General features: G+C 34.2%; 1 protein-coding gene across 1 annotated transcript; it reads left to right on the plus strand.

Annotated features, from left to right (window-relative positions):
- The first annotated feature begins 15622 nt into the window (after window positions 1-15622).
- LOC100253855 (BRASSINOSTEROID INSENSITIVE 1-associated receptor kinase 1) lies at window positions 15623-43596 on the plus strand. The gene is made up of 11 exons (XM_002262662.5): window positions 15623-16266; window positions 17611-17743; window positions 17882-17953; window positions 19308-19451; window positions 26574-26645; window positions 26757-26828; window positions 26912-26988; window positions 28210-28338; window positions 28428-28769; window positions 29303-29697; window positions 42969-43596. The coding sequence occupies exons 1-11, from the start codon at window positions 16182-16184 to the stop codon at window positions 43278-43280; spliced, it is 1833 nt and encodes a 610-aa protein (XP_002262698.2). The 5' UTR covers window positions 15623-16181; the 3' UTR covers window positions 43281-43596.
- Window positions 43597-72089: the final 28493 nt, after the last annotated feature.

A 72089-nucleotide genomic window follows, 5' to 3' on the forward strand; every position in this document is an offset into this window, starting at 1 on the left:
AATACTCCTTGTAGAAATATTAATAGATATTTCAACCCCGTCTTTTCCATTATGAAAAAGGATACCATAAGCCTATGTCTATTGTTCCTTTCAAATTTTTAAGAATTCTTTTTATGACACTCAAATGAGATTCTATAGGACAAGATTGAAATCTAGCACACAAGCATACACTATACAAAATATCGGGTTACTAGTAGTCAAGTATAGCAAAAAACCTATCATGCCTTTATACATAGTAAGGTCAATGGATTTACCTTTCTCATCCTTATCAAGCTTGATGGATGAGTGTAGATCTTCCATTTTGTCCTCTTAGCACATGCTCTATTAGGTGTTCTTTCAGTACACCATAGCGATTCCCTTGTGGCTCAATGCTATTCATACAACTTACCTTTTTTGAGCCACTTTAGAGACTCTGGTTGAGGGTTTTATCTGGCCCCTCATTGTGACCCTTGGAAGCCCTGAGTTAGATTTAGGATTTTTTTTTTTTTTTTTTTTTTAGGATAACTCATTTAGGTACACTTTTGGGATAGCACACTTAGGCATGTTTAGGTCACTTAGACACTTTCCCGATTGCCCTAGGTCACTTAGACACATTTTAGGTCCACTTAGGCTCACCTAGGCCCATTTAGACATACTTGGCCCATTTAGGCACACTTGACTTATTAGGCACCACCTTAGGCCCATCTAGGTTCACCTAGGCCCATTTAGGTTACTTAGGCACGTCCTAACCCATTTAGGCATCTTATGCCTATTTAGGCACTCTTAGGCCCATGTAGGTTCACCTAGACCCATTTAGGCATACCATGCCGACTTAGGCCCATTTGGACACCCATAGACCCATTAGGCCCACCTAGGTCACTTAAGCCCATCTAGGTTCACCTAGGCCCACTTTAAGTATACTTAGGTCACCTTTTAGGCATTATTTGCATGGTTGCATGGCTTGCATGACTTTTTTTTTATTTATCTATTTATTTATTTATTTATTCTTATTTTTATTATTATTGATCACTAGTTTATTTTTATTTGTTATCTTCTTTTTATTTCTTTTATTTTTTATTTTTTAATTAACTTATTTATTTATTATTGTTTTATCATTTTCTAATTTATTTATTCATTCAATTATTTAATTTAATAAATTTGATGCTTTTACAAGGAAACTTACCAATGGAAAAGAAAGGGTCAACATTAGAATATTTTTTTTTTTTTTTTTTTAAAAAAAAGATTTAGTTTTTAAATTGAAAAATCAATTTTTTTTTTAAGTGAGAGATTAAGTTTTAAATTGGAAAACTATTTTTTTTTTTTTATCTAAAAGAAGGGGATAAGTTTGAAATTAAGTTTTAAAATGACATCAGATTTTTTTTTTTTTTTGAAAATGAGATTTAGTTTTTTTTTTTTTAATTGGAAAATCAGATATTTTTTTTTTAAAAAAGTGAGAGATTAAGTTTTAAATTGGAAAATCATATTGTTTATCTAAAAGGAGGGGATAAGTTTGAAATTAAGTTTTAAAATTACACCGAATTCTTTTTAAAAAAAAAATGAGATTTAGTTTTTTTAAATTGGAAAATCAATTTTTTTTTTTTTAAGTGTGAGATTAATTTTAGATTGGAAAATCATTCTTTTTTTTTTTTTTTGAAAATAAAAAGGAGAAGTTCTAAATTTTGAAAAGGAAGTTTGGAAAGAGGAGATCATGATTTGGGAGAGTTTAAGGAAAGTTGGGCACTAGGAGATAAAAAGGCAATGGAAGGCTACACAAGTGGGAGGAATCAAAGGGGATCATGAAGATTTTTTTTTTTTTTTTTAAAGAACAGCACCAGGTTTTTTTTGGGAGGAAAAAAGGCGGTTGCATCTCAGCATTGGAAAGCAGACACAACCCATTTTTGCAGCACCACGCATAGGCTTGTACTGCAAAAAATCCCTTTGCAGCCCTCACTCATATTTGGAAAAAGTAAGTTAATTTTATTTTAGTTTATTTTTTAATTTTATATTTAATTAAAAAAAGCTTAATTTTTTGTTTAGCCCTGATTTTGATTCGTATTAAATTGAGGAAGCTTAAATCTTGGTTTTTTTGTTTGTTTTTAATTCATGTGAGATATTGAAAGCCTAAATTTTGGTTTAGTTTTTTAAATTCATGCAAAGATATTGAAAGTTTAAATTTTAGTTTAGGTCTATTTTTAATTCATGTGATCAAGTTCATAACATTAATTTTGCTTAAATTCATGTTTAGTTTTAATCTATCTTTTAGTTTAAATGCGTTAGTGTTTTTAATTCATTAGTTTAAATAATTCTGTTAGATAAAGTTCATGTTTTTTTTTAATTCTGATTTAGTTTAGTTTCAATTTATTCTTGAGTTTGGATGTATTTGTGATTTTGATTCATTAGTTTAATTAATCTTGTTAGATTACATTCATTTTTTTTTTAAATTCCGATTTAGTTTAGTTTTAATTTATCTTTTAGTTTTAATGTGTTAGTAATTTTAATTTATTAATTTAAATAATCCTTCTAGATAAAGTTTATAGTTTTAATTCTGATTTAGTTTAGTTATAATTTATTTTTAATTTTAATTTTTGTTTGGATGTGTTTGTGATTGTAATTCAGTAGTTTAATTAATCATATTAAATAAAGTTCATGTTTTTAATTACAATTTAATTTAGTTTTAATTTGTTCTTTACCTTGAATGTGTTTGTGATTTTAATACAATAGTTTAATTAATCCCATTAGATAAAGTTTAATTATGATTTAATATAGTCCTAATTTATTTTTTAGTTTAACGGCATTTGTGTCTTTAGTTGATTTTATGTTAATTCTTGATTGTTATTCTTAATTTATGTGCTTCTTGAATCCTAGTTGCTAATTCTTGATGGATATTTTATTAGCTTATTTGATCTAAATATTAATAGTTTATTGGTCTAGTAGTTTTTTTTGTCAAATTTAATCTTCGGAGGCCATCGGAAAATAATGATGATTGGTCCCTATCTCACCACTTTAGTTTCATTAGTTGTAAAAAATTTTACTTTGCGATTTTGTTTTCTTTTGTTTTGCTTGGTATTTTGTTTCTTATATTTTGTAGTTTTCAAATTAATTTCTTTCGTTTTAAAAGAAAATGCTTTTCTCAAAAGATCCCCTTGAAAATCTATTTTAAAAATTCATCTAGGATCTTTAGGATCGAAATCTTTTTTTTTTCCAAAAAAATGCAACTATATCTCATTCAGTTTGCACATTTTTATTTTCAATAAAAATTTAGTTTTGAGTCAAACATGAATCCAAGCTTCTAGTCCCAAATAGATGGGAATCCATAGGTTAGATTTATGTATATCACTTGGGGAATTGGTGGAATCCCTACATAAAATCATTTTTTAAAAGCCTTTTATCATTAGCTTGTTCAACTTATTGCATCTCTAAAAAGAAAATTTGATTTGACCTATTTATGATGTTTCTAAAATTTTCCTAATGATCGTATGATAGTGTTGGCATCATGAACATGAATTTAGAACTTTTCTTGAGTTAAAAAACAATTTTGAAATGGAAGATATGAATGAGAATTTCAGGTGATTTTGTTTTCACCCAATTCTGGACACTTGAAATGTTTTTGAGAAAATAAATTATTAGATGACTCTGTAAATTTGTTTTGATATTTTTCGTAAAATTTTAACTTCCTGAAATTGAATTTTGACACCTACAATATTGAAATATGTGTTTTCTAGAGAGATATGTTTTTTCAAAGTTGCATCTACTATACATGATTGATTTTGGACAACTAATGAGTTTGAGTGTTTTAAAAATAGTTTTGAGTGCTCTCTGACCTTGGCTTTATTTTTTTTTATGTCATTTAGACACTTTAAATGATGTGTATGATTTTTTGTATGATTTTAGGAGACTTTTTCATGTTTTTTAAAATTCAGTATATGCATGTCATTATTTTCTGCCCAGTTCTAGACTTGTTGGAAATTTTAGGCATTTTTGTTTAAATTTGTTATTTAAATGATTGATTGGCCACATGGATGATAGACTAGATATGTAGTATATGTTCCCTAGAATTGGTTTTTTTTTTTTTTTTTTTTTTTTTTTTTTTGCAATTTAATTCGCATCCTAAATATTTTTTTAACATTTGTTTTGTGAAAGCTTCAATTTTGATAGCATACTGGAAATTATGTATAATGTTTAACTTATGTTTTAACCTAGTATTGTTTGGCATATCTTGACTTGGTTTTAGCTTTTATTCTCTAATGTAGACATAATGAGGATGTTGTTCAATTTTATTTTTTTTCATGGCAAAATAATGTTTTTAGATACTTGTTTAGGATTTTTTTAAGTGAATGCAACTATTCTACCCCTTGCTGCATGTTTTTGTCCTAGTTACTAATTTTGATACTTATAGCTATCTTGAACATTAATTTAAATTTAACAATGAGTTTGTATGCATGTCTTATGTGATAGTTGTTGTTTCTTTAGACTCAAACCATTTCATTTGAGTTGGATATATACCATGTATATTAGGGTTTATTGTCATAGTTATTTGTTATTACTTGTGAGCTAACCCTCTCTAGCTATATGCAAGCACATTGTAAGTTATGTGTGCTATCCAGGTACGTCCCTTACACCTCTGCTCTTTTAATTTTTTAAATATGCAAACTTTGTGTATGAATACTCTCATGTTTGATATTGTCTTGATTGCTTTGATTTATTGCTTGATTATTTGAATGGATTGAATGCATGAGGTATGTTGTACTATATTGTCAAACTAACTTTGATATCTTGTGATAACGCTTAAGAAGCAATCCAAGTACGCATACTAACCTTTCTTTATGATTGTGATTTGAATCCTCATTTAGCATGCTAGAATTAACATAATTTTAAAATCACTTTAACCTATTTAGGTATCCATAATCAATTGATTAATTATCATACTTCCCTCAAGTTAGCTAGTAGAGACCTCTTTAAGGCTTAGAGGGGTGCTATCTCTTTTAGGCACATTCCTAATAGGTAGTTTGATCCCCGGACCTAAACTCGGGCTTTTCGAAGACATGCTTTTCCAAAACTATGGAGTCATATTTTTTAGGGTTTTTCTTTCTTATTTTATTTTCCCTTTTAAAATAAAATAAAATAAGTGACAACTCCAACTTTTCAAAAAATAGTTTTTTCACTTAAAAATGCGAGTCTCACCAACAAGTGGGGATGCACATGAAAAATGCAGGTCCATAATGAGCTCATTCGAGTCTTCATTGTCTTGGTTTCCTCCATGTTAAACCTTTTGAGAAGATCTCTAATATACTTTGCTTGATTGATGAAGGTTCCTTCCTTAGTTGCTTGATTTGAAGTCCAAGAAAGAAGTTGAGCTCTCCCATCATGCTCATTTCAAACTCACTATGCATCCACTTAGCAAATTATTCACAAAGAGAGACATTAGTAGCACAAAAAATGATATCATCAACATATATTTGTACTAAGAGCATATCATTTTCTTTGGTTTTTATGAAGAAAGTTGTGTCAATTTGACCCATTTAAAAACCATTTTTTAAAATAAATTTGCCCAATCTTTCATACCATGCTCTAGGTGCTTGTTTCAAATGATAAAGTGTCTTTTTAAGTTTAAAAACACGGTTAGGAAAATTAAAATTTTCAAAGACAGGTGGTTGTTCAACATACACCTCTTCATTTATAAAACCATTAAAAAAAAACACTTTTCACATCCATTTAATATAAAACAAAGTCTTTAAAATATGCTAAGGCAAGTAGCATCCTAATGGCTTCCAACTTAACTACAAGGGCAAAGGTTTCTTCATAATCTATGCATTCTTCTTGATTAAACCCTTGGGCGACTAACCTTGCTTTATTTATAACAATTATGTCATTTTCATCCATTTTATTTCTAAAAACCCATCTAGTTCCAATAACACATTGATTTGAAGGCCTTGGTACTAATTCTCATATTTCACTTATTTCAAATTGATTTATCTCTTCTTGCATAGCAATCATCTAATTTTCATCATCTAAATCATCATTTATATTTTTAGGCTCAATTTGAGAGATAAAAGCTAGATTATTGCAAATATTTCTAAGAGAGGATCTAGTTCTTACCCCACTAGATGGATTACCTATAATTTGATCATGTGGGTGATTGATGACAAACTTCCATTCTTTAGGAAGGTCTTGGCTTGATTCACCTTGCACTTGTTGAGGAAAGGGGTAGAGCCAATGGTGATCTTTCTTCATTAGGATTCACTTCCTTCTCTTATTATTGTCTTCTATCTTCAATTTTCAATCTTCCTATGCAGGTCTCCAAACCTAAATCATCATCAACACTCTCTCTTTCTTGGAAAGAATTGTTAGATTCATAAAAAATAACATGGATGGACTCCTCTACAGCCATAGTTCTTTTGTTGAAAACTCTAAAAGCTTTACTTGAAGTTGAATAACCAAGGAAAATTCCAACATCCGATTTTGCATCAAATTTTCCAAGGTTATCCTTGGTGTTAAAAATAAAGCATTTTCACCCAAAGACTTTGAAATAGCTAATGTTGGGTTTCTTGTTTTTCCAAAGCTCATAGGGAGTTTTCTTAAGTATGAGCCTTAATAAAATTCTATTTAAAACATAACAAGAGGTGTTAACCGCTTTGGCCCAAAAATATTTTGGTAAGTTGTTTTTATTTAGCATGGTTCTTACCATTTCTTGAATAGTTCTATTTTTCCTTTCAATTACCCCATTTTGTTGAGGAGTTTTAGGAGCTGAAAAATTGTGGTCAATTCCATGCTCATTGCAATAATTTTCAAGATTAATATTTTCAAATTCTCTCCCATAGTCACTTCTTATGCAAGTAATTGCAAAACCTTTTTCATTTTGAACCTTGTTGCAAAACTTTGAATTCTCATAAAAGGCTTCATTCTTTTGGCTTAAAAACAACATCCATGTGTATCTAGAGAAGTCATCCACAATAACATAAGCATAAGATTTTCCTCCAAGACTTGGTGTCCCAAAGGTTCAAATAAATCCATATGCAACAACTCAAGTGGAGTAATAGTGGAAATGAAGTTTTTGTTTTTAAAAGAGTTTTTGATTTGCTTTCCCACTCGACAAGCTTCACAAACTGTCTTTTTGAAAATTTATTTTGGAAAGGCATCTAAAAAGTTCATTTTTGTTAAGTTGTGAAATGAGATCCATGTTAGTATGTCCTAACCTCCTATGCCACAACCAACTTTGATCGTGCATGCTTGAAAAACATCTATCATGACCATCATATTTTTAAATATTTATAGTGTAAACATTATCACATCTATGGCCCATGAAGATGGTTTTATCATTTTGAATATCCTTGATAATGCAATGAGATACTTCAAAAATCACTTTAAAACCTTTGTCACAAAGTTCACTAATGCTTTAAAGATTATGTTTTAAATCATCTACTAATAAAACATTTTCAATGAGAGAGGATGTGTCATTACCAATGTTGCCTTGACCAATGATTTTTTCCTTTTGCATTGTCTCCAAAGGTAACATATCCTCCATTTTTCTTTGAAAGAAAGACAAACTCGGATTTATCTTTGGTCATGTGTCTTAAGCATCCACTATCCAAGAACCACTTGTCTTTCTTTGATCCCTACAACACATAACTCAAGTTGATTTAGGTATTCATATCTTTTCGGGTCCTTGAGTGTTAGTGAACTTGGATTTTTCAACCCAAATCTTCTCATCTTTTGCATTTAAACTCTTTTGAGAACCATTTCTTAGAGAGAATGTGCTAATAATGTGTCTTCCTCTTCCACCAAAGTTGCAAGTAGCGTAAAGACTTGCACTTGTGAATTCCTTTACAAAATAGTTCTTAAAATACTTTTAATTCTTTAAGGATTTGAATCCTAGCCCTTGTTTGTCAAAGATACATTTTTGGCTAGCTAAGATCATTTCAAAATATTTTTGCCCACAAGAAAAGATTGAAAGAGAGAAGATCAACAATTCATTTTTCTTTCTTAAAATCTTATTCTCTTTTTGAAGATAAGTTTTAGAATCTTCAAATTTTGAAAAAAATTCTTTTACTTATCCAAGTTCTTTTTCAAGTTGTTGAACATTCTTTTTGAGAAAAGTATTTTTCAAACCAAGTTTTTCAAAATCTTCATACAACTCTTCAAAAGAATCATGTATATCTTCATAGCTAATGTTAAAGTTTACCTCATCAAGTTCATCTATTGCCATGAAGCACATGTTTGCCACTTCTTTTTCATTTTCTTTTTTGGAGGATTCATCTTCACTATCACTCCAAGTTGCCATCATTATCTTCCTATTTCTCCTCTTGGCTTCACTTTTGTAGAGAGGACAATCATATTTAATGTGTCCCGGTTTCTTGCACTTGAAGCACACCAAGTCTCTTTTCTCATTTCATCTCTTGTCACCATTGGATGAAGATTCCTTTTTAGAGGAGTCTCTTCTAGAAGTGAGTCTTCTTCCTCTAAACTTTTCACCCCTCGTGAACTTGTTGAACTTTCTTGTGATGAAGGCTTAGTTTTCATCTTTTTCACTTTCTTTTTTTCTTTAACTTCTTCTTTCTTAGTTGTAGCCTTGAAAGCTATGCTCTTCTTATTTTTGTCTTCTCCTTCTTGTTGCTTCTTTGCCAAAGTGATCTCATATGTCATCAATGGCCTTATGAGCTCCTCTAAAGGTAGCTTGGTCAAGTCTTTGGCTTCTTGAATTGCGGTGGCCTTTGCATCCCACTTTGATGGAAGTGACCTCAAGATCTTCATCACCTTTTCCAATTCCTTGTAGGTCTTTCTCAAGGCTTTAAGACCATTTACAATATCGGTGAACCTGGTGATTATCTCAACAATAGTTTCATTATCTTTCATAAAAAACAATTCATAACTATAAACAAGTAAATTGATTTTTGACTCTGTAACTTGATTTGTTTCATGAGTTACTTCAAATAATTTCCAAATTTCTTTAGCCGATTTGCTTTGACAAATTATATTATATTCATTTCTATCTATAGCACATTACAAAGTATAAATGACTTTTAATTGGAAATTTATTTTATCACGCTCATCCTATTCTTGTTTGGGTTTTGGAACTGTGACTCCATCAACTAGTCTTGAAGGAATAGTTGGGTCATCTTCAATGACATCCCATAAGTCTAAATTGGTTGACTGTAGAAACCAAGTCATTTTAGTTTTCTAATAGGGATAATCAGTTCCCGTAAAAAAGTGAGGTCTATTGGTTGCAAAACTTTCAATGTGAGATAAGTTTAATGGATTAGTCATTTCCTTTTAGACGATTAAGTCTTAAACATGAGGCCTAACTCTGATACCAATTAAGAAAACAAAGAATAATCTTAATTAGGAAAATACCCAAGAAATGGGGGAGGAAGGGGGAGGGGGGATGTGAATTGGGTTTTAAAAAAATCTTTTTCAAACACAATATATTTAAGCAAAAGAGCACAAATATAAAGAAATAAGGTTAGAAAAAGCAAACTCAGATTTTATAATGGTTCGACACCCCTTGCCTACGTCCACTCTCCTTAAGCTCCTAAACGAGTGAAGGTTCCACTATACTTGAAATTTTAACCAAGCTTCCAACACCTGTACACTTGGATTCTAACTCCAATGAGTTCTTACACAATCCCTTCAAGTCTCTACTCACTTGAAACTTCTAACACTCAAATAAAAAATTTAAATCTCTCAACCTAGCTCAGCAAGGGCTCAAATACAACTCAAATACTAGGAAGAATCACAAGAATGCACTAAGGAATATGCAAGTGAAGATTTAATGCACTAAGAAAAGAATGAGAGTTTTTTTATGAAGAATAGGTAGGTAAACAAATAAATGCAGTTGTTCTTATGCTCATAAATGAAGTGAAGCTCTCAATTTATAGATTTCTAACCTAGGGAGCCAAAATGCCAAAAAGTAGCCTCAATCGGTCGAGCAAGGGGTTGACCAGTTGACTAGCCGTTAGGCAATAAATGCATGATAGGTGACCATTAAGCCTTGACCGGGCCTCGACCAAGAAAGCATAACCATTAATCGAAAATGCAAGGCTACTAGAAAAAAGAGAAGATTTTTGCATCTCTCAACCGGACCTTGACCGGGAAAGTGTAACTGGTTGATTGGTACCTTAATCGGTTGAGTCGATTGTCCAGTGCCTCGATTGGTTCACTATTTTTTGCTCAAAAACCTATCTTTTTTTTTTTTTTTTTTTTTTTTTACTTCTAACACTTAAGTAAGGTCTTTAGGTCAATGAATATGCAAAATTTGAAACGATTTGCCTAAGGTTCATATGTTAAAACTCGGGTTTTAATGGAAATTTAACTTTGATGCATAAACCAAGTTTTTAAATATGCATGAAAAGATATGAAAATCCTAAGTGCACCCATGTATTCATCTTACATATATTTCCTATGATTAAAGGGTCTTCCATTTGTGTTGATCTTGCATCCATTGGGTCCTATGATGAATTTCTTGAATATCCTTTTGAATTTTAACTAAAACCTGAAATTCTTTTTAATTCAAAACAATTAACAACTTAACCATGATTTGTTATCATCAAAACACAATTAGGAGAACCATTGGGCTAACAGTTTAAACACTTATTTTGGTAACTTTCTTAATTATAAATTATCTATCTTAATTTCCAAAATTAACTTATTTTCTTTAATTTCAAAATCTTATGCAAAATAAGAAAAATATTATTTTATAAAGATTTGGAAAATAAAAGCTTTTCCTTAAAAGAAAGATTTTATTCTCAGAGATCTCAAAGATTTGAGAAGATTTTAAATAAAATTAAAATCTCTAAAAATTAATTTTAAAAGGGAAATAAAGTTCTTGATCCTTTTCGAATTTATTTTTTCTTAAAATAAAATTTTCTAACCATGCACATTCCAATTTAAATAAGTTATCTAATTTTGAAAAATTCATAAAAATTTATTTCTAATTAATAATACCATTATTATTTAGGGTCACATATGTAATTAATAAAGATAACATATAATAAAAACAAGGGAATAATTAAATAGAAATATTTCTCATGGCCTTTATGGATTTTATTGCATATTTGGTAATTAAAATTATGACAAAATCCAAATTACTAAAATAGCCTTATAGCCAAAGATTAAGTTTAGTAAAAATTGAAAAACCCTAAAACACCCAATTACCACAAAATAATGAGCCTAAGAAAATGACCAAACAACCAAAAACAATTTGGCCTGAACTTAATCCTAAAACAACTTGATTTTTGCATAGCCTTGCTTCAATCGACTATATCTCTTGTTTCAATTCCAAATTGCAAATCGTTTAAAGTGTTGGATTCCCAACTTCTTAAGCTTGAAAACCATATATGGCTTGCCCTAAGAAACTCATGGGACTTAGCCCCAATTTTGAGTCAAAGTCAACATCATTGTGTTATCATGCTCTTTGTGCAGCCTTGCTTCAATTCGTCATATCTCCCTTGTTTCAACTTTGAATTGTGATCCATTTAAAGCATTGAATTCATGAATTCCTAAGCTTCAAAAAACTCATGAGAAATAGTCTCAAGTTTGAGTTAAAGTTGATGCCACCATGTTGCCAAGAATATTTATTTATTTATTTTTCTTAAATCACAATAGGATTACAAAAAGAAACTTCAAGATTCTTTATTTTCTCTTGGGTCACCACAGATGAATGTAAAAAACTAAAATTTTTACAATAATAAAAATTATTATGCTCCTTTAATGGAGCTTACAACTCATCTATTAGGGGAAAAAAAACCTCTTACAATCAAATAAAAATCTTTTACCCTTTATGGATTGTACAACCCAATCTAGAGAAAACAAAGAATCCAATCATAATTATAACCATCATGTTATATTGAAAACCCACATATAATTGTCCTCGAGGCCATGGAATAAACCAAAATACCCTATAAAATAGAGTTAGCATGCCCTAGAGATGATCTAACACACAAAAACCTACCTTAGGGCTCTGATACCAGTTGTTGGGAACCCTAAATTTCTTCATTCCCTATCTTTAAATCTCGTAGGGTGAATACATCTATCCCTAACGATCTTTAGATCTAACACATTGGAAAAAAAATGGCTTCAAAAACCATTTTAGAATAAAGATATAGAGATTTCAAACTCATACTTGGATCTAGATGTTCTCATATCAATTCCTAGTTGTGAAGAACATGCTTGAAGGTCTCATACACCCAAGATATTCCGACCGATGACTTAAACCACAATCTTGACACTCTAAATTCCCAAGCTTCAAAACCATATGCGGCTTACCCTAATAAACTCATGGGAGATAGTCCCAATTTTAAGTTAAAGTTGATGTCGTTGTGTTCCCATGGATCTCAAAACAAGAACTTCCAAGAATATTTTTTTTTTCTTAAATCACCATAGGATTACAAAAAAAAAAGATTCTTTCTTTTCTCTTGGGTCACCATAAATGGAAATAAAAAGATGAAGTTTTTACAATAATAAAAATTCTTATGCTCCTATAATGGAGCTTATAACTCATCTATTGAAAAGAAAATATTATTACAATGAAATAAAAATCCTTTACCCCTTATGGGGTATACAACCTAATCTAGAGAAAACAAAGAATCTAATCATAATTATAACCATCATGTTATATTGAAAGCCCACAGACATTCATCCCTAAGGCCATGGGATAAATCAGAATACCCTACAAAATAAAGTTAGCACACCCTGGGAACAGATCTGACATGAAAAAACCCATCTTAGGGCTCTAATACCAGTTGTTGGGAACCTTGAATTTCTCGATTCCCTATCCCTGAATTTCGTAGGGTGCATGCATCTATTCCTAAGAATCTTTAGATCTAACATAACGAAAAAAATGGCTTCAAAAACCATTTTAGAATAAAGATCTAGAGATTTGAAACTCATACCTAGATCTGGATGTTCTCAGATCAATTCCTAGCGGTGAAGAATATGCTTATAGGTCTCATACACCCAAGATATTCTAGTCAATGACTTAAACCATGATCTTGACACTCCAAAGTGTGGGTTTTGGAAGGAAGGAATCTTAGGCTCTCTCTCTTTCTCTCTCTAGAGGTGGAAGACGACTTTTACACTAAAAAGTGATGGGAATCCTAATCCCTAAGAGGTATTTATAAGGTTCCCCTATTGGGCTTAACTGACTTAAGCCACCAAGGCTTGGGTCACTTGATCTAACTCAAAATGGCTCTTAATTGATTAATTAGCCACACAAGGTCATCTAATTAATTGATTAGCCCAATTCAAAGAACTTGTTTATTATCCCCTGTGGAACCTTGCATAATTACCAAAATGCCATTATGCATAAAAATGAACTGAGAACCAATCCAACCATTATAAACATGTCATCATGGTATATGAGCTCAGAATGGGAACTATTGGGACCCATAGGAGTATTAGCTCCTTCATAATCCAATTTTGAAGTTGATTCAAGATTCCACTAAAGAGAATCAACTACATGCTAGCACCCTTATGTAAATAACAACGAGACAAAGCTTGGGTATGTGACCTATTGTCCATTGTATGTAGACTCCCTATAAACTAGTGTTTGTAACCTAATAAGGTAATGCTATCACCTACCAAGATCACTTATCAAATTCTTAAGTTATAGATCTTACTTATTTTGTAATCAACTAGCATACTCTAACTCTAAGAAGCATATGTTAAATTCCACTAAAGGAAGTATTACAATCATAGATTTCGTGATCACATTTCCTTTGGATCACCCAATGGGACACATTGTCTCAATCCTATGAGATATCATGGTGCCTCTATTGAGAATACTTGTTACCACCAGCCTTCATCAACAATGATCAATAAGAATATATGACCACTTTAGTATCTCACTTATAGGTCAAAGCCTCATGTTGATTTCAACACAAGCTCAATAACAATTGATAGTCTTACGTCATGATTCAATGTAGGTTCTGTCTAGTGTGCATCATATACACTAGTGTGCTCACTATTGGAAACTCATCCCGACAGCTAAGACAAGTCTCATTCCAATTAGGAGGTAGTGTACTACAACCTTTATTGGATTGCCCAAATCCATGAACTGAATATAAACAAATTATCTACTTATAAGAAACTAATGACTTATATCCTTTGTGCAACTCCTAATGCACCTAAGTCATGTATAATGTAAGAGATATGGACTGAATGCTCAAATTAATTTCAATGCATAAAATGGATAGTAAGAAGATAGTCAAGTCTGACTTCGTTACATCATGTCTTTCTTTTAGGGGCTTAATCCCAATAGTGTTCTACCTCCTAATTAGATGGATAACTTGTCTTGGTCATCACGATAATTTTCCCATTGTGAGTGTACTAGTGTATGTGATGCACACTGAATAGAACTTATGGTGAATCATGATGTAAGGGTATCAATTGTCATAATTCACTGAGCTACTATATTGTATGGACTTTCAACCTTGAGAGGATGTTAAGTTTGTACCAAAGTCAATAAGAGACTTTGACCTATAAGTGAGATCCCAGGGTGCATGGTCACATATCCTTGTGGATTGGGTCATTGTTTATGAAAGTTGGTGACAACAGGAATTCTTAATAGAGACACCATGATATCTTATAGGAGAATTTTGATTTTTGTAAAAGTTCTATTTTAGCTTATACAAAAACTTCTTTTATATTTAATAAAACTTTAAAAGTACATTTATATTAATCACATGAATTTAATAAATTCTCAGAAAAAAATCAAAACATTTAAAAATGTTATGACTAGATTGATAATATTTTCAAAAATAGTTTTCAAAAAACAGTTTTTGAAAATTGTTTTTATAAATAGTTCTCTAATATTTTTTAGAACAAAAATTTGTTCCATAAATTAGAATGCTTTTAATCTATTTGATGTATTTTTAAATATTTCTTAAAAATATATTTTCTTTGTATTTTATGTTTAATATTTTTTATATTTATACAATTATTTTTAAAATAGATCTTAAAAAATAAGGAAAAACATTTAAAAACAACAAAAATATGTTCTCCATGTTTTCAAAACAAGCTTTCAAAAACTTGTTGTTTGTCAAAAAATTATTAAGAAGTGTTTTTCGAATTTGAAAAACAAATTTTGGTAAAAAGAAGCTACTTTGAGAAATAGTTCCAAACAAGCTTTGAATAGTTTTTGAAATAAGTTTTCAACAAACTCTATTTTATAAAAAAATAAAAATTATAAAAAAAAGTGTTTTGAAACATACCGTTAATACGTTTTGTGGTAACAACGATGTACCATTTAATATGGGAAACAAATGTATACCATCTTCCAGGAGTTGTTTGGATGGATCTTTAGAAGATACTGGGGTTATGGTTTCATGCCATATGGGCATATGGTAAAAGAGATGATGGGAATAATAACGTAAATATTATTATTATTATTATTATTATTATTATTATTATTTTGCATTTATTTACATGTGTTTAAAAAAAATCATACAAACAATTTGAATGAAAGACTAAAAAAAAAAAAAAAAAAGAAAGAAAGAAAGAAAAAAAAAATAGAAAAGAAATATGTACACATATTTTGGTGGAGGCAGTGAGTGCGTAAATGCTGTGGAACCGCAGGGTGTGCTGACTAAGTAAGGCTCCTGGGTGGTGTGGGTTTTTCTCATAGAGGCGGCGGCAGTGGGTGGACTGATGACAGGTGGGCGTCTTTGACCGGGTTACTGGTCTTCCTTCTCATTCTCTTTCTCGGTTTATTTATTTATTTTATGAGACATCACTCAATACCACTATTTTTATTATTTAATTCCTTTCATTTTCCCAACCATTTACTTTCAATTTTCCAACCTTTTCCTCCACCCTTCGCCACCATCGCCCCCTTTGACTCTCCCTCTCCGCCATTGCCAACCACTACTCTCCTCCTCTCCTATCTCCCCCTCCCCCAATTCTCTCCTGCAAATTCAACTTCAACGAATATAGGTTCGTTTTCCCGGAAAATCCCCGGACTTTTTCACTTGGGACTGTTTGCTCGGCCAGTGTAACCAAACTCTCCCTCTATGCTCCGCGGCACCGCCAATCCTCTCCAACGCATTCAAATTCAAGGATATGGCTTCCCTTTCCTGGGAAATTCCGGGGAGTTTTTGCTCTGAAGACTTTCTGTTGGGCGAGTGTTGACTTTAGTTGACCCACACAGTGCTTGTGCGTGGGAGGGTGGTTGATGAAGAGTTTGGGGTGCTAGCTGCGGAGAGGTGGCGGTTATGGACCCGGGGATCTTCGGTTCGGTTTTTGTTTCCTTGATTATAGTATTCTCTGCGTTTCTGAGGGTCTCTGGTAATTCCGAAGGTGTGTTCTCTCATCCTTTTTTAGTGAATTTGATGGAGGTTTGGAGGTTTTAATAGATTTAGGAGATGAATGCGATGAATTGTTTGTTTGTTTTCTTTATTGGATATTTGGTATTGATTGCTGTAGAATCGAATTTGGAAAATCCATGGTTGACAACTTTGTTTGGTTTGACTTTCTGGGTTTTGTTTGGTTGCTGAGAACTATGTTGCAGTACTCTAAGGCCCTGTTTCGCAATGCTTTTTCTGCAGTCTAAAACCATTTTTTTGGGACCTGTTTGTGGCAAAGCTAGTTTTTTAGGTAGTTGTTAGTGAATAACTTGCTTCATAATATCTATGCAGTGGAGAGGTTTCCATTTCGTATGTAAAAGTTTTTGAATTCACTGCTACCCGGAAAACTATCTCACTGTACCAAGAACAGATTCTAAGCCTTAAACCTCTTATACTTTGCTGGAAAGCGTTTTAAGCTTATAGGTAATAAAAAGCTGGCACCAGCAGGACTATGGCCATTAAAGTGCTTTATAGTGTGCTTGGTTAGCAACCAAGCACTTTAAGCTACAAGGGTTTTGGCTCAATGAGATCTAATAAGATGTTTCTGAACCTTTTGGAAGGACCTTCCCTGTTTCTTCTTAATTAATATTTACTTAGAACTTGATGAAACCTCTCTAATGCTTATGTGAATGTCTCACCTTGCCGATGCTTTGTAATTATTTCACTGCAGGAGAACAGAAAATGGATAAACTTCCAGCTATCAGATTGACTAGGTTTGCTGCATTTTGATTAATTTTATCCCTGGAAATTGAATTCTAATACCTGTAGCAAGATATTTTGGAACAGTTGAATATGTGAAGTATTTGGAACCTTTAACTAAGGCCCTCTGATCCCTGATATTGTATCTTGCAACTTCAATTGATTTTTCCTCGGTCAATTAACCATGATTTGTAATTTATAAATTTCTGTGTGTATTTCCTCTTTTAATTTTAATTTTAGTTTTTATTTATTTACTTATTTTTATGTTTCTTTGTGTGTGTGTTTGCTAACATGTACTCATCTAAAACTTGAAGTTGTGACCAAATTTTGCAAACATGTTCCTCATGTTTAATATATGTTTTTTTTTTTCCAAAGCTCTGAAATTCCTCACCTTTTAATCTGAATTTTCATCTTAATTAATAAAAAACTATCTGAACCTTTTTTTTTTTTTTAATTTCCAAATTTCCCTTTATTCTGCTGAACAGGCCTGAGTGTTATATATAATTTCCCTTCAGTCTGAAGTACTTGCAGACTTGCAGTTGATGTGACTTTATGTTTTTGACCAGCACCTGATGTTTGCCTCATGCATGTGAACCAGGTGATGCTTTGAATGCGTTGAAGTCAAATTTAGCTGATCCTAACAATGTTTTGCAAAGTTGGGATGCTACCCTTGTCAATCCTTGCACATGGTTTCATGTTACATGCAACAGTGACAATAGTGTTACAAGAGTGTAAGATGCTTACTTTTGTTAGATTTTTTCATCCAAACGCAACAAGTTATAATGTTTCTTGCCATTTGGAGTCAATGTTGTCTTTATATGTTATTTTTCGCCTGTTATATTGACATTTTTCCAACTGTATACTCACAGTGATCTTGGAAATGCAAATTTATCCGGTCAACTGGTTTCACAGCTTGGTCAGCTTACAAATTTGCAATATCTGTGAGTCATATTTCTATAATGAAATTTGTTTGCCATATCTGTTTGATGTTCAAGCATATATGCTTGTTATCTTTTATGTTCCCTTCTGATCGCTTTTCCCCCCATTACAGCCAAAGCCATAAATTGCAAGGTTTCCATTTCTGTGTTTTTATTCCTCATTGATATGTGGTAATATTTTTATGAGCTTTACATTAGTTTCTTGTAGAAATATGTAGGCTTGGTCCTTAGAATGGAAAATAAACTTCAACAATTCTATTGGTTACTTCAGAATTTTTGCTTCGATAATAATAATAATTTCTTCAATAAAGAAGCATGTGGTTCAGTGTTCAGTTGCATCAAGTTTTCAGGGGACAAATATTCTCATTTGTTCTTCTTATGTGTTCATGACTTACATTAAGAATTCATATTTTTCCTGGTTACAGATTATGTCCCAACATTAAAGTTTCACTTAGAGAAATGAACTTCAAGAGCTTGTTTGGCTGTGTTTCACATTTTATGTTTCTAATAGTGTTTTAATTATTTGCTTGTGATATCTGTTTTCTTCAATTTGCCCTTTTTCTAATCTTTCGTGTTTTACATATTAACACTCTACATTGCTTTGTATTCATCAAATTCACCTGATATGGCATTTTGATTTCCATTTTCTAAATAGAACATGTTTCAAGAAGTGCATCCAAATGAGAACAAGTGTCTTTCTAGAAACATGAAATGTTGTCAATCTTTCTTTGATCAACATATTGGTTTCCTGACCTCTGCTCTATCTTACATGTTCATTCTTGTCATTTTAATCGGTTAGATGTTGTCATGTTATATATTCTGAACTTAGTTCCAATAAAAAAAAAAATATATTCTGAACTTAGTTGGTTTTGATAATTCCTGTTAGGATTATTTTATTATTAACTGCTTCAATAATTGTAATACTTCCAAAAGAGTGTGTTTCTGTTCACCATAAGTGTCTATCTAGGGAAAACCTCTTATATGTTCAGAAAATTCTAGAACTTTACTGTCTTACTTTTCCTGGAAAAAAGAAGTGTAGTTCGTTATGGATGTAGAAATTCAATTGCTTTTGTTGTGAAGCCATTGTTGCACGCTGTTCTCTGTTAGCTGCATGATCCATTATAGCAAATACTGAATATACATTCACCAGTCATACATTCCATGCCTTTTGAGTCTCCATTTTATACTATCTACCCCTTGGAGTTGGCCATTTGACTCTGCTTATTGTTGTATATATTGAATTACAGGTTGTGGATGTAATATGTTTTTTTTTTTTTTTTCATTTAAATGCTAGGAATATGCTTTTATTGCTTCTTTTTTTGATCCATGAATGATCAAAATTAAACTTTTATGGCAGGGAACTTTATAGTAATAACATAAGTGGCAAAATACCAGAGGAGCTTGGGAATTTGACAAACTTGGTGAGCTTGGATCTTTACATGAACAAGTTAAGTGGTCCAATTCCGACGACGTTGGCCAAGCTTGCAAAACTACGTTTCCTGTATGAATACACATCCTTCAAGCACTTTCTTCAGTCATTAAATTTTCTTACCTTCTAGTTAATTTAGCTTCCTTCATATTTTTTTTTTTTTTTTTGTGTTTACTAATTTGAAGGATTACTCACAATAAGCTAGTTTAGGGTTGATAATGCAGATGGTTGTACATAGGGCATTTGTGTCTAAAAAATATCTTTTGGGTTTGTTCTCGGGTTCATCTAATCATGATGGTAAAAAATTTGATACACATGTATTTAATTTTAAGAAATGCATTAGCATAAATTATTGATCATATTGAGTTCTGTGGAAGAATGAAATTAGGAAATATGTGATTTTGAATAGAGAATTAAGCAATCTCATAATCAAAGGGATTTTGTTGTAATTGAGTTAGGAAAGTCCCTAATTTGGGTTCTAAGATTTTTGCATATATATATGTGTGTACGTATAGAAGAATTAAGAAGAAGAATTTTTACCTTTTATTCTTCAATCTCTCCTCTTCTACATGGTATTAGAGCCCTAGGCTCATAAACCTGAGAATCAAGGAGAGACCATTCTTGACCTTCCTTGCCGAGTTTGAAGATCAGAAGTTTACCTTCCTTGTCGACCTTTAAGGGTGTCCCACTTGTCTTAATCACACGACTGCTGTTGGGGTCATCACTCTCATCAAGATCATGAACTCATTGTGAAGAGAACAACCCCAAATTGCGAACTCATCACAAGGATTGCACCATTGTTATGTCGTCACTTTCTCTGAACCTTGCCACTGTTGGAAGCACAAAGCATGTTGTAGACAACTCCTCCTCATGCTGAAGTCATCCTTTCTCACATAGCTATCATGCCACTACTAGAAAAGTCGCATCACCATCTTCACTAAGATCACCTTAGTTGAAACCAGAGACCATCATCGAAACTGCTACCCTCGCACCATCACAACAAACATGTCGTCACAGCAAACAGCCTCATAGCGTCGCCGTCACTATGGATCTCTCCATCATAGTTGTCGTCATTGGATCTTGTTGTCGTTGTCGTTGCTAGATCTCGCCACCACCGTCATCCGTGCCTTGCATCTACCTTTCCTATTGCCAGTGAGGGCTCTTAAAGTTTTTTAAAGGTAGGTTTTTTAAGTTTGGCTATTTAAGCCTTATGGTTAAAAAGAGAGAGGAAGAAAAAAAAAACAAACAAACAATAAAAAATGTCTGAGGTATCACAAACTATTGCCTTCATCAATCCTTCTGAAAGGGTGATTACCACTCATAACTCAGGAGAATTGTCGAATATTCAAACGACATACAGACTTAATGGGAAGAATTATCTAAAATGGTCATAGCTTGTTCGTACCTTTCTGAAAGGAAAAGGAGAATTAAGTCACCTCCTAGGAATTGGACCAAGTAGAGGAGACCTTCGATTTGATGTCTGGGATGAAGAAGACTCAATGATTATGGCATGGTTGTGGAACTCTATGATGCTTGAAATTAGTGACACTTGTATGTTCTTGACAACTATTAAAGACATTTGAGATGCAGTTCATCAGACATACTCAAAGGCACTTGATGCAGCCCAAGTGTACAAAATAAAAGTTAAGACCGGAACAACTAAACAGGAAAACAAGATAGTCACGGAGTATGCCAATATGTTGAAAAACCTATGACAAGAACTTGATCACTATCGATGTAGTAAGACAAAATGCCTCGAAGATGCAACAATCCTGAAGAACTACATTGAAAAGGATCGAGTTATGATTTCTTAGTTGGTCTTAATGCTGAGTTTGACCAAGTTCAAGTTCAAATACTTAGCATAGAGCTTCCAACTTTGAATGAGACTATCTCCATTATTTGAGCAAAAGAAAGCAGGAGAAGTGTCATGCTTGAACCTCAAAATATGGAAGGCTTGGCTATGGTTACTAACAAAGGCAATGATTAGAAGGCTAGCACTGTTGATAACAAAAGGATTGATTGGTCAAAGGCTTCAAATTGTGATAATAGGAATAACTTATGGTGGACTCATTGTCAGAAACCTAGACATACGTGGGAAAAATGTTGGAAACTTCATGCTAAGCCAACTACATCTAGCAAAGAGTGGGGTTTACAATGGAGGACAACGAATGAATAATGCGCAAGCAAACTTGTCCTGTGCTTAGCTAGTTGAAGAAAAATCCCTAGAATAGGGTGGATTTAATCAGGAGGAGATTGAAAAAATAAGAGCTTTGTTGGGAACTCTTGAGAAACCTTCAGGTGCTCATTGACGCTTTTAGGTAAGTTTTCTATTTCCATTGGATTAAAAGTCTCAGATGAAACCTTTGTCAAATCATAGGTTGTAGACTCAAGCACCATAGATCACATGACCCATTCGTCACACCAATTTAAAAACTATAACCCTTGTCCAAGCAGTAGGAAAATAGTCATAGCATATGGTTCTTTAACCACTGTCGTGGGTATAGGAGATGTCCAAATTAGTCCTACAATCACTCGGAAATGTGCTCCATGTTTCAAAGTTGTCCACTAATCTTGTTTCTATACAAAAGCTTACACAACATCTGGGTTGTATTGTGACCTTTTCCCCTAATTATTGTGTGTTTCAAGACTAGGACTTGGGAAAGATGATTAGACTTGTTAAGGAATGAAACAGGCTATACTACCTTGAGACACCAAGCGAGTCATTCATATCTTTTCTTTTTGAGCACTATATTTTAAACAAAGAGAAACTTTGGTTTCATCATCGTAGGCTTGGACATCCATCATTGCGAACTCTTAAGTTTTTGTTCCTTTCTCTATTTAGTAAATAAGATGTTGAGAGCTTCGATTGTGATGTATGTGAACCCATTAAACACAAGCGTTAACCCTTTTCCATCAATAATAAAAGAAGTCCAGAACTTTTTCATCTAATTCATAGTGATGTTTGGGGCCTTTCCCTTGTCCCTAATATATCTGGGGTGCATTAGTTTATGTCTTTTATCGATGAGTGTACTAGGGTCTCTTGGATTTTCTTATTTAAATACAAATCTGATGTGAGTTTTGTTCTTCCAAATTTTCATAACATGGTAAAAAACATGGTGTCACTATCAAGAAGTTTCAATTTGTTAATGCCAAAGACTATTTCAATCAAGTCTTAACTCCATACTTTCGACATGAGGGAATAATTCATTAGTCATCATGTGTCAACACCCCTCAACAAAATGGAGTTGCTAAGAGAAAAAATGGCCACCTCCTTGATACAACTCGGGCTTTTTTATTCCAAAATCATGTGCCTAAACCTTATTAGGGGGAAGCCGGCCTCACTGCCACACATCTCATAAACTGATTACCTTTCAGAGTCCTAGGTTTCAAAAGTCCCCTATGGAAGTACTTTCATCCCTATATCCTGATATGAGAACCACAAACCATCTTATTTCTAAGATATTTGGGTGTGTATCATTTGTGCATGTTTACAGTCTAAACAGGGGAAAATTGGACCCAAGAGCAGTCAAATGTATTTTTGTGGGATATTCCTCAACTCAAAGGGGTGGATGGTATTACCATCCACCATCCAAAAATTTCTGTCTCGGCGAATGTTACTTTCAATGAAAGTGAGTTTTATTTTCCTGCTCCTTATCTTCAGGGGAAGAATTCCTGTAAGGAAGACAAGGATCGGGTCCTATTTCATTGATCCTCTTGAAGTCACTAGTCCAGTATCTGAACCCTTTATCTCAGAATCTGTACCCTGTATCTCTAAACCCCCTCTCTCAAAACCTGAGTTGTCACCCACTGAGCTTGTTGAGAATTGAATGATTAGCGAAGTATACTCAAGGAAGAAAACTGCAGCTCCTAGACTTATACAAGTCTAAGAATTTGAACCAGCTTCTGGAAATGAGGTAATTGTTTCTCATCCTCCCTTATAAACTGAGTCAGAACTTGAGCTTCCTATTGCCATCAAGAAGGGAATAAGGGAATGTACTAAATGTCTCTTGTATCCAACTTCCCATGTTGTGTCATTCAAAAAGTTGTCTTGGTCCTATAAGAGTTCTCTTACAAGTTTGAACAATATTCATATTCCTACCACTCTATTCGAGGCTTTATTTGATGAAAATTGGAAATAAGACATGAATGCAGAAATGGAGGCCTTGGAGAAAAATAAAACTTGGGAGTTGGTAGATTTGTTTGTAGGAAAAAAAACTAATAGGATGCAAATGGGTTTATACTATTAAGTATAAAGTGGATAGATCATTAGAGAGGTATAAGGTGAGATTGGTGGCCAAAGGATACACGCAGACATATGGGGTGGATTATCTAGAAACCTTTGCCTCAGTTGCAAAGATGAATGCTATAAGAATTATGTTATCATTGGCAACTTACTACAACTAGGATCTACAACAGTTCGACGTCAAATATGCATTTCTGCATGGAGACTTGGAAGAAAAAATTTTCATGAAAATTCCTCTTGGATTTGGCAGTGACCTAGCCAATAAAAAGGTGTGTAAACTGAAGAAAGCTCTATATAGGCTAAAACAATCTCCAAGGGTGTGGCTTGGAAGATTTGCAAAGGTAATGAAAAACACGGGATACAAACAAAGTCATAAAGATCATACATTGTTCATTAAACATTCGGATTTAGGGGGAGTTACATCTCTTTTGGTATCATCATGATGGGAAATACTGAATTAGAGAAGCAGACTTTGAGATAATGCTTGACCAAGGAATTTGAAATCAAAAAGTTAGGAAGATTGAAATACTTCCTAGGAATTGAGGTTGCACACTCTAAGCAAGGAATTTTTATTTCTTAGCAAAAATATATAACAAACCTTTTCAAGGAAACAAGGAAGTTGGTGTGTAAACCAACAAGTACACTAATAGATCCTAATTATAAGCTTGGAGACGAAGATACCATGGTAAATAGAGAGATGTATCAACGTTTGGTAGGAAGACTTATTTATCTCTCTCACACAAAACTGGATATGGCATATGCTGTGAGTGTGATTAGCTAATTCATACACAATCCAAAAGAGGTTCATCTACAAGCTAATAACCTTGTACTATAGTACCTTAAGGGGTCTCCAGGAAAAGGCATCCCGTTTAAACGAAGTTAGGGGCTAATACTTGAAGCATACGCAGATGCAAATTATGCTGAATCTGTAGTTGATAGAAGATCAACTACTAGGCATTGCACCTTTCTTGGTGGGAATCTAGCGACATGGAGAAGCAAGAAATAGAGTTTGGTAGCAAGGTCCAATGTAGAAGCAGAATTTCGAGCAATGACCCTAAGAAGTTTGTGAACTACTATGGTTGAAGATTAAATGGGATGGGCCAATGAGACTTTTCTACGACAATAGTATTTTGTTAGTCATCCTTTCAGTGCCTTAGCTTGTCACATGGGTCTGAATTTCATATTTCCGCATGTGAAAAGAGGTATAAGTATCTCCATATACTAGACGCTTTCTAATGAGTACCGTATCTTCAAAATTGTAACCTTCCCATGACATATAAGCCACTAATACGTTTTTCCCCAAAGCTAAGTCTTCACCAACTGTAGTAGCCCCATCTGCTAAAATTTGTTCTTTTTTAATGCATTTACCCCATTGAACTTGGGCTTTTTTATGCATACAAGTATTTTTGTTGGAATGTTGATACATTTAAATCTTCAATTAGTATTGCACATAATCCAGTGCAACATGATCAAACGAAACACATAGAAATTGACAGATAATTTATCAAAGAGAAACTAGATAGTGGATTGATCTATACCCCTTATATATCTACTAACTGTCAACTTGCAGATATAATCACAAAAGGTTTAAGCAGTATAAAGTTTCAAACAAGCATATCAAAGCTGGGAATGGAAAACATCTATTCACTAGTTTGAGGGGGAGTGTGAAAGAATGAAATTAGGAAAGATGTGATTCTGAATAGAGAATTGGGCAAATCCTGTAATCAAAAGGATTTTGTTGTAATTGAGTTGGGAAAATCCCTAATTTGGGTTCTAGGATTTTTGTATATATATATATATGTGTATGTACAAAAGAATTAAGAAGAAGATTTTTTACCTTTTATTCTTCAATCTCTCTTCTCTTCTACAAGTTCTAGTATAGTATATTTCTGTTTTGATAGAAATTCAAAGCTCTTTATTTCCATTGCAGTTTAGACATCATGTTGCATTTTTACCATTTTGATTTCTTATAGTACAAATTTAATCTTCATTTATTTATACTATCTTGGGGAAGGGTCTTCTTTGTTTACTTTTATACCTTATAACTAACTTTTTGCATTAAATTGCAAAATGGCATAGGTGTAGACTTAAACAGAAATTATTAGTAAGCTGTTTAGTTCCCATTCCTCCTTTCCTCCTCCATAGGTGGTGTAACTGTCTCTTGCACATGAAGGACATACATTCTTCTAGTTGTATTTTATGACAGAAAATATTACAAATTTGCAGGTCCAGTTTATCGTATTTATTCCTTCCCTTTTTCAACCAATCCATACACCCATTTGGACAGTAAACATCTGTTTTGGACAACCTGGTGTAGTCCAAGATTCAATTGTCTGGATGACAGCTGATTGATCCCCTCAGAGCTCATTACTACTGTGCAAAGAGTTTTGTTTAGTTGTATGCTTTCTTCGTTGTGCAAGGGCATGTTGCTTGTGTTAAAGAACATGATATATATTATGGACCCAAATCCTACAAGCTTAAGGTTTTAGGAAAGTTGGTTATCTAACATAGTATTAGAGCCTCATTTGGTGGGAGGTCATGTGTTCAAGCATCATCACACTTTTCTTTCCCTAATTTATTGAGTCCACATGTATTAAGTCTACATGCAAGCCCAAAAGAGGCTGATTGTGGTTGTTTGCCTATGGGTCTCTATGTGTGCATGATCTTGAGTTTGAGCCTCATCACACTTTTATTTCCCCAGTTTATCAAGCCCACATATAAGTCCAAAAGAGGCCAATTGTGGTTGTTTGCTTACAGGTCTGTCCATGTGCAGGTATGGGGCCACACGTGAGGGAAGGTGTTAAAAAACATGATATACATTGTGGACCTAAGTCCTACAATAAAATTGGTTGTCTAACAGATTGTGTCTTTGCTTTGTTCATTGTTTGCTTTTCAATGATTATTATGAAACCTAACAACGTCTATTCTATAAACTGTCTGCATGGAAATAGGCGGCTTAACAACAACACCTTGACAGGAACTATTCCAAGATCTTTAACTACTGTTATGACACTGCAAGTCCTGTGAGTACCAAGTTGATGTCTATCCAGAGAAAGCTATTTTTCCCCCTTAGCTTCCAATGACATGATTTTATTGCAAGGATATGACATTAGAATATTCTTATGTGGATGCAGGGATCTTTCAAACAATCAGCTAACAGGAGATATACCAGTTGACGGCTCATTTTCATTATTTACTCCTATCAGGTAGGCGCAATGTCATTTTTATGATAGTACTCTTGGGTTACCTATCTAATCCGTATGCTAACTGCTGTGTTGCAATTTTGCAGTTTTAACAATAATAGACTAAACCCACTTCCAGTTTCTCCACCACCACCAATTTCTCCTACACTAACAGCTTCTTCAGGTTTGTCATTATTATTTTCTGTTTTTAACTGGTTTTAAGTTCAAGTTATCTGATTAAAAGAAGTATCAACTCAAAGTTGTTGCTGATATTGGGCGCTTTTGTGTTTTCATTGCTATGTTAGCTTTCACTTTCAATTGGACATGCCTTCCACACCCTTGTCTGGTCAAGTCATCCTGTACATGAGTTTTATCTAGTTTCGTAACTGATCCATCTTTTTTTATTTTCCTTTTGTCTTATATATATAATTGAAAATAAGCAGTGAGAAAGTTTATAATTGATGAATTTGAATATAGGAAAATCACTTCAGAGGATGGTTTACTTAGTTTCATCAACATTGTATCATTTTTTAGCAATTATTGTTTTTGTTCAAAATTTTTGTGTTTCTTTGGGCCAAATTGCTGGTTATTAACTATTTTCGGAGCTTTTAGAGAATGTGGATTGGATTTAATCAATTTCAGAAACAGGCACTCGTGAGTATCAAATTCAATTAGAATCTAACTTTTCTTGGAACACCTTATAACTCACTCTAGAAAAGAAATGAATTGCTTTAGTATCTAGAGGTTCTCTCAGTTAATGTTCAAAGGTTCTGGTTATAACAGATAATAATGATAATAATAGTATCATTTTTGAGCAATTATTGTTTCTATTCAAAGTTTTTGTGTTTCTTTGGTCTAAATTTCTGGTTATTAACTATTTTCGGAGCTTTTAGAGAATGTGGATTGGACTTGATCAATTTCAGAAACAGGCACTTGTGAGTTATCAAATTCAATTAGAATCTAACTTTTCTTGGAACACCTTATAACTCACTCTAGAAAAGAAATGAATTGCTTTATTGTCCGGAGGTTCTCTCAGTTAATGTTCAAAGGTTCTGATTGTCACAAATAATAATGATAATAATAGTATCATTTTTGAGCTATTATTGTTTCTATTCAAAGTTTTTGTGTTTCTTTGGTCTAAATTGCTGGTTATTAACTATTTTCGGAGCTTTTAGAGAATGTGGATTGGACTTGATCAATTTCAGAAACAGGCACTTGTGAGTTATCAAATTCAATTAGAATCTAACTTTTCTTGGAACACCTTATAACTCACTCTAGAAAAGAAATGAATTGCTTTATTATCTAGAGGTTCTCTCAGTTAATGTTCAAAGGTTCTGATTATCACAAATAACAATAATAATAATAATTTACTATATTTATTTATTTTTGGATTTCATTGATGTAGGAAACAGTGCCACTGGAGCCATTGCTGGAGGAGTTGCTGCTGGTGCTGCACTTCTGTTTGCTGCCCCTGCAATCGTACTTGCCTGGTGGCGACGAAGGAAACCACAGGAGCACTTTTTTGATGTACCTGGTTGGTGATTTTGGTGAAAATGAGTTAAAATGATCAATAAGAAGTGTTACTTAATATGCGCTTCTCATTTGTTTTCATTTCTTTTGCAGCTGAAGAGGATCCAGAAGTTCATTTGGGACAGCTTAAAAGGTTTTCTCTGCGTGAACTACAAGTTGCAACGGATAATTTTAGTAACAAACACATTCTGGGTAGAGGTGGATTTGGTAAAGTTTACAAAGGACGTTTAACTGATGGTTCTCTAGTGGCAGTAAAAAGACTGAAAGAGGAGCGTACTCAGGGTGGGGAACTGCAATTTCAGACAGAAGTCGAAATGATCAGCATGGCTGTGCACCGGAATCTACTTCGTCTACGTGGCTTTTGCATGACACCAACAGAACGGTTGCTTGTCTATCCCTTTATGGTTAATGGAAGTGTTGCATCATGTTTGAGAGGTATTGGTTCTTGGTCTCTTCATATGATTTATTTTTAAAAAAATAAATGAAACTTCATTTTCCCTTGATGCCATCTGTCCCATTGACATTTTGGTTGCCAATCCATATGAAGGTTTTAAATTTGACCTTTGCATCATTTTGATTTTGTCTAAATTCAAAATGAAACCTAAAACCTAGTTGACATAATTTAAATTTTGTCTGGTGCAATGGTAGTTTACCTTTGTTGATGCCAAGTGCAAATGTGCGAATTCTAGCCTTGAGCATAGCTACTCATGTAAAAATGCACAACGCTAGGTGTGAATCTAACTAACTCCTAGGAATCTGGTTTGATGTGAAAACTACAGAGTAATGTCTTTTTCATGTTTAAACATTGTCTGAAAATATTGGAGTTGGCTAAAGTTTGAAAAGTATGAGTGGGCTATATCACTAATCAAAAGGTTGAAAATTTCAAAGATCTATTTTAAGAGCTGTGGCCAACTTTACTTACCATATAATTTTTTTTCCCTTCTGATCTTATTGATGCATTATTGCAGAGCGAGCTGATGGACAGTCTCCCCTTAATTGGCCAATAAGGAAACAAATTGCTTTAGGATCAGCAAGGGGGCTTGCTTATTTGCATGATCATTGTGACCCTAAGATTATTCATCGTGATGTGAAGGCTGCAAACATATTGTTGGATGAAGAGTTTGAAGCAGTAGTAGGAGACTTTGGGCTGGCTAAACTCATGGACTACAAGGATACTCATGTTACCACTGCTGTACGTGGCACAATTGGGCATATTGCTCCGGAGTACCTCTCCACTGGGAAGTCTTCAGAGAAGACTGATGTTTTTGGATATGGAGTAATGCTTCTTGAGCTTATCACTGGACAGAGGGCTTTTGATCTTGCGCGGCTTGCCAATGATGATGATGTTATGTTACTTGATTGGGTATGCTTTTACTATCTTTTCTTTGCGTATTTCTATATTTTGAGTTTATAGCTTAGTGCTGCATCCTTTTATTTACTCCTTTGAGCTGTTTTGAGTCTTATTTGATATTTGTTTGGTGTTGGGGATTTCAGTTATGGTTTCTAGTTTATAATATTGGGGGTGGGTTATTCAGAGATTACAAGTAGGTGAATTTGTTGCATATTTTCCGTCACAGAAATCCAATGATCTATTTCAACCTTGACATCATTCAAGTGCTTAAAATAATGTTGTTACAATTATAAGTTAAAGTGATGCACAACTCAGAGACCTCTCAGACTTCTGTTCTTCTATTGATTTTAGTGAAAGACATTAGATGGCAAAGTGGTGTTTTCAAATGGTATGAAAATTAAACTCAAGTTATTGTATAGGTTTCCACAAATTTGTGTTTCTACAAAATTTAGGTGAATTTTGGAAAAAAATGAATAGATTCTTATTGGTTCTAGGTTTCATTTTTGATTCCTAAAAAATCAGAAGCTTTTATACACTGACAGAAACATTTCAAAACTCAAAACCATGGTTTTAAGTTTTCAAGGTACTTGTGTTTTCAATACTAGAAACTGGTCTTGAGCCATCAATTATTATAAAGTGGGCCCTTCTTTTAAAAACTGAAAGTTTGAATTCTAGATATTTTATAGGTAAATCAGATGGATTATCTAGTTTTTCCTCCACTCATTTGTATTGCCTCTGAAATTCAATAGTCATTATGTTTTTCACTGTAAATCCATGACATTTTACTCCTTTTACCTAGAATGAACTTGTAGGAGGTTTTTGGAGGCAATACATGACAAGGGGATGGAGAATAATGCTGTCAAGTTGTGATCCTAGGTCTAGAAATAGCAAAATTGCTCAGACAATGATTACCTTGACTCCTTTTTCTGAGAGCAATATTCCCTATTGACTAAATATGGCTTCATCTAACTTGTAAAACATGTTCTTAATTTTGTAGGGTTCCTTCACATCAGGATTCCTTTTACATCTTCATAGCCATCTTCTTTGAGAACCAGTTCAACCTTCCAGAATTGCATGGCACCTCATTCCAAAACCATCATCTCCTTTTCTTTTGATTCTGTTGCACTGTTTCTGAACTGGACCACAGTTGCTGTCTAACATAAATTCCCTATGCTGTATGCTCCTAGCTAGTCAAAAGAGTAGAATTACATACGTGAACTATGGCAAAGAATATAGTCAAAGCAGTGGAACCATAAGGGTCACAGAAGTCTTTTCCAGAGAGTGAGTGGGTATCAAATATAGAAAATGGGTCCTAATTTACAAACAATAGAAAGCCTGAAAGATGAATTAGCTCAATACAGTCGATGTTTGTAAAGGACCAATCATACTCTGTAAAACTCAAGATCAGTGGGAGAAAAACAAACAGCATTGTATCAATGGCTCCAAAACAATAAACACTGGCTTGGACACAAGTCATAAAAAACTGGGTGAAAAGCAACCAGAAGCAATAGTCTACTGCCATTATTGGAAATTATTGTGTTGATAAGATCCCCAGAAGAAAGAATCAATGATCTGATAAGTTGAGATTCAATATGTTGGAGCAACATTGCAACCAACATTTACCCCAGACAGCGTGCTTCCAGTAACTGAAAAAAAAAAAGAAAAGAAAAGAAAAGAAAACTCAATGATAGAGATTTTAGAATTAGCAGCTAGTGTCATTTATCTAGGGGGTAGACTCATTCATAGTCCATTTCAAGCATGCCTATCCATGATCCTGTTAGAGAAGATCTAAAGGGATACTTTTATTTGTGTGGGTGAGGGTTTGCTGTTGAGACAGGTAGCATGTAACATTTTTAGCTGGGTGACTCTTTTTACACCAAAGAACATGTCTGGGCTAGGACTAGAATTTTTTTTATTTCTAATAAAGCTAAAGAGGCTTTGGAGGATTATATGGTGTTTAGAGATAGAAAATAGGCTTTGGACAAGTGTCTTAGGGGAAAAGTTCCAAAGTGAGGGATCTTGTTAACAGTTGATAGGAAAATGTAGTTTCTTAAGCTACAAATCTTCCTCAGAGCTTGATGAAGTGGGGAATAATCATGCGGTTAGGATTGAATTCATGACCTCCCACTAAACAAGACTAATACCCTGATAAGCAACTAATTTTCCTAAAAGTTTAAGCTATTAGGTGGTGGACCAACAGTGTATATCAAGCTCATTTGGGCTTTATTCTTAACATGGCTGATGATTTCCTTGGAGGGTAGTTTCTGGGCATTGGAATTTCAGGTTCTCTAGAAGCTTCCATGATGGAGAGTTGGAGAAGGTGTAGAGTTCTCCAGCTTGCATTTATTGGCATATTATCAGGAGAATGAGAGGATGTGTTAGTCTTTAGATAGTCTAAGGGAATTCTTTCTTCAAATTCTCTTTTAGGTTATTATTGTCATGGCCTAATCTTACCATGCTAACATCTGCCACTTGGGGTTTTTGTATGCCATCCAAGTTTAGCTTTCTAATGCTAGAAGCTGTTCATAAGAAGATTCTCATCATAGACCAGCTGATGCAAAGGAGTCATGCCCTTGTGAAATGGTGGTGTTTTTACAATTAGGACGATAAATAGGCAAATCATTGCTAGATAGCATGTGATCTATGGACCTTTGTGGCTTTTTGTTTTTGCTTTCGTTTTTGCTTTTGTTTTTCCTTTTTCCCTGTTGTTTGTTGTCTGTCTGTTCGTTTGTTTGTTTCATGGATTTTGCCGTCTTTAATCAAAAGAACCCTGTTCTGGCAATTTATGGGGAAAAAGAGGCAGATAGTTTGAAGGAATGCTCTACTCTACCCTTTTTTTTGACACTTTAATGTATTATCTCTTCACTCATTGGAAAAGAAAAGTTGAAAGGAAAAGTCGAACATGGAAGGCTGGGTCAAACTCTTGAGGCATGGTAAAGTTACTTTTTAGAACAATGGGAATCTTTTAGAAGCATTGTCCCTTGTGGAACCCCATACCATTTTATTTGTCCTACTTTTTGGGTATGGTCTCAAAGTAGAAGGCACTTTGTTTTGGCTAGGTTCATGGTAGTAGTTGTTCAACATTTCCTGTATGTAGCACTAAGAAGATTGAAGTAAATATAGGACAACCAATGATGTGATTGGAAACCTGCAGAAAAATATACCAAATTGAAAGGACAAAGGGGATTGAAGCAAATCCATGATATATATATATATATATATATATATATAATGAAGCTTTATTAGATATCTGGTACTATTTCATGCACCTATTTCCAGAGTCACCCAGAGTCTCAAGGATGAGAAAAAATGCTTCACCTGCATCAGAATGGCAGTGAATAGCCAAAAAATTTGCTATTTGGATGGTGAACCATTCAGGAAAGCACTAACAAGAGGGAACATAGCAAAACTGAATAAAAAAAGCCCAAATAGTACAAGTAAAGCACCTCTTTTTCAAGGACATTTAAGAAATTGTGTTCAGGAATCATTCAAGAAAATGAAGAAACTAGGGAAAATTGCAGAAGATCTGGTGGAAGAAACAAGTGAAGAAACAAGAAAGCAAATTGAAAGTGGCTAGAAGAGAAGAATTCCAGAGAGGAAGCACAGGCACACTCATCTACAAATTGATGTATAATTCTTTTCCAGATATAATAATCCTATTGAATCTAATAATGGTCTCATTATAAAAAATAATGAGAATAAAATGTTAACCTTGAAAACAACTCATTTTATGAGTGGTATTGACATTGATAGCTGATACCAACATTTGTTGATGGAGAATGAATTTCCCTAGGAAAAAGACAATATATATAAAGAAAGAGGTCATAACCCCTGCAAGACGTTCTTCTTTTGTTATTCTTTCCCAACAGGATTAGTATTTCATTAAGGAAGATATTTGTGAAGTACTTTTAGAATTTTTGTTAATGGGCAATTAACCTTAAAAAAATATTTTCTTATCATAATTTTAAGAGAGAGGGATCCAATTTGATTTAGGATTTTAGACCTCGTAGCATAGTTACTGGGCTCTACAAAAGGGCTATCAGGGTCCCTTATTTCCAATTGGAGAGATCCCTGACGAAGCAACCTGTCAAACTCAAGGGGCTTTTGCTAGGGGCATGTCTGTGGCCACAAATAGAATTCTAAGCAAGAATGTTTTGCTATGAGGGAAAGGGATGGTTTTCAAAGTGGATGTTTAGAAAATCTTTGACTATGTGGACTAAGATTTTTCAGATAATGCACTAGGAAAGGCTCTGGACCTAGATGCTACAAGCAGACAAGGATTTTCTTGTCCTACTATGAGCCAGGTGGTTTTGATTAGTGGAAAGGCTAAGGAGTTGTTTAATGCTTCAAGGAGGATTAGGCAAGGGGATCATTTATCTCTTTTCTTGTTCATGTGGTGGTGAATGCCCTTGGAAGATTGATTTGTTGGCTAGAAAGACTGAGGGCTTGTTTTGAAAACATTTTTTTTTTACAGTTTTGCAACTTAAAAAATATGTTTGACAAATTTTAAATTGGAATTAGTTTTTCGAGAATTTGTTCTAAAAATATAGTGATTTTTTTGGAACAAATTTAAAGTTTTTCTGGTCTTTTTCTGGTGTTTGTGTGTGTGTGGATTGTTTGAGAAACAATTGAAAACTGAAGAATAGGATAGGGATAGTACAAATTCTTACTTTGTAATGTTTCTAGAGAAAAAAAATTCCAGGGTGAATAGGTGGGAAAAACTGTTTTCCAAAATTGAGTTCCCCATCAAATTTTTGTTCATATAAACAACAGAGAACTGGTTTTAAGAACTGTTCTTAAAAACTGATTTTTTTATCATTGTCTGGGCTTATTGAGGAGTCAACCAAGGGGGATTGTCTAGGCAAGGAAATTGGGCATTCAGAGCAGTTTGTGGGGAAGTGTTGGGACTTGGTAGAGATCAGTAACGATAGCATGGAAGATGATAGAAAGGCTTTGTGCCTAGCCCGACCTATTTCTCAAGAAGAGGGTGCATGGGTAGAAGAAAGATGGGAAGAAAGTGATTTGGCTAGGTTCAGTCAATTCCTAGGATTTTCGACAGAGGGCTTAGAGAAAGACATTCTGGAGTTCATGGTTAAAATTAGGAAGAGAAGAGAAAGAATTCACAGCAAAGCTATGTTGGAGAAATCGAAATTTGAAAGAGAATTGAGAAGACTTGAATGCTCAGTCAACTATGAGGGGGGGAAGAAGAGAAAGGGTACTGTACAAGGAAGAGGGTGCCAAATTATGGAAGTCCAATGAAAATAAGGCTCTTGAGCTGGAATGTACGCGGGGTCAATGATAGCTCCAAGAGGAAAGTGATTAAAGCTCTGATTAGAAAGCAGAAAGTTGATTTGTTTTGTATCCAGGAAACAAAAATTCAATCCATGAATGAGGGTATGGTGAGGAGTTTGGGGTCAGGGAGGTTCCTGGATTGGGGTGCTTTGGATGCTCAGGGAGCCGCAGGAGGGATTCTAATTTGCTGGGACAAAAGAACCCTAGAAATCCTTGAGATGGAAATGGGTTAATTCACAATTTCTTGCAGACTTAGGAATGTTGAGGATGGGAAGACCTGGATTTTTACGGGTGTGTATGGGCCGTTTTCCAAAGAAGACAGGGACACTTTCTGGGGGGAGCTTGGGGCGATTAGGGGAATCTGGGATGATCCTTGGTGTGTTGGGGGTGATTTTAACGTCACTCTAAACCTTGGGGAAAGGAGTAATCAGGGGAGGTTGACTGGCGCCATGAGAAGTTTTGCCCAGGTGACGGATGAGTTAGAGCTTTTGGATATTCCTTTGCAAGGGGGGGTGGCTTCCTGGAGTGAGGGAAGGAATAACCAAGCTTGGGCTAGACTGGACCGGTTTTTAGTGACCCAAGATTGGCTGGACTGTTTCAGTGGGGTCCTTCAGTGCAGGCTGCCCAGACCCGTTTCTGACCATTTCCCCATTTTACTGAAAGGTGGGGGGGTAAGAAAGGGCCCCTCCCCTTTTAGGTTTGAAAACATGTGGCTCAAAGTTGAGGGGTTTAAGGATCTCCTTCGGGGATGGTGGCAGGAGGCGGGGGGGAGGGGGAGGGTTAGTTTCAGAGTGGCTTCAAAATTGAAGTTTCTGAAGGATAAAATCAAATCTTGGAACAGGGATGTGTTTGGTAGGTTGGAAGTCAACAAAAATCTAGCCTTGCAACAAGTAGAATTTTGGGATAGGGTGGAGAGTGACAGGAGTCTAACTGAAAGGGAGTCAGAGTTGAAAACAGAGGCTAAGGAGGCCTTCAAAAATTGGGTTCTTCTGGAAGAAACGCATTGGAGACAATCTTCTAGGGAGTTGTGGCTGAGGGAAGGTGATAAGAATACGGGTTTCTTTCACCGGATGGCTAATGCTCATAGAAGAAATAACTCCATGGATAAGATTAAAATCAATGGGAGGTGGTTGGAGGAGGAGAGGGAGGTGAGAGAGGGGGTTGTGAATGCCTTTCAACAGTTGTTGTCAGAGGACCAATCATGGAAATCTGATATAGAAGGGTTGCAGCTCAAAAGTTTAAACCATGCTGAAGCTGAAGGTTTGGAGCAGCCTTTTACTGAGGCAGAGATTCACTTGGCTCTGATGGGGATGAATGGTGATAAGGCCCCAGGCCCGGATGGGTTCACAGTGGCCTTTTGGCAATTCTGTTGGGAGTTCGTGAAAGAGGAAATTGTGGACGTGTTCAAGGAGTTTTATGAAGACAAGTTGTTTGCCAAGAGCCTTAACTCTACTTTTCTTGTCCTCATTCCTAAGAAAGGGGGGGCTGAGGACTTGGGGGATTTCAGACCCATCAGCCTGCTTGGGGGTGTGTATAAGCTTTTGGCCAAAGTGCTGTCCAACAGAATTAAGGAGGTGCTAGACAAGGTGGTTTCGCCGGATCAAAATGCCTTTGTGAAGGGAAGACAGATTTTAGATGCTTCACTCATAGCCAATGAGGTAATTGACTATTGGCTTAAACGCAAGGAGAAAGGGGTGATATGTAAACTGGATATTGAAAAAGCCTATGATAGTATTAATTGGAACTTCCTCATGAAGGTCATGCGGAAGATGGGCTTTGGGGACCGGTGGATGAAATGGATTTGGTGGTGTATTTCAACGGCAAGCTTTTCTATTCTGGTCAATGGGGTGCCGGCTGGTTATTTCTCCAACTCTAGGGGGTTACGCCAAGGAGATCCACTCTCCCCCTACCTCTTTGTGCTAGGCATGGAAGTTCTAAGCACTATGTTGAGAAGGGCTGTTGATGGGGGCTTCACTTCAGGTTGTAACATCCAAGGGAGGGGGGGAATGGAGATAAATGTGTCCCATTTACTATTTGCTGATGATACGATCATATTTTGTGAAGCGAGGCAAGATCACATTACTTACCTAAGCTGGATTTTGGTGTGGTTTGAGGCAGCCTCTGGTCTTAGAATAAATCTTGCTAAAAGTGAAGTAATCCCGGTTGGAGAGGTGGAAGACATTGAGATGTTGGCGGTGGAGTTAGGGTGTAAAGTGGGGACCCTCCCTTCGGTTTATTTGGGGCTGCCGTTGGGAGCCAAGCACAAGGTCATGGCTATGTGGGATGGGGTTGAAGCAAGAATGAGAAGAAGGCTTGCACTGTGGAAAAGACAATATTTGTCAAAGGGTGGGCGGATTACCCTCATCAAAAGCACTTTGGCCAGCATGCCGATTTACCAATTGTCTCTTTTTCGCATGCCTAAGCTAGTTGTTAAAAGGCTTGAAAAGCTTCAAAGGGACTTTCTTTGGGGAGGGGGAAGTATGGAAAGAAAGATTCATCTAATCAATTGGGCGGTGGTGTGTACCCAAAAGGAGAGTGGGGGCCTTGGAATTCGGAAAATTGATCTTCTGAATAAGGCTCTGTTGGGGAAATGAATTTGGCGGTTCGCCATTGAGGAAGATTTTTTCTGGAGAAAGGTGGTTGGGGTGAAGTATGGCCGGTTGGGTTTTGGTTGGAGAACAAAGGAGGCCCGCGGAACGTTTGGGGTGGGGGTTTGGAGGGATATCTTGAAGGAGTCGTCTTGGTGTTGGGATAATATTGAGTTCAAAGTGGGAAAGGGGACTAAGGTGAATTTCTGGACTGACCATTGGTGTGGTAATGAGGTGCTGACCCAAAATTTTCCCCAGTTGTTTGAATTGGCAGTCCAAAGGAACGCCTCGGTAAATGAGATGTGGGATTCTAGCCTCGGTCAAGGAGGTTGGAATATAAGACTCTCTAGAAACTTTAATGATTGGGAGCTGGACGCTTTGGGAGAGCTGCTGCATTTGTTGAGGGATTTGAGGACTTCTCTTGAAGAGGACGCAATGATTTGGAAAGGAGAGAGTCACGGCCTCTTTCGGATTAGAGATGCCTACAAGCTCCTGTCAAGGTCTAATGTCATTACTTTCCCGAAAAAGAGCATTTGGGTGGACAAGGTCCCAACCAAAGTTGCTTTTTTTGCTTGGGAGGCGTCTTGGGAGAAAGTTTTAACTTTGGACAAGCTTCAAAGACGGGGATGGCAGTTTCCTAACAGGTGTTTTTTATGTGGTTGTGAAGAGGAAAATGTAAATCATATTCTTTTACACTGTACAGTTGTAAGGGCTCTCTGGGAGATTGTTTTGGCCTTGTTTGGGGCTAATTGGGTGTTCCCAGAGAAAGTCAAAGATATGTTAGTCAGTTGGAGGGGCCCTTTTGTGGGGAGAAAGAGGAAAAGGATTTGGACTTCCATTCCGTTGTGTATTTTTTGGACGGTTTGGAAGAAGAGAAATAGATTAGCTTTCAGGGGGGGCTCTCTAGGTATTCAGAAGCTAAAGAATTCTTTTGTTTGTAACTTGTGGAGTTGGGCTAGGGTGTATATGGGAGAGGAGTCCTCTTCGCTTATAGGATTTTTGGAATGGCTCGCCGCTCCCTAAGGGGTGGTGAGTGTTGGTTGTTGGTTTGGCTACTGTGTATACGTCCTGTATGCTTTGTGGCTTTTTGCCTAGATTAATATATTTGCGCTCACTTATCAAAAAAAACATCACTAAACAGACCTGAAGTTTACTGGAATGCTTGAGGTGGGCATAAACCCTTAGAATGTCCCATCTCTAGGGTTTCAAAGACAAATTCCAATCAGAAGCTTATTCTTATAACCGTTGGCCTCGTATCATGTATTAAAATCAACCCTCACTTGAGTGCTGGGATGGAGTTGACATTCATCAATAGCACTCTTGGAGATCATCTTTCTTGATTGGTTGTTATGCCAGCAAATGCCCATTGAGATAGCTCAAGCTCCATTTGGAGGCAACTCTAAATTTTAGGATTACAAAGTGTCAAAACATTTGTTTCTTATGAAAAAAGAAGCGTTGAAAGAGAAGAAGTGATAGCACTAATAAGATAGGATCCAATCCCCACATCTGAAATGCCACCAAATTTCAATATGGTGCAATGATGTATGTTTCAACACAGCTAGTAGATATGGTGTCTTTTGTAATTTGGATACACTCTTCCACCATGAGAAACAAGCTGCCCCAGCATGTTCAGCACAATTCCTGGAATGCACTTCCATTAATGCCTGCTCTATTGAAAAATCTGAATTCAAAACATCTAGTTGCATGGCCTTTCAACTTATTCAACCATACTGCTTGTTAGGAAAGAACTGGGGGCTGGTTCTCATTATCACAATGATTTCATTACTGAGATCATCCTCCTCCATGTGAGCCTTTGATCAAAGGTTGCCAGAGTATCAGCATGCTGAATTTTTTGCTCATGCATAGTTTCATTGAATGTTAAATTAGCCTAATAGCCTTGTTATATTACTGTACTAAATTAGCTTCTATGACTTCAAAATCTCCATTTAACTGAACAGCATAGTAGCATTGAATCTCCAAAAACCGCTAGTTATTTAACATCCCAATTGATAAGACCACCTCTAGCCCCAGAAGGTAAGGTCTCATACTTAGCTACATTATTGACCTATAGAAAAGGTTATGGAAATAAGTTGCAGGTGCTCTTAAAGAAAAATTAGTGACCACATCGAAATTTAATTAATTTAAGGAATGGAATACAATCACTATTTGGCCCTTTGATTCTTCTGATAAGGAGCTTGACTTGGATCTTGATGTGGTTTGGACCTTGGTATATATCATGGGTCTGAACTTGGACTTTGGAGTGTCTTAAGCTTGGGTTTAAACCTTGACTTGTTTTGGGCTTGAGCTTGGCATGTCTTGAGCTTAAGCTTGGACCTTGATGTGTCTTGGGCCAGGATTAGACTTTGGCTCGGTTCATGTTAACTAAGGACACAAATACTTGATCTCATATGGAAGATGCCTCAAGCTTGATCTTCAAATCTTCAAATTTGATCTTTGAGTCTTCAAGTTTGATCTTGAAGAATATTTAAATTTTCGAACTTGAACTTGAAGAATCCTCGAGTCTTTGAATTTGGACTTGAAGAATCTTTGAAACTTTGGACTTGGATTTGGAGATCTAAGATGAGGTTTGAAGAGCTCTTCAGGCTTTGCAGTGATCTCTCCATCTGTGTTCTTTTGTTTTCTTGTAACTTGTCTTCTGATGCATCTTCAAAGCTTTGGAATTATCCCTATTTATAGGGATTAGAAACACCATATTTGGATTGTTTTCTAATCCCTTAAACATATTATTCCTTGATTAAAGTTAATATTTAAGGAGATTTGAATACCATCTTTGATAGTTTTAGCCCTTTGAAATATTTTTCTTTAATTAAAAATAATATTTAAGGGGGTTTGGAAGACCATATTTGGTAGTCAAAATTTTTTTTCTTGACAAGACTTGATAATTACTTTTTCAATAATCAAACTTACTAATTTTTTTATTTATTCTAGAAATTATATTTTAATTGTCAAAATATAGTTTTCTTTATTTAATGGAAGACAACTTGTTTTCCTCCTATGCGAGGCCTATGTGATTTTTGTCACCATTTAATTTGAGGAAGTTATTGTCATATGACCGTTTTTATTTTATCACGCTTATCTTACAATAAATGCTTTATATACATGGTGATTTTGAATTGGTCTCAACTCAAATTAATAATGAACATCTAATTTTTTGGTTGGTCCATAATTGACTTAATTTGAGTATATGATATATTACGAAAGGTTAAATCTTGCCCTTCTACAAGAGGATCACTCTCTTTTAGTTTGAAAACATTGTCATCTTGCAAATCATTGAAAGCTTTCTTTCAATTCTTAACTACATAGTTGCTAACATTCTTTGATGCATGTCCTTGAATAGCTTTCTCAGTCTTGTATTGCAAATCAAACTTTGCTAATATCTGTATCTTGCCAATCTTCCAGAAAGCTTAGGTTTTCTTGACCAATATCAAGCACAATCAGCTTTGGTAAACACATAAGCTGTTGGCCCCAGCAAATTATGCCTCAATTTTTCTACATCGAAGGCCAAAAATTGAACACAAATTTTCAATATGGAATATCACAATCATCAGTGTGCAACTTATTGTGATAATAGATGGATTGGTCTGTCATTAAGACACTCATGACCTCAGATGTAGGTAAGAATTATAATATCAGAAGTTACCGAGGAATGGGAGCCAACAGACTGGGCGGTCTGAAGAGTTCCTCGTTATTAGGTCAAAGCCCACTGATACGCTTTGTTCCAGCTAAATTGGGATCTTTCTATTACTTTGTCATCGGCAATACCTTCTTGGCTAGATGAAGCATTCCCACAAAAGTTCTTTAATTGCTTATGATGCATTTCTTGCAGGTTATCATTGATACTATGATATCCTTTCATAATTTGCATATCAAGCTGGGTCTTTGTTGGGAAGTGTTAAAAAGGGTTTAGTAGCATAGATATTTTTATGCTAGGAGGATTCTTAATATCTCTCATATTATCTTTCTTAATGTATAGGATTCTTAATATTTCTAGGATTCCATGTTTATTTATGTGTACCACTGTAATGCAAGTATTTTTTGGTGAACAAATTGGAGTTTTTTTTCCTGTTTCAACTAGTTGTATATCATTGCTTTTGTCTTCATTTCCCCCAGATAAGAAAGGTCAGAATTTATTTCCTTTAGCCCTAATATACTCTCCACCACTAGAAGGGACATCTATGTTTGCCGACATATTGATGAGATATTTTGGCCAAACTGGATCTTGGAATAACAACATTTAATATTAGTTCAATAGGGCATGATGCAGAGAATTTATGTATCATTTGGAAATTTATATTGGATATCCTTTCAAATGCATAAAACATATGGGACACTAATATGGAACACTTTATGGCGATTATCTTATTTTGTGGGGATTATTGTATCTTTTTTAGAAGATGCCATGCCGCCACTCGGACTCAAACCAAGATGCTCTAGCCCTGCTTCCTAAGAGCAGCGTGTCCACCAATTTCACCATAGCGGCATTCTCTTATTTATTACCTGTGTCTACTATTTAGGCAGAATACTGTCACCCATTCTTACTAATAACTAGAACTTCATTCTTCAAAATTTTACCTGATTCCTTTGGTCTTTCCTTTTGTACCAAAGTATGCACTTCAGGACCTCATGCCATATGTATTTTGCCTTCCAGATGTGTTAACAATTTAATTTCATGTGACCCAGACATGCATTTTTTATCTAAAGTCCTACAATCAAATCCCATAAATATTCTTGGTAGTCTGACATGCCATTTACTCATTAACACTGCTGTGTCACCCTGTGGCAGTGGTTTTGCTGCAATATGATGAGATTCATGTAAGATGACCCTTTTCAAGCCAGTGATTATTTACTGAAAAGATGTTGGCTGTTACTAGAATTGGAATACTGAAAATTAGTTAAGCCCAAGTTGCATGAATTGTGCTCTATGTTGCTTTTTCTATTTAATGGCACCTTCCTTTACGTGGTGGCAGATTTATTTTTAAGTAATGGGTTTTTAAGGTCAGAGTGTCTCTAATGGCATAGTTCTGAATTGATTAAAACTGTAATCTTATTACAAAAACATTTCATGTGCCTCTGTTTTAATCTAAATTGGTGATCTAGTCTCTCTCTCTCTCTCTCTCTCTCTCTCTCTCTCTCTCTCTCTCTCTTCATTTTGCAGATTTTACCTTCTTGACCTCTATTTTCTTTTCTTTTTGGTGGGCTATGTATGTACTTATGGTTTGGAACTCTAGAAAATTCCCTTTTGGCTCTTTTTCACATTTAAGTGGGTACTTTATTTTTCTCTGTAGGTTTGTTTTTGGCATACTGTGCAAGGGCACAATCTTCTTCCAGGATTTCCATTTTCACTGCTGATACATTTGTTCTCGTAAACTTGAAAATTTTCAGGTAAAAGGACTACTGAAAGATAAGAAGTTGGAGACACTGGTTGATGCCGATCTGCAGGGTGATTACATTGAGGTAGAAGTAGAGGAGCTAATTCGGGTGGCTCTCCTCTGCACAGATGGTGCTGCTGCACAACGACCCAAAATGTCAGAGGTGGTCAGAATGCTTGAAGGTGATGGTTTGGCCGAGAGATGGGAACAATGGGAGAAGGATGATATCATCCGCCAAGAGTACAACCATATCCCCCACCCAGACTCTAATTGGATTGACTCCACCGCAGGCCTCCGCCCTGATGAATTGTCTGGTCCGAGATGATCATTTTTGCTATTCCACATACATAGATATCTGTTTTCTCAGTCCATTTTGAATTGGAAACCCAGATCTTTACATGTGTGCATATAGCTTCTCCTCTTTCGGTCTTTTCTTTTACAGATTTATATCACATATGGTGTATTTCCTTGATGACCATAATGTAGTGTCCATAGGGTTGCCAAGTAGCTTTGTAACACGTCAGGGTGCAAGCCAAAACATGGGAGGAATGGGCTTTGATGCCACCCACACGTCATTTTTATGTATCTGTATCAGTTAAAAATTCTTATTCCATTAATAATAAGACTGTTTTCTTGCTAAAGGTGGTTCCTGTAGTTGGTCTTTCTGATGGTGGGTATCAGTAACTCATTTTTCTGCCAGTCTGGATTGATTTTTCTGCAGTGGGACGGGTTTATAAGACATTTTCGTTTTCCTTCTTTGCATGCATGGCTTTTACTATGAATATTATGCGTCAATATTTTTTCCACTCGTAAATCTCCGATCAGTTACTCTGTTTGCATTTTTTTTTTTTTTCTCTCACACGTCTATTTAAGTGTCTTTTTCATTGTGGAGCTCTTGGAAAAAAATAATAACACGATAGCCAAGCAAGCATTACAAATAGTATAGAGCAAAGCATAATAAAGAAAGACATTGAAATCATATTAGGTTGAGGCATGAGAGATCACTATCCTTAAAAGTGGTTCCACCTTCTCTAAGATAATGTCTTAGTGCAACAGGGAAACAAGGCATTCTACCTCTAGGATTCACGACCACATGACTCTTCCAAAGTACATTCTGTAAAATAGCTTCCTCTTGAGACAGTTATATGGATTGTTCCTCCAAATAGAATCAGAACAAAGTTCAATTCTGAGTAGTTTTTCTCTGGATTCGAGAACCATGTATTTTGATAATTGGAGGAACACTCAATGCATTTGAACTGATGCTCATAGGCTATGAACCAATCTTAAGACAAATAAGTTGAGTCACAAAAACTTGATGAAAATAATTTTATATCAACTAAAATTTCTTTATGTGATTCAAGGAACCAATTATCCACATTGATTTCTCAACTTAAAGTTTTACAATCAAGTTGACGTAAAAAGGCCATGTGCCTTAACACTATATTCATGAGAGCTTTAGAGAATTTGTCGATGTTCTCATGGAAAGCAAGCCCACTTCCAATCTCATATAGCTAAATACATCAAGTGTGTCTTACAACTAAACATACCACTCATAAGCAAAGTTTTTTAAGGCGAGACGTTTTTGTGTTCATGAGGTGAGGCGTAAGCCTCAAGGCGTTGAGGCGTAAGCTTTTTGAGCCTCACATTATATAATTAATTAATATTTTAAAAAATATAAAATAAAATAAAATAAAAAAGCATAATAAAAACATGAAAACAATTCATTAGAATCATAAAAAAAAAAAAAAAAAAGCATATTAGTTCCCTATTTTCACAAAAAACCATAACAAAGTCATAAAATATAAAATAGATTCAACAATACTAATAGTTTCAAACTTTAACAAAAAGTCATAACTAAGTCATGAAATGGAAAATAGAGTCAACCATAATAATAGTTCTAAACTTTTACAAAAAATCCATAACCAAGTCATGAAATAATAACTAGAGTAAATTGTTTCAACTCGAATCCTCCTCTCCAAGGTCATCATCATCCTCATCCAATGTATCAATAGTAGGAAAATGTCCACTATCATGTATCCCCATTTCATGTAAATCTTCATCTTCATCAATTGGTGTAAAATTCAACTCCTTCTCTTTGCCTTTGCCTCCATTTGTACCTAGCATAAAGTTTTAATTAGGTGTAAATATTATAAGTTTTTATTAAATTTATGACTTCAATTCTTAAGTACTTACTTGGTACTTCATTATGTTTCCTTTTGTAGGAATGTGAAGAAACCATGTGATCCGATGATGCTTGAGTCTCTTGGGAGTTGGATGACACAACTCTAATAGCATCAACACTAAATAACTAATTATCTTGAAGCCAACAAAGATCAAGGGGGAGGAGGGGATCTTCTTTCTCTGCAATCCATTCATCATCCGAATCAATCTCCTCTACCAAAATTGGATCAACATTTTGTTTCCTTTGTAGACTTCGCTCTCTCAATCTAGTGTTGTACCTTACATACACTAGAGCATTCAACCTTTGATGTTCAAGTCTTTTTTTTTGTACGGATCTACAAATAATAAAAGAAACAAATTTATGTGTTAAAATGAAATAAAGTTCTCTAACATTGAAATAGAAATATATGTATAAAATTTTTTAAAAATAGAAGTATTATCGATTCAAATGTGCTCTAATTTCTTTCACATCCCGAAGCACTACAAGTAAGGCTAAGGACTCGAATAGCAAACTTTTGCAACTCCGATGTTGAACCCCCAAAACGCATCCACCAACTTGTAGGACTTCTTAATGTTCGAGAATCAATTGCAATACAACTCACAAATTCACCCATTTCTTGGTCATATGAGTCAAACTGAATGCTAGCTTTTAAACATTCTTGATAATCCAACATCCTATCCATACATTTAAATAATCCCTTCCTCACCTCATCAACATTAGAGAACTTATCTCCATACCGCAATTGAGGATTAAGATAATAACCTGCTGCATGTAAAGGTCGATGAAGTTGCGGAGTCCATCTTGCATCAATTTTTCTCCAAATTGGGCCATATTTTCTCTACGCCCCCACAATTAAATGCAATATTCTCCTTAGTTGAATCCATCAACTCATAAATATAACCCATGGATGGTATTTCCTTTAAATCAACCTCTCTGAAGACACTAAATAAAGAAACAGTGGTCTTCATGCAAAAAGCAACATAAGGCCAAAAATTTGGATCAAACAACACTATACTTCGAGTTTTCACATCTTCTACCTTTTTAGCCTATGTGCTTGAACACCATTTTTTTGAGGAAAACATTGCTATAAGAGCTTGCTTTTTCTTATAAAGAATTTAGAGAGTAAGAAATGCAGTAGCAAACTGTGTAATTGCTGGATGAAGAAGTTCATGATTTTTTGTAAATGTTCCCATCAAGCTAAGAACCCAAGTATGCCCATATATGAACTTCACTACTTGCCTAGCTTAAGAAAGTGTAGTAGCATGAACATTTAGCTTTCCAATATCCTCCAACATCAAATCAATACAATGAGCAACACAAGGAGTCCACCACAATCTTCTCATTTTTTCCATAAGCCTCGTTCCAGCATTCACATAATTAGAGGCATTATTAGTGATGACTTGCACAACATTCTCCTCTCCAATTTCTTCAACCACCACATCAAGATATTTGAACATCAATTCCCCATTTTCTATTGTATCAGAAGCATCAATTGATTTCATAAACCAAGTGCCAGTAGGACTATTCACCAAAAAATTTATAAGACACCTACTCTTTCCATCTGTCCAACCATCTAACATAATTGAACATCTATATTGTTTCCAATATTTTTTGTGATCTTCCATAATGATACTTAGGTCATTCACCTCTTCTTTAAGAATCTATGTCCTCAATTCGTGCATAGATGGAGGCTTAAACCCAGGCCCAAAATTTACAACAACATCCATCATAGGAAACCAATAAGAATCATTCACAGTGCTGAATGGGAGACCTTTTGAATACATAAACCTACCAATTTTTCTACACACTTCATTCATTTCTTCTTGCTTCCACTTTGAATTCAAAGTACTCTGTCTAGGTTGTGAAGTGGTAAATTTATCCATGTCTCCCCTAAGAATAGGTTCCCCACTCCCACTTACACTCTCACTCCCACTCCCACTCCCACTCCCTAATGTCCCTATTGTTTTAGACAAGGCACTCTCATGCATTGAAGTTGGACCCATACCAATTTCTTGGAGCAATTCATTTCTTTTCATTTTTTGATCCTTAAAATTGGCCAATGCCTCTTTGCATTCCAATCTAGCATCTTCACTAACCTTGTTGCATGGTTTCATACCATGATGAGTTCCGGCTAAGTGATGCTTGAGTCTATTCACCCCTCCCGTGCATCTTTGATTACAAAATTTACATCTTAAATATTGCTCCCCGGAAACTTCAATAACATACTTCCACACAAAATCTTTTCTTGAATTTTTTGAATCAGAGGAACTCATACTAAAAAAAAACACCATTAATAATATTCAAATTTCTATATAACAATATAATTGACTAAAAAATAAAAACAAGACATAATTGAAAGAAATTTAAAAATGAAATACAGAATTTAATTGGTTTAAATTTTAAAAAAACTAATAGTTTTTAGAGGAATTTAAAAATTATAAACATAAATTTTAATTGGAATTTAATAATGAAATAAAGAAAATTTGGGTGGAAATTAAAATTAAACCAAAAATTTAAAAAATAATTTTAAGCGGAATATTTAAACCAATTTACCAGAATATTTAAAAAAATGGATGAAGAGAGAAATAGATAACGGCTTACTAGTTGAGAGCTCCAACATTGGTTGAGAGCTCCAATTGGTCAAAATGATTTAAATATATATATATATATATATATATATATATATATATATTGGCTGAAGAGGCCGTTTGAGAGTTAATTTGATAAATAAAAAAATGATGAAGAGAGGGGAAAACATGGGAGACAAAAAGAGAGAGATCGCGAGTTCGCGACATACCTGGAGATGAACGAGAGGGATCGCCGTTGGAGAAGATGCACTACGATTGGTCGCCGCTTGAGGTTGAGCACTCCGTCGCCGCTTGAGGTAGGGTTTCGTTTTGAGCTTTTCTCCTAATTTGTGTTTGCCAAAGTTTTCAATCGAGAGTCAGGTTGCTGTTTCAGGGATTACTTAGGGTTTTTTTTATTTTTTATTTTCTGTTCATGGCCACATCATCTTTCACAAAGAGTACACTTTCTTCTTGGAGCGTAAAAGGCGCGATCAAAGCACGCCTTAGTCACACTTCATTGGAAAAGTCGTATGCCTTTTAGGAGTCGCATTTTATTTCTCAAGCCTCAAGGCGCTTTGGCCTCGCCTTGCCCTGAGGTGCGCTTCAAGGCACGCCCGAGAAACGCCTTTAAAAACTTTGCTCATAAGTGATGTGGTATTCACTAAGAATAAGTATACTCATCCTCAACATTGAAAAATATGCTCTATCTACATCTTAAGGATGGTCTCTTTAATATAACTAGTTGATAGAGAATTGCATAGTCAACAAGTGATTTGTTGTTGCCCATATGAACATATTTCCTCTTATCTCCCATTTAGTAGGTTGGGTTACCATTACTCTTGACTTTTGTACAAGGCATAAGCCCCATCTAATTCGATAATTCTTCCATTAATTTTTTATTTAATGATCTAGTCAAAGAATCGACCAAATTCAACTCTAATATAACATAATCTAGGGATTTTATCCTTGACTTAAGCAATTGCTACACAATATTGTGTCTTAGGCTTATATGTCTTTTTGTCCCATTAAAACTTTTACTTTTTGCCTTAATGTAACCTAGCAATCACAATGCATAGACACATGATATTAATCTTGTCGAAAAAGGGATATCTGCGAAGAGGTTTCTAAGCCACTCAACCTTAGAACTTACCTTTTCTAGAGTAATATCCGGCCCCCATATTGGATCAAGTAATGTAAGTTTACTTGAAAGACTCGAGAAGTTGCTTCTCTAATGATAAATGAATACCACTAATGGATTTCATCTTATTTAAATTAGAGATCTAATTAGTTGTTGGGATACAACCCTTAAAAACATAATAGAATCGAACAAAATGAAATTTCATTAATAAATTTTTATATTATGCATTCAGTTTTCACTATTCTATCCATGTTTGCATTAATATTTATCTAAGCATTCAAGCCTACATCACTTGCATTGGTCATGATTTGAGTGCATTAGGCGTTGCACAAAATATCCAAGTCATGGATTTCTTGCAAGTTGATGAGTTATTTACAACCAATTCATGGGATTAGATAATCCATCTGAGGTTATAGTGCATCACCTCTTAATTAGAAGAATGATTTTTCTTGGTCATCGAAATAGGTTTCCCATGATGAGTGCACTCATATATATAGTTGCACATTAAACATAACCTACAATGAATCATGACATTGGCCATGCTAGTCATGACTTCACCAAGCTACTATGTTACATAAGTTCTCAACCTTAACAAAATATTGAGTTAGTGTTCAAGTCTTCAATGGCATTGACCTATGAGAGAAAACTTAGGGTGGTCATGTACTCCTTGAAGATTGAATCACTATTGATTAAGGAAAGTGGCTATAGATATCCTTAATTAAAGCACCATGATATCTCATGGGATGGAGATAGTGTGTCTCCTTTGATGATCTTAAGAAACTATAACCATGAAATCTATAGTCATAGTAATTCCTTCAGTGGAATTTGAGATATACTCTTTCTGAGTTAAAATATGTTAGCTAATAAAAAAAAAAAAAAAGGAGGATATGAGACTCAAGGATGATATGGGTAATCTTAGGAAGTTGATAACTTCCACCTTATTAGAGTATGAACACCCATTTATGAGGAGCCTATTGATTATGGACTAGAGAAATCAATTAAATTAGATTTAATCAATTTTAATCTTGATGTAATTTCATAAGGCATTGGAGTCCAATTGACTTTCTTTAGTTGAATGTTGTGTTAACTTTCAAATTAGAATATGAATGAGTTAATATTTTCTTATGAGTCCTAATGGTCCTCACTTTAACCCACATTCTTTATTGGCATAAAGTTTTAAGCATTTATTGAGAATTAATTATTTATGTGCACAAGGACATTATGGTAAAAGTGTGAGGTTGCACATGAATTTATGAATAATTATTTTCGGTTTTTTTTTTTGAAATTGGCTAATTAATTAATTAGGTTCTAGTGGCTTAAATTAATTGACTTAAACCTAGGTTAGGCTAAAGTCACTTGAGTTCACAAGAAAAGTTATATAAACACCCTTAAGGTTTAGGGTAGCCATCTATCCATTCCATCTTCTAAAGAAAAAACCTCGGGCTCCCTCCATCTCTCTCCCTTCCAAGGTGTGTAGTCATTTTATATGTGTCAATAATAAAAGAAATAGCAATTGGGTGGAAGATTGCAAGGTGTTTTGAGACTCACTAAATCAATTGGAATCTAATTAGGAAAGCATCCAAATCAAAGGTAATTTTGAGCTCCTAAATCTATGTTTTTATCGTAACATGCTCATGTTTCTATTATTAGTAGATCTAGTTGCCTTAGGTTCTAGAGAGCCTGCACCTTGATCATGTTCTTAATGTTGGCATCACAATTCTCTTCAAGTGCATTAGGAAATCCATTACAACACAAATCATAGCCAATAGTGCGGTTTAAATACTTAAGTACACTATGAATAGTGTTTCAATGGTTTTGGTCAGGACTCTAGGTGTATTGACTCAATCTACCTATTGTATAAGCAATATTAGGTCTAGTACAATTAGTTTAAGTACATCAAGCTATCAATGATTTGAACATATTCTAATGAAGCAACACTATATTCCCTATTTTTCTTTAGTGTTGAGTCATGATCATTAGGAGTTAACACTAGTTTACAATTAAAGTGTTCAAACTTCCTTAGAATTTTTTCATGTTCTTGAGAAAGTTTTAGCTCATTAAGTGTTTTATCTATCTTGATCTTGATCCCCAAAATCACTTATGCCTCTTTTAGGTCTTTTATGTCAAAGTTAGATTATAGGAATTTCTTGGTCTTATAAATGACCTTTAGGTTGCTTCCAAAGATCCACATGTCATCTACATATAAAGAGATGACAATAGGTGTTCTCTCCAAGTTTGTTTTAAATACATTTATCAACATCATTAATAAATAAATAAAAAACCATTAGTTACCAACATATAATCAAAATTTTTGTGCCACTATTTGGGTGTTTGTTTCAAGTTATACAAAGATTTAAACAATGTACACACATTTTGGTATCCTTTAGGAACCACTACCTTTGGTTCATTCATATAAATTTCCTCTTCTGATTCCACATTTAAGAACGCAATCTTGACATCTATTTGGTGTATCATCAAGTTATGAATGTAAGGTAGAGCTAACAATATTTTAATGGAGGATATCCTAGTTACAAGGGCAAAAATGTCATAGTAGTCTCCACCTTTCTTTTTTTAATTCTTTGGCATATAAATATGCTTTATATTTTTCTATGGATCCATTTGGCTTTAACTTATTTTTAAAAAAATCCGCTTATTAGGAGGTAAATCCACTCTCTCATGTATGGTTAGACATGACTAATTCAATTTAACTATTTATAAACTCTTTCCAAAAGGGTGCATCTTGAGAAGACATTGCTTATTTGTAACTCCTAAGGTCCTCATTTATTATGAAAGTGTAGAAATCATCTTCAAGGTATGTTTCTTTCCTATCTTTTTACTTCTTAGATCAATCTCAAGAGGTTCACTAGACTCATTTCTAATGGTTTTCTAAATTTGATCTTCAATCTTAGTTTCATGGGAAAGATAGTTTCAAAAAAATTAACATTATTTGTTTCCATTATAGTGTTCACTTCTACTAGGTTATTATCTAATTTGACAACTAGAAACGTACATGTTGCACACTATTTTAAGCATGTCTAACAAATATTGTGTCAATGGTTAGGATCTAGTTTCTATTTCCTAGGTTCAAATAGAAGTACCTTTCCTAGATATCCTCACACTTTTAAATATGCTATGTTAGAATCAAAACCCTTCCATAACTCAGGGTGTTTTACCAATTTTGTTATAAGGCATTCTATTTTGGATATGACATGTGGAAAGAATTGCTTACCCTCACAAGTTTAAGGGTGCTTCTAAACTTACTAACATTATGGTCATCATGTCTTTTTAGGTCATATTTTTCCTTTTTGCTATTCCATTAGATTCTAAGAAATTATGTGTAGTCTTATGAATGATCCCATTATTTTCACAAGGGTGTTGAAGAGATTTGACTTATACTTTCCTCACCTAATAATTCTAAATCTTTTTGTTTTCTTACTTAGTTGATTTCCTATTATAGTCTTGTATTTTATTAAAACATCTTTTCCTTTATATTTATTCTTCAAAAGATATAATACCTTAAGTAGTCATAAGTGAAGTTGATGTAGAATCTTTTACCATCTTTTTTCATTGTGTTTTTAGGATATCCTAGGTTACTACAAATTAGAGTTAATAGTTCTAATTCTCTTTCTATAGTTTTACAAGGCTTCATTGTGATTTTAGTTCCGCACATAATTCATATTTTTTTTATTGTTTTTGAAGATATTTTAGGAATCAAGACAATATTAACCATTTTCTTGATATATGAAAATTTTACATGTTCTAATATATCATGCCATAATCACATAGATTGACTAACTAAGCATAAAAATAAACATTATTATTAATAATCTCTTAAACATTTAACATAAATAAGCCTTGACTCTAATAGCCCTTCCCCATAAATACATTATTTTTTGTTAATATAACTTTATTTGACTCAAATAAGCTCCTCACTCTTGCATTCCCGAGTAAAGAGATTGACACTAGGTTCCAACGAATGTCTAACACATGAATGACATCACTTAGGTGAAGAAGATTGCCTTTGGTTAGCTTGAGGATAACCTTCCCTTTACTAATTACAAGAGAAGCTGTAGAATCACCCTTGAACATTTGTTTTTCTCCTTCTTTCATTGTTATATGGGAAACAAATGTATTTTTACTACCACAAAAAACCATATTGCTATCATAAGAGACTGAAATGGGTATTGCTTTGAATACCACTTGAATAATAACCGAAAGTCTAATAAGGAACACCCAAAGTGGGGGTGAATGAGTGATTTAAAAATTTTAATCAATATTTATAAATTATAACCAACTTTTTCTTGATCCAATAGATATCAAGGATATCCCAAATAAATAAATGAATTATACCTAAAAATTTTAGGTATACGAAAATGTGATTTTTAACTTTTAAGGATATTTGGTTAAGGATAAAGATAATAAAGTTGTTGATATCTCAAATATAAGTATTGAGATATATTAGGGATAATGATGATCATCAGAATAACTACCCTAACAAACTCAATAACAACCTCAACAAATGAATCAAAGGATATCCTAAGAGAAGTTAGGTATTATAATAATTGGTTATAGGTATAACTTTTATAACCACCAGATAACCAACCCAACAACCTCAAAAGTAATCCTAAAAAATCAATTAAACTATTCAAATAAAATATCTATAGGAATAAATAGATATGTATCTTTTAGGAAAACCCTACAAGATGTTAGGGATAATCGATTTGACCTATTCTAACCAATTTAAATAGAATATCAAACATAAAAGATATAGACAATGAGGCACAAGATTTTTTATGCAGAAAATCTCCACAAACTATAGAGATAAAAAAACCATGAGGTCTAAGACCTACCAATCTAAATCCACTATTTAAAATCAAGTTACACAAATTTACCTAACCACTTTACCCTAAAGACTTACTCTCTAGCACCTACAACTTGATCCATGTCCGTGACGTAGTAACTCCCTATTGCTCCCTAGTAGATCCTTTGGCTACTTAGAATGGATTAAGGTCTTCAACCAACAATTCAAATATCCAAAATCCTTGAATGAGAGAACGGGAATGGTGTGGAAATTAAGCTTTCTCACAAAGAGTCTTTCTAAAGAATAAGAGGTTTCTCAACAATCTCCAAGATCTTTATTATCTTTCTCCAATCTCTAACCCTCAAGGGGTTACAAGGAAGGTATTTATAGGCAAAAGCCATAAGGATTTTAGTTTCTTAAGTTTCTAATTTGAGTTTGAGTGAAATTCATTCAAAATCCATTTCTAATCTCAACAAGACTATCATAATTACTTGAGCATACTTGGACTGCTTGAGCAGTCCTTACTTCTTGAAAAATCATTTTAGAAACATTTTAAGTCCAAAAATGATATTGAACCTTTTTATACGTCAAATAAGCCTTATATTCCATAAGTCAAACCTTTTTAAACATACTTGTGACTTCCCGATTAGACGAACAGTAACCTTTGATATTCAATGGAGAATAAGTCACTATCTAAAAAGACTTCTATGGACAAACATTAATTTGAATAAAATTGACAACAAATAAACAAGACTCAATGTCCTAATATAGATCACATCAACTATCACCTCTAGCTTTGTCAAATTAGCCTTACGTTTAGGCTTCTCAATTCTCTTCCTATGATAGCACTATTTAGCATGATATCCAAGCTTGTTACAAACAAAGCAATTACCTTATTTATTTATTTATTTTAATTATAAGGTTTTAGACCTTATTTGCTAAATTAGTCTTGAGCTTATAGTTCTATTTTCTATACTTATTATTCTTATTTGATCTAAGATTTTATTCTAATACATTAGCCTTAGAGAACAACTCCTTAGATTTCTTAGCCTTATCTCTATTTCTATTCTATTCCTGAATTTAGACAAGGATAATTACATATTCCAAAGACATTTGTTTCCTTTTATGTTTCATGCTATTTTGTTAGTCTTTTTAGGAATATAAAAAAGTCTTAAAGATGTATCTAGCCATAAACATTTCAAGTAATTTAATGTCTTCATTAGGCAGGTCACTAATCAAAAGACGGTAGTCATGGAACTGAAATGAAACATCTTTATCTTTGGTCATTTGGAACTTCTTAAAGTTCCTTATTGCATAATTCTAGGCCTTTGCATCTTCTAGAACATATTTTTGGTTCATAGCTTCCTCTATGCCTCTAGAAATTTTAAACTAGCAGTAGACATTAAATAACACATTTAATAATATTAAGAATAGCATGCTTAGCTTTTTTATTCCTAATTTCCTATGTATTTAAATTATTTGATACATCTTCAAGCTTAGAATTGGTTAAAACATATCCTAGTTTAACTACATCCATTGTAGAAAAAACTTTTTCTTGATACCTTCGGAAAAAAGTTTCATTAAAAGGATCAATTTTTGAGGTGTTAGAACGAGTGTGAACTAATGAGGCTTCCATTGATATTTACTTTAAGATCACTGGAAAAATAATAATAATACAATAGGCAAAAAAGCACTTTAGATAATATATAGGAAAGTAGAATAAAACAAGACATTGAACACTTACTACATTAGGCCAAGGCATGAAAGATCACTATCCTTAAAGTATATCATCCCTCCTTTGAGATGATGTCTTAGTGTAATATGGAAACAAGGCATTACCTTCACAATTCAACAACCACATAGCTCTTCCAAAGTGCACTCCATGAAAAAGCTTCCTCTTAATACAACTATATGGATCATTCCTCCAAATTGGACATAAGAGACAAGAAAGAAAGGAAACAAGAGATCAAAGAGGACTTATAGAGCAAAGTTCAATTTTGAGTAATTTTTTTAGGTTCGGGAATTGTGTATTTTGGTAACTATTCAATCCATAATAGACAACAGATATTTATATTTTTATTATAAAAATAATTTTTAAATATGATTTAAATTTAAATCAATGTTTCAATTATGAACATAACCCCACATACAAATTGAATAAAATTAGTCTTTCACATTACAAAATGGAATTGAAATGGTCTCCCGTTAAAATATCTCAAAAAAATTAAATTTAAAATAAAAAATTCCACAAAACTCTTATAGAATCATGCACATACAAAGTATATAGGATGTGTCCCTTTGTGAGCGATGATTGCATATGATGCACCCAATTAAGGTTTTCTAAACCAAGCCATTTGAAATCCCACTAGGTGGGTTAGGGCTTATGGGTGTGTGTGGACATCCACTTCTTATCCACAAGCCGACATAGAAAGTGGATTCTATATAAGGCACTAAAAGTTCTCATCCCTATCTAATGTGGGATGGAACTTTTACACACACATAAACACCTCTAACATATGCACTCTTCTAGTAGAAGTAACATACAAAGTTTTGTAATCTTTTTATTGTATATGCAACCATATAAAAAAAAAAAAAATCTTTATTCTCAAAATTTTTGTAGTAGCTAAAACATCTTTAAAAAACAAATGATAGTGGATGTTTGTCTTGTTGGATATTCTAATATCATGATGAAAATTCCAATTTTGCACCAAATTCACTCATCTAAGCTTTTAATTCTTGAAGAATTAGTGTAAAATGATGTGGATGATGTAAGGAAACTAGTGCAACTAAAAGAGATAGGAAAACTGATTTATCAAAATTTCGGATAATAGAAAGAATTGGCTAATACTAGAATTGGCATTGAAACTAATAGTACATAAGCATTCTACTTGTTATTGATTTGAGATATGATTGCAATAAGGGCATGATATAAAGTTAATGAAGGGGTCGTTGTCAATTCTGACTTCGAATAAATTGATACCATGTTTAGCAATAGAGTTCATTATGAGAAAATTGGTAGTTGTTTCACATTCTTTTATAGACATTTGATAATACATAGAGATCACCCCTACTATTAAAACCAATATTGAGAGCCTTGCTATATCATTTTCAAAGAGATTTCAAGGCTATTTTGAGTTATTTTAATCCTAGGATTACTCATTTATCACTTTCCATTAGTCTATGTGTTAGTTTATGAATCCACCATGTCGGATTAAGGTTTGAAGCTTAAATATATGCATTATTATTAGGTTTTAGTGTTGAAAAAACCTGGATATCTTCATTCCTAGCCTTGGATTGTTAGGGTGCATGCAAAATTATCCTAAGGGGCTCTCTAGATCTAACAAGAAGAACCATAATAGATATTAAAACTTAAATTTAGAGAAAATGGTGTTTTACCTATAATTTGGATGTTCTTAGATCAAATCCAATCGATGTAGATCTTGCATACTAGCATATCTTCCACCCAATAATCTCTTTCTTAGAACCTAACACGAGAGAAAGTGGTGTCCTCTCTAGAGGAGTGGAGGCTAGGGTTCCTCTTCTTGGAGTTTGAATAATAAAACATGTAAAAGCCTTAATCTTATGTAAGCTCTCATGTCGTCTTAAGTGACTTGAGTGTATCTTAGGCTTAAGTCACTTAATCCAACTCACCTAGTTCCTAATTAATTATTTAACCTTATCTAAAAAAAACCATTCATAAGTTATGCAATCTTGCGTATTTACTAAAACACCCTTATGCAAACATATGAATATAGAACCTAAAATACCTTAATAACTATGCCACCAAGGAGTATGAGTTTGAGCAGGGGACCATTGGAACTCATAGGAAAATACTAGCTCCCTTATAATCCAATTTCGAAGTTACTAAATATTTTACTATAGAGAGTCAATTGCACTCCAATATCCTATGATATTGTAAAGAGATAGTAACCTCAGGTTCATGACCTACTATCCACTATTTAAAAGCTCCACATGAACTAGCGTTCATAATCTAATAAGGTGAATGATATCAACATCTCTAGATTACCTTTACAATCCTTGACATACTCTAACTTTCTAAGAGTAAATGTCAAATTTCATTGAAGAAATTACTAGGGCCATAGATTTCATGACCATATGTCCTTAGAATCAACCAATTATTAGGATTGAACCCCTAAAAGTAAGATATGATGTAACAAAGTTAGACTTAACTACCCCCTTGTTATCCCTTTGATGTATTGATATTTATTTGAATATTCAACTCATATCTCTTACATTGTATATGTCTTATGTGCATTAGGAGTTGCACATAAGATACAAGTCATGGGTTCCTTGTAAGTAGATAAGTTGTCCATAGTTGGTTAATGGATTTAAACAATTTAGTAGAGACTATAGTGCATTACCTCCTAATTGGAGGGATGACTTGTCTTGGGCGTCAGGATGGGTTTTTCATAGTGAGTGCACTAGTGTATGTAATGCATATTGAATAGGACCTACGATGAATCATGAAACAAAGCTATCAATTGTCATGATTCACCAAGCTACTATACTGCATGGAATCTCAACCTTGAGAGGATATTGAACCTATGCCAAAATCAACAAGAGACTTTGACCTATGGGTGAGACCCTAAAGTGGTCACATATCCTTATGGATTGGGTCACTATAGATGGAGGTTAGTGGCAATACGTATTCTCAATAGAGGCACCATGATACTTCATGGGATTGAGACAATGTATCCCATTAAGTAATCTAAAGGACATGTGATCATGAAATATGTGACTATAGTAATTCCTTTAGTGGAATTTGACATGTGCTCCTTGGAGCTGGAATAAGTCATTTGATCACATAATAAGTGAGATTTGTAACTGAAGGATTTGAGAGGTAATCTTGATAGGTGATAGCACTAGCTTGTTAGATTATGGACACCAGTTCATGGGAAGTTTACATGTAGTGGATAGTAGGTCACAAACCTAAGCACTTAATGTCTCATTGTAATATACATAATGTACTAGAGTGTAGTTGACTCTTTGTGGTGGGATATTGAGTCAATTTCAAATTTTGATTTTGAGGGAGCCAGTACTCCCATGGGTCCCAATGGTCCCCACTCTAAGTTCATATTCCTTGATGACATGGTTTATAAGGGTTGGATGGTTTTTAGTTCACTTTTGTGCATAAGAGTGTTTTGGTAATTACATAAGGTTGCACAAGGATAAGTGAAATGGTATATTTGGATTGAGATAATTGATTAATTAGAATCTTGTATGGTTAATTAATCAATTAGCAAACATTTTAGGCTAGATTAAGTAACCCAAGGGTTAAGATTTCTATGTCTTATCATTTTCTCTCTATAATCTAGAGAGAGAACCCTAGCCTCCACTTTTGAGATCTCCACCATCTCAATGTTTAGGCATAAGGAAGAGTCATCGGGCAAAAGATCATGATGTTTACGATCTATTACGGCTTTAGAGTTATCTACATCAATATGAATTGATCTGAGAATGTCAAGATCAAAGGCATGTGGCTTTATTTTCTAGATCTATGATTTATGTGGTATCAATGTTGGTTTTTGAATACCTGGTTTTCTGCTGTGATAGAGTTAGAGAGATTATGATAGATTTTCATGCATCTTATGAGATTTAGGGCAGGAAAACGTAGTGATTCAGGGCTCCCAACTCCAATATCTCAAACCTGCACAATATCATGGTGCCTATCTTGAGCATTCCTATTGCCACTTGCTAAAGTCTTCAATGACTTTGACCTATGAGAGGATGCTCCAAAGTCAATAATCTAACATGTAGAATTAGATATAGATAAGAAAAAAGTTGTAGTACCTAATTTTGTAATAGTAGTCATAGATTTAAATGAAAATCCATTTTTTGGATGATCATTTGAAGTTAGAAGATAATTTGAGTCCTCATAAATGGACACAATAGAATTTTGAGTGCTACTTATTCCAAGAGCCATTAGAGCAAATGATCAATTCATATGATTATAATAAATGTGATTTGTCTAATTAAGTTTGTCAACACTTGTCAAGTGTATGATTATTGCATCCATGGCAAGTGTATTGTCTATTGCCTCAATCTCTACCACGTTCATGACTATATCAAAAACTTCTCTTTCACGACTAGTATATGACATAGGGTAATGGCTTCCTATATAGATAGTCGCATGGGTTGAAATTAAAAATCTAGCTATCATTCTACTCTCTCAAGATAGGAACATGTGTGGTTGATAGTAAACAATTATTGATATGCAAAAATGTTATTCTTGGAATTTTCATATACATAATTTAAACCAAATAAGTTGTCATTATAACTTTTTTTTCCCAATGAAGCATGCTCATATCATTTGTGAGAGGATGATAGACATTGATTTCCTTTTACAATCATTTCTAAACCATAACCTTCCTTAGTGATTTATCACCATGTTTAGATGACAATATAGTTCAAAAATAGTTGTTTTGTTGTCTTGACAAAAATTATGGTGAAGGCAATATGAGGCTCCATATTATTTCAATGTCGGGTCATGCCAACTTTATCTTCCTTTCACCATAAATCATAATCTTTTGAACATGTTGGAGGAGGTGAATCATGTAATAATTTTAAGTTTCCTTATGTTATCAAATAAATTTCAACTTCCTTTTAGTAAGGGATGTGATTTAAGTCGTCAAATTTAAATATAGTGATACATTTACCACTTCATAAGGTGCAAAAGAAATCATGGTAATATAAATAGTTTAAACAACACAAGGAATCAAATACAAAATAATTAATGCCTAAATAAATATTTTAGCAACCTTCAAATCATAAGGTTTAACTCTAAATAGATAAGCAACCATAGCATTAGATTAGTGGCAGTAATAGTACAGGGAATAATTGAACCTTCTAATGCATGGATGCTAACATCAGTATCTAGTAGGACATGACATTACAATAGTAGGGTGGGTTCTATATTGTCCAATGTAGGATGATGGTGGAAATGTTTAAGGATTGTGTTATGTATAATAACCATGACAATGTTGATTAGGACTTAAGAGCTAGGGTTTGATATATATCCTTCTCTTATACCATAATAAAGAAAGGAAAAACTTCATATATGGTTCTCAGAAATAATACAAATATGAAGAGCAAATTTCTATATCGACAAGTCTAACTAAAAAATATTTACAGAATATTATTATATGAAGAAAATTTTAGGTCATAAATATCAAGAATGAGATTCTTATTTCAACAAGTCTAACTCATAAATATTTAGAGAATAATATTATATGAAGAAAACTTTAGACCATAAATATAAAAAATGGGATTCTATTTCAACAAGAAAAGTCCAATAATAGAAAATGGGAAAAATACTTGAAGGAAAATGATATGTTTGTAGAAGTATTAATGACAAGAAATCTTCATTATTTAGTTGTTTATTAACTCTTGACCTTTAGTTTTTTTTCTTGTTATCATTAAAAGTCTTATAAAAATTGTATTAGTTTTAGAAATAAAATAAGCTTAAACAAAAGATAAAATTTCATTATTTTTCTATTATTTTTTCTTATATTTTTTTTAATTTTTTTTCCATCTTAAGTCTTACTAGTTCCTTTGATTTAAGATTGAAAGCAATATTCTTATACTTAAAAGACATATTAGAAGTGTTTATTTTTTTTTTTAAAAATAATAATTAAAATTTCAAGACAATTTCACTATAATGAACAAAGTGAAAGTTTTTCCTTTTTTTTATTAGCACTCAAAACTAATTTTTTTTTATGCTTAAAGAAGAGATTTTATATTATATTTGAGTAATAATCGGTATTCTTTAACTTAAATATATGCTAAGTTTCCTTTAAGTGTTAGTGATTCTATCTATTGAAAAATTCAACAATAAAGAGGACTAAAAAACACAACTTGTGAAAGTCTCAAGGCAACATATGAATTTAATATCGAGAGAAGCATGGTAAAGAAGCAAAAAAAGATTTGGAGAAGAAATTGGACATCAAAAGGACTAAAAAAATAAGTGAAGAGAGGTTGTATTAATTTTGGGATTTTGAAGGAATGTCAAAGCCAATTTGATGGAAATTCATAGAAGTCATTATCAGTTGGAGAGCCTTATTCTGACACCATTTACGACATAGGAGTTTGCTAGGGGACCATCGTGATATTAGTCCAATGGAGAAAAGGAGTTGGTGAAAAATATCAACAAGTCATCAAGGTTTAGCCTAATGACTTTTTAAGCCCAAATGAGGATTGAATCAATGCCACAATGTCTTATTAATTTGTAAATCGACAAGAGATGAAATTGGTTGTAGACATCTGCTTCTATTGGAACAAATCGACAGCAAAGGTGTAAACCAACTTAGAGTTAAAAATCCCAATTTGAGGATATTCTAAGTAAATTTTAAGTTGATGACAAATTTTACTTTGATTAGCACTTGTTTAAGTAGAGAGTACTAGAGGAAGTGAATGATTAAGGAAAGTGTAATTTGATATCAAACCAATACAAAATTTACTTGTCATTGATTTGAAATGACAAGACTTAAAGCTTTATGAGAAAGGAAATCTACTATCGATAGACATTGGTTCAAATGAATGCCATTTCTAACAAGAAACCCCTTAGTAATGCACAGTCCAATGTCAATTTTGAAGAGCCAATCAACCACCAATTCAATATGATCTAAAAAGTGTTCATGCTATTGGTTTAAGTGATACTGCATGTATTTCATGTATATTCATTTTGATATTTGCTTGTTTTTAGTTATTCCATTCCAAATATTGCTCCTCTTTGGTGTTTTGTTAGTTTTTAGGTTATTTTCAAATTTTAATATTAGTTTTTAAGAAAGAGGACATATATAAGTTTCATTATGTTTTAGTTTTTGATATATGCACACATACATTATCAATTGGACTATTTATTTTATTTGATAGAGATTTAATTTACACTTTCTTGAGTTACGATATCATTAATGCTTATCAAGCTTAATGAATGTTTACCCGAGAGGCTTGATTCATTGATGATTATTTGATCAATAATATCCAAAATCCTTGAATTAGAACAAATGAGTGGTGTAATTAGTATGTTGAGATATGAATACGAAGAAATGTGATAAATTTAGGAAAAATGAGATCTGATTCCATTGAGATTAGAACTTGGGTATACGACCTACTCTTAATTGTTTACCATAAAACATTTTTTTGTTATTAATCACTTGATTTGCCTTTCTATTAGTTTGTATCCTAAAAATTTTGTCTTTTAATTTATTAAGGTTAGATTGATCTATACTCATTATTAATTAAAGTAAAGTTGTTAGCCCAAGGGTCCTCCTAATCAAGTTTTGATGATAACAAGCCATGGTTAAGTTACTAATTGGTTTGAATTATAAATAATTTCAAGTGTTAATTTGGAAATTCATCAAAGGACCTTTGGAAGACCTTTAATCATAGGAAACATATGTAAGATGAATGCATGGGTGCACTTAGGATTCACATATCATTTCATGCATCTTTGAAAAACTTGGTTTATTCTTCAAAGTTATATTTCCATCAAAACCCGAGTTTTATCAAATGAACCTTAAGCAAATCACTTCGAAATTGGCATATTAATTTACCTAAAGACCTTGCCTAAGTGTTAGAAGAAAAAAAAAACAGAAAAAGATAGGTTTAATCGGGCCAAAAATGGTGAACCAATAGAGGCACTGGCCAACAAGCTCAACCGGTCAAGGTGCCGGTCGACCAATTCCCTCTTCTCGATCGAGGTCCAATCAAGGTCCGATCAAGGTCTGGTCAAGGGTAACGGTCACCTGTCAAACATTAAATGTTCCAACGACTAGTGAATCAGTTGACCCTCAACTCAATCGATTGAGGTTGCTTTTTGGTTTTCTTGGCTCTCGAGGTTAGAAACCTATAAATAGAGAACTCCACTTCACTTATGAGGAAGAGAACACCTGTATTTATTTGTCTACCCACTTTTTCTTGCCTTCAAAACTCTCATTCTTTTCTTAGTGCATTAAACCTCCATTTGCATATCATTTAGTGCACTTTTGTGATTCATCCTAGCCTTGAGTTGTATTTAAGTCTTTGTTGAGCTAGGTTGAGAGATTCATACTTGTTAATTGAGTGTTAAAGCCTTCAAGTGAGTTGAAACTTGAAAAGATTGTGTAATAGCCCATTAGAGCCAGAATCCAAGTGTAAAGGTGATTAGAAGCTTGGTTGAAACTTCAAGTTAGTGTAACCCTCACTTGGTTAGGAGCTTGAGGAGAGTGGACGTAAATAAGGAAGTGTCAAATCATTATAAATCTAAGTTTGAATTCTCTGACTTTATCTATTTTTATTTGCTCATCTTGTGCTTAAATTTGTTATGTTTTAAAAGATTTTTTTTAAATCCCAATTCACCCCCCCCCCCCCCTCTCATAGGTTTTTTCTCTTTTAAAGATTAGCCTTTATTTTCTCAATTGGCATAAGAGTTAGGCCTCTTGTTTGAGACTTAATCGTCTAAGAGGAAATGGCTAATCCATCAAGCTCATCTCACATTGAAAGTTTTGCAACCAATAGACCTCAATTTTTTTACGGGAACCGATTATCCCTATTAGAAAACTAAAATGACTTAGTTTTTACAATCAACCGATTTAGACGTATGGGATGTCATTGAAGATGACCCAACTTTCCTTCAAAACTAGTTAACGGAGACATGGTTCCAAAACCCAAGCAAGAATGGGATGAGCGTGATAGAAGAAATTTTCAATTAAATGCTAAGGTTGTTTATACTTTGCAATACTCTATGGATAGAAATGAATATAATAGAATATGTCAATGCAAATTGGCTAAAGAAATTTGGAGATTGCTTGAAATAACTCATGAAGGAACAAATCAAGTGAAAGAGTTAAAAATCAATTTACTTGTTTGTAGCTATGAATTGTTTTTGATGAAAGATAATGAGACTATTGTTGAGATGATCACTAGGATCATTGACATTGTCAATGGTCTTGAAGCCTTGGGAAAGACCTATAAGGAATCCGAAAAGGTGATGAAGATCTTGAGGTCACTTCCATCAAAGTGGCATACAAAGGTCACCACAATTCAAGAAGCCAAAGACTTGACCAAGCTACCTTTGGAGGAGATTATAGGGTCATTGATGACATATGAGATTGTGGACCCATCCTCGATCCACTGACCGACACAACTCGTAATTTAAAAAAAAATATGGTTGGGAAAAAGTGTGGTTTTTGAGTTTTGGAAAATTCGTCCCCGATGAGGAACGATTTTGTTTGGAGTTGCCACTTACTTTTTATTTTTATTTTTTAAATGGGGAAAATTAAGTAAGAACAAAAATTCCTCAATGACTCCAATTAAGAAAATATGGTCCGCGAAACTCAATTTCTAGGTCTAGGGATCAAGTTACCTATTAGGAAGGTACCTCATGTAAGGTAGCACCTCTCTAAGCCCAAAGTTCGGTTTCTACTAGTGAATTGGGTACATTGGAGCATATGGGTCAAAGATCAATCAATTCCCCCCAGGCTACATGGATGACAGGACTCATACAATCCTAGTTGGTATTTGGCATGCATAGGAAATCAACAATCAGAACAATGATGCTTACTTCAGGTCCCTAACCATGCGCTACGGAAAAGGGTGAGTCAATAGGTACAAGCTCACAACATATTCAACCACCAAATCTACTAAAATTTAGTCGTATTTCTACTCAAATTAAGAGAATTTTCAGCCATGAACCAACCCTATATATGTAACCTCTAATCTCCACCAAACAACCACCAAAATGCAACCATGAAACTTCATTACGTGGCTAAAATTTAGTTATTCCAATTCCATTGATTTTCAGTTAGGAATTAAAATATTTTCCATTTGAATTTCATTCACTAACAACCACAAATTCCATAACTCTCCATAAAAAAATCAAGTACCAAAAATCAATTATAGGCCACCGAATTCATGAAAGTCACATGCATTTTATCCATTAGACTCTTCGACATTTTAGACGATGGAATTTTGGAAAATTGGAATCTTGAAAATTTATTTTGAGAATGGAATTTTGAAAATTTGAATTTTGGAAAATTATATTTGAATATGAGATTGCTTAAAAAATAAATTTTTAAAAGATGAATTTTAAAATGAGAAGGCATGTGGGCTATGTAGTGACCATATGGGCTGCCTATGGAAGATGTGGGTTGCACATGGGTGACGTAGGTTGCCTCTAGAAGAAATGGGCTGCACATGGGTGTTTCACAAGGTTGTGTTGGACGTGTGAGGTGGTCATACAAGCTGCATGAATGCTGAACAAGGTTGTGGTCAGCTACATTGACAAAACTGCGCATGGGTGAGTCGTGGGCTCACATAGGAGCTAAAGGAATGGTCATATGATGGCTTTAAAGGGTGGTCGTGGGTGCGTGGTGGTGGTGAGGAGGCCATGGGTGAGCTATGTGGGTTGTGTGAGTGAGTTGTGAGGAGGTGTGGCTGCATTTGTGAGCTGTGTGGGCTTTGTGAGTGCATGAGAAGGAGGTACTACTACATGGGTGAGCTGTTTGAGCTTTGTGAATAGTCGTGGCTACATGGTGGAAGTGAAGTCATGTGGGTGAGCATGCGGCTGGGGGCAACTATCTGGTGGTGAAGGATGGTTGTGGGTGAGCTGAAGGTGGATGGTGGTGGCCATGGGATGCATGTAGACTGCATATGGGCTGTGTGTGGTAGTTGTGGAAGTCATGGGTGAGCCATGGGGTGCATGGTGGTGGTGCAATGGCTGTGTGTGAGCTGGGAGGAAGGTGCGGGCTGCATGTGGTGGTCATGGTGGTCGTAAAGTGCATGTGGACTACATATGGGTTTTGTGTGATGGTTGCGGAAGCCGTGGGGGAAGTGTGGGCTGATCACTTTCAATCCCAATATCAAGTAGACGGCTGTATATAAAATTATCCTTTCACCTTCCAAACCCATTTAAAAAAATTCCATTTGTACATCCAATATAGAAGTAGGAAATTGAGTGCCTTCCAATATAGTTCTAAATCTTCTTTTAATCACTCATTTGGAGCGTTCCTAGAAAGTCATCACCGTTCTATACCAGAAACTTGAAAAACTGATGATGTCAGGCATAGAGTTAGGGATAAACTAGAGATGATGGTGTGGTGGTGAGGTCGGTGAACGGGTTGAAGAAGGTGGGTATGGTGGGTTAGAAAGATGAGATCACCAGAATATAATCCATGGAAGTAAGGACAATAACAAGATGTCCAGATGACACAATAAAGGTGAAACAGAGTTATGATGCTCTCAAACCAAACTCACAAGAAAAGAAATGAACCAGCCAAAAAAATCAGCTCACAAGCAATTTGAAAATTAACATAGACAAATCCATATCTTCTAATATCCATACTTAACCAAATAATCCACAAATATAGCAAGACAAAAAGGAAAATAGATGACAATGAAGAAGAACAGTGGATTCATGACAGTCATACTTGAGAGTGTTCCCGTTCAACAAGATCAGCCCGGCTTCAAGTGACTATCCTCCTCTCTCTTTCTTCTCAATCCTTCTTACTGAAAACCTCTTATTCTCTCATCAAAACGTCTATTTCTTCTTGTTTTTCTTCTCTTACTCCCTTCTCTTCCTGGATTTAGAGCCCTTAGAGATGCCAAGAATCCCTCCCACACTTTCAGTCGTCACCCCAGCAGAATCTCTCCCCCAAAAAAACCAAAACCTTTTTTTCACACTCTCTCATAAATGCCTTTTATACCAGTTTCCTCTCTCAGCATCTGCACCACCTCATTTTTCTTCCCCTTCAGCCTTGGAATCCCCTACCATCAGCCTCGGAACTCCATCTTATTCAACTCCTCCTTCAATTACAAGGTGGGCAGCTGCCCCTCATAAATCCACAATTATTTGCTTGTCAAGAATCTACATGGATTCAGGATGGGTTGAAATCAACCCAAAAACCAGTCGATCTGGTTGAAAAAAATTCTCAAATTTTGAAAAAATATTCCTTGAAGAGTAAGGAATCCAACAAAAAAAAATTGTTGTACAATTCTGAGCTTGGATGAGGGAGAAATGACTAAAACGGGCCAAAGTGCTCCAGACTTAGATGGGCTTCAGCGAGTTGCCCTGACGAATCGGCTGAGCCAATTGCAAACCAATCAAGCCGATTGAGAAAAATTCTCAAATTTTTGACATAATATTCCTTGAAGAGTAAGAAATCCAAAAAAAAAAAATCATGTTGCACAATTCTGAGCTCGGATGATAGAGAAATGACTAAACCAAGCCAGAGTGCTCCAGACTTGGATGGGCTTCAGTGAGCTCCAACTAATGAACCAACTGAGCCGGTTAATAAAAATTCTCAAATTTTGACAAAAGGAATCTAACAAAAAAAACGGTGCACAATTCCGATCTCGAATGAGGGAGAAATGACTAAAACAAGCCAAAATGCTCCAAATTTGGATGGGCTTCAGTGAGCTCCAATTGAATTGAATTTTTTTTTTTTTTTTTTTTTTTTGTGGAGACCTTAACCTCTATCTTGTAGCATGTATCAAGCAATGAGTTTTCCATGAAAAATTTCATAATGGACCCAACGCTCACACTAAATCGAACCCTAGGTGAACTCATGTGAGGTCCGAAAACCAATTAAGCCCAACAAGGGCTCCATGACCGTGACATACAAAAATTGGGTGCAGGCAACACTCCCAAGATACATGCAAGTATCAAGGGACAAAATTGAGAGTCTACAAAGATCAATTTGGCAAATAAGCATCAAGAAAGTGAAGACAAAAAGAAGAAGATCATAGCTCTCAAAGCTACAACTAAGGAGGAAGAAGAAGTTGAAGAAGAAAAACAAAGTGAAAAAGATGAATATTTAACCCTCATCACAAGAAAGTTCAAAAAATTCATGAGAGACAAAAATTTTAGAGGAAGAAGGTTCACTTCTAGAAGAGACCTTTCTAAAAAGGAATCTTCATCTCATGGAGACAATGAAAGATGAGAAGAGAAAAAAGACTTGGTGTGTTTTAAGTGCAAGAAACTAGGACACATTAAATATGATTGTCCTCTCTACAAAAGTGAAGCCAAGAGGAGAAAGAAGAAGGCAATGATGGCCACTTGGAGAGAAAGTAAGGAATCCTCTGAAAAAGAAAATGAGAAAGAAGTGGCAAATATGTGTTTCATGGTAATAGATGAACTTGATGAGGTAAACTCTAACCTTAGTGATGAAGATATACATGATGCATTTGAAGAATTGTATGAGGATCTTGAAAAACTTAGTTTGAAAAATATTTCTCTTAAAAAGAAAGTTCAACAACTTAACAAAGAACTTGGAGAAGTAAAAGAAAATTTTTCAAATGTTGAAATTTCTAAAACTCATCTTGAAAAAGAAAATGAGATTCTAAGAAAGAAAAATGAATGGTTGACCTCCTCTCTTTCAATATTTTCTTGTGGACACAAATATTTTGGAATGATTTTAGCTAGCCAAAAATGTGTTTTTGACAAACAAGCTAGGATTCAAATATTCAAAAAATCAAAATTATTTTAAAAACTATTTTGTAAAGGAATCCACAAGTGCAAGTCCTTCCACTACTTGCAACTTTTATGGAAGATGAGAGCACATTAGTAGTACATGTCCTTTAAGAAATGGTTTTCAAAAGAATTCAAATGCAAAAGCTAAAAAAAAAATTGGATTGAAAAATCCAAGGTCACTAATCCTCAAGGACTCAAAGAGATATGGGTACCTAAATCAACTTGAGTTTTATGTTGTAGGGTTCATAGAAGGTTAAGTGGTTCTTGGATAATGGATGCTCAAGACACATGACCGGAGATGAATTCAAGTTTGCTTTTCTTACAAAGAAAAATGGAGGATATGTTACTTTTGGAGACAATGCAAAAAGAAGGATCATTGGTCAAGGCAACATTGGTAATGACACGTTCTCTCTCATTGAAAGTGTTTTATTAGTAGATGGTTTAAAATATAACCTTTTAAGCATTAGTCAACTTTGTGACAAAGGTTTTAAAGTGATTTTTGAAGCATCTCATTGCATCATCAAGGATATTCAAAATGATAAAACCATCTTCATGGGTCATAGATGTGATAATTTTTACAATATAAATATTTCAAAATATGATGGCTATGATAGATGTTTTTCAAGCATGCATGATCAAAGTTGGTTGTGGCATAGGAGGTTGAGACATACTAACATGGACCTCATTTCCCAACTCAACAAAGATGAACTTGTTAGAGGTCTTCCCAAAATAAATTTTCAAAAAGATAAAGTTTGTGAAGCTTATCAAGTGGGAAAGCAAATCAAAACTCTTTTAAAAACAAAAACTTTATTTCCACATCTAAGTCACTTGAGTTGTTGCATATAGATTTATTTGGTCCCTCTAGGATACCAAGTCTTGGAGGAAAGTCTTATGCATATGTTATTGTGGATGACTTCTCTAGATACACATGGGTCTTATTTTTAAGTAAAAAGAATGAAGCCTTTTATGAGTTTTCAAAGTTTTACAATAAGGTTCAAAGTGAAAAAGGTTTTGCAATTACTTGTATAAGAAGTGACCATTGGAGAGAATTCAAAAATATTGATTTTGAAGAATATTGCAATGAGCATGGAATTGACCACAATTTTTCGGCTCTTAGAATTCCTCAACAAAATGGGGTAGTTGAAAGGAAAAATAGAACTCTTCAAGAGATGACAAGAACCATGCTAAATGAAAACAACTTACCAAAATATTTTTGGGTCAAAGCGGTTAACACTTCTTGTTATGTTTTAAATAGAATATTATTGAGGCCCATTCTTAAGAAAACTCCCTATGAGCTTTGGAAAAATAAGAAACCCAACATTAGCTATTTCAAAGTCTTTGGATGCAAATGTTTTATATTAAACACCAAAGATAATCTGGGAAAATTTGGTGCAAAATCAGATGTTAGAATTTTCCTTGGTTACTCAACTTCAAGTAAAGCTTTTAGAGTTTTTAACAAAAGAACCATGGTTGTAGAGGAGTACATCCATGTTATTTTTTATGAATCTAACAATTCTCTATAAGAAAGAAAGAGTGTTAATGATTTAGGTTTGGAAACCTCCTTGGGAAGATTGCAAATTGAAGAAGACAACAAGAAGAAATTGGAGAGGATCCCAAGAAAGAAGGATCACCATTGGCACCACCCCCTCCTCAACAAGTGCAAGGTGAATTAAGCCAAGACCTTCCTAAATAATGGAAGTTTGTCATCAATCACCCACAATATCAAATTATAGGTAATCCATCTAGTGGGGTAAGAAATAAATCCTCTCTTACAAACATTTGCAATAATCTAGCTTTTATCTCTCAAATTGAGCCTAAAAATATAAATGATGCTTTAGATTATGAAAATCGGATGATTGCTATGCAAGAAGAGTTAAATCAATTTGAAAGAAGTGAAGTATGGGAATTAGTACCAAGACTTCAAATCAAAGTGTTATTGGAACTAGATGAGTCTTTAGAAATAAAATGGATGAAAATGGGATAATTGTTAGAAACAAAGCAAGGTTGGTAGCCCAAGGTTTTAATCAAGAAGAAGGGATAGATTGTGAAGAAACCTTTGCCCCCGTAGCTAGGTTGGAAGCCATTAGGATGCTACTTGCCTTTACATGTTTTAAAGACTTTGTTTATATCAAATGGATGTGAAAAGTGATTTTTTAAATGGATTTATAAATGAAGAAGTATCTGTTGAACAACCACCCCATTTTCAAAGTTTCAACTTTCCTAACCATGTTTTTAAACTTAAAAATACACTTTATGGTTTGAAACAAGCACTTAGAGCATGGTATGAAAGATTGAGTAAATTTCTTTTAAAAAAAGGTTTTAAAATGGGAAAAATTGACACAACTCTTTTCATAAAAATCAAAGAAAATGATATGCTCTTAGTTCAAATATGTGTTGATAATATCATTTTTGGTGCTATTAATGTCTCTCTTTGTGAAGAATTTTCTAAGTGCACGCATAGTGAGTTTGAAATGAACATGATAGGATAACTCAACTTCTTTCTTGGACTTCAAATCAAGCAACTAAAGGAAGGAACCTTCATCAATCAAGCAAAATATATAAGAGATCTTCTGAAAAGGTCCAACATAGAAGATGCCAAAACAATGAAGACTCCAATGAGCTCATCCATCAAGCTTGATAAGGATGAAAAAGGTAAATCCATTGACTCTACTATGTATAGAGGTATGATAGGTTCTTTGCTATATCTGATCACTAGTAGACCTGACATTATGTATAGTGTATGCTTGTGTGACAGATTTCAATTTTGTCCTAAAGAATCTCACTTAAGTGTCGTAAAGAAAATCCTCAAATATTTGAAAGGGACAATGACATGGGATTATGGTATCCTAAGAGTGATAACTTTGAATTAATTGGATTTTTGGATGCCAATTTTGCCGATTGTAGGGTTGAAAGAACAAGCACTAGTGGCTCTTGCCATTTATTAGGACATTCACTTGTCTCATGGCATAGTAAGAGTAAA

This window comes from Vitis vinifera, chromosome 12, assembly GCF_030704535.1.
Source record: "Vitis vinifera cultivar Pinot Noir 40024 chromosome 12, ASM3070453v1".
Classification (NCBI taxonomy): Eukaryota; Viridiplantae; Streptophyta; class Magnoliopsida; order Vitales; family Vitaceae; genus Vitis; species Vitis vinifera.

What these genes read in the sequence shown, in the direction of transcription:
- LOC100253855 (XM_002262662.5), top strand. Translation starts at nt 16,182, where the DNA reads ATGGACCCGGGGATCTTCGGTTCGGTTTTTGTTTCCTTGATTATAGTA. An exon ending in TCATTATTTACTCCTATCAG is followed by an intron (nt 26,829 to 26,911) that starts GTAGGCGCAATG and finishes GCAATTTTGCAG; the next exon opens with TTTTAACAATAATAGACTAA. An exon ending in ATGTTATGTTACTTGATTGG is followed by an intron (nt 29,698 to 42,968) that starts GTATGCTTTTAC and finishes GAAAATTTTCAG; the next exon opens with GTAAAAGGACTACTGAAAGA.